Below are 72,089 nucleotides of genomic sequence, written 5' to 3'. Positions count from 1 at the left end.
AGGCAGAGGCAGATGTTAACCTCTTCTGCTTCCAGGGCCCTCAGGCCAGTCTTCAGGTTCTGAAGTCCATCTCAGATAGCAGTTTGTGACTTCCATCCTTTGACCCTTTCTAATCACATCCTCCCTCCTTGTGGCTGCTACCTCTGTTAATTCTTCCGCAGCACCTGCTCTGTCCTTCAGTCATAGAGAGTGTTCTCGTTGCTATTGTTGGCTGCATTAGTAGTGGTGGCAACAGTAGCAGTAATAACAGTGATATTGGATGGAATGATGATAACTATTGTGGGACTTCCCTGGTGGTCCAGTGGTCGGCCTTCCAATGCAGGGGTCATGGGTTCGACCCCTGGTCAGAGAACTAAGATCCCACATGCTGTGGGGCAACTAAACCCACATGCCACAACTAAAGAGCCCATGAGAGCTTGTGTGCCGCAACTAGAGAGGCGCCCTTGTGTCCCAGCAAAGATCCCACATGCCACAGGTAGGATCCAATGCAGCCAAAAGTAAATAAGTAAAAAGAAAACAGACAAGTCATACCATAGGAGGAAATCTCATACCTTATATATGAACTAAAAACTTGTGTCCAGAATACATAAAATCTAAAACAAAAGAATAACTGCCACCACTCTTTATTGAGCCCTTGCTATGTTCCCACATTAGTTTATTTCTCCTGCACAATGGCCTTGGGCAAGGTTACTTAATTCTCCCATTTTACAGAGGAGGAAATGAGCCTCTGAGATATTGCAGAATGTAGCAGAGCTGAACTTTGAATCCAGGGCTGATTGTCTCCAAGGCCCACACTCTTAACTGCCTGTCTACTCCCTCTTTATGGGAAGTGGTTTTTCTCCTGTCTACCAGGATGTGTGCTAGTTGTCTTTGAACTTGATCATAAGTTCTCTGTATTAGTTTCCTACTTGGATAACTAATTTCCACAATTTGGTGGCTTAAAACAGCAATTTATTATTTTAAAGTTCTAGAGGTCAGAAGCCTGAAATAGGTCTTATGGAGCTAAAATCAAGGGCATCAGCTGGGCTGCATTCTCTCTGGAGACTTTGGGGAGAATCTACTTCCTTGCCTTTCCAGCTTCTGTATGAAAGTGTTAGTGGCTCAGTTGTGTCTGACTCTTTGTGACCCTATGGACTACAGCCCACTAGGCTCCTCTGTCCATGGGATTCTCCAGGCAAGAATACTGGAGTGGGTAGCCATTTCCTTCTCCAGGGGATCTTCTTGACCCAGGGATCAAACCTGGGTCTCCTGTATTGCAGACAGATTCTTCCCTGTCTGAGCCACCAGGGCAGACCCGAGAAACTAGAAGCTGCATTCTTTGGCTCATGACCCCTTCCTCCATCTTCAAAGAACATCATTTCAATCTCTGCTTTTGCCATCGCATCTACTTTTTTCTCTAACCTTTGATTACTTTGGGCTTATCTGGATAACCCAGGATTATTTTCCCATTTTAAGATCCTTCATCATATCTGTTTATGGTGCCTCTTGCCATATAGGGGCTTCCCTGGTAGCTCAGAGGATAAAGTGTCTGCCTGCAATACAGGAGACCTGGGTTTGATCCCTGGGTTGGGAAGATCCCCTAGAGAAGGAAATGGCACCCCACTCCAGTATACTTGCCTGGAGAATCCCATGGACAGAGGAGCCTGGTAAGCTATGTCCATGGGGTTGCAAAGAGTTGGATACGACTGAGCAACTTCACTTTCTTTTCTTGCCATATAAGGTAACAAATTTACAGGCTTAGAGATTAGGATATGAACATCTATAGGGCACCCTTATTCTATCACATCCATCAAGAGCCAATTTCCTTAATTCAAACCCAGACAAGAAGAGAATAGCCTGTTGAATGGGTAGCACCTGCCTAATCTCCCCTCAGATGCTCCCTTGCCAGGGTCAGGGAACTTGGATATGGGCTTGGTCTGCAGAAAGATGTGTCTAGAACAGAGGGACAGAATGAAAGGAGCTAGTTGGTCACCAGAGAATAATACAGAGTTGGGCAGAGTTAGAAGAGCGATAGGGGTGCTTCCCAGGTAACTCAGTGGTAAATAATCCTCCTGCCAACACAGGAGATGTGATGCCATGGATTTGATCCCTGGGTTTGGAAGATTCCCTGGAGAAGGGAATGGCAACCCACTCCAGTATACTTGCCTGGAGAATCCCATGGACAGAGGAGCCTGACAGGCTATAGTCTGTGGGGTGGCAAAGAGTTGGACACTACTTCACAACTGAACAACAGCAATGGAGGCAATAGAGAAGACATTCAGTCCATTTTGCCACTGCAGGCTTCCCCTCCACAATATTTTTGACAGACCCTTGCTAGAACATCTTCGGGAACAGAAACCTCACTCCTTTACAAGACAGCCAGTCCCCCAGCTGGCAGCTCCAGTTGTTAAAACTTCTTCCTTAATGTAAGCCTTCCTCCCCAGAAACATCCGCATTGGCCCTGGCTCTACTGAAGCTGAACAAGCCCTCCCCTTCTTCTGGAGGTGACAGCCTCAAGTGCAATGAAGACTTTGAAGGGTGTTTCTGTGAAATGAAAGGCACCAGAGGCACCTGGGTTGTCTCTATGACATCATTGGCTATACTCTGATGCCATCAGAGTCCTGTTTGCCTATGGACAATACCCAGTCTGGTGCCTGCCACATAATAATGGGCTCTTAAAAGCAGTGCCCTGAACTGGTATCAAACAGCAGAGCTGGTTCCACCTTGAAAGAGGAGAACAGAAGCAAGTTTGGAAGCCCAGCCAAGAAATGCAAATTCCTCTCTTTAAAGCAGCTGCCACAATTGAGATTCTGGAAACAAGTGGCAACAATCATATACAGGGTTTGGGAAGCTAATACTCCAGCTTAAATCCAAACTGAAAGTACTGTTTGGGTCTGATTTTCCTTCATGCTCAGACTAATGGTCTCTGCTGCTGCCTCTGCCTCTCCCCTAGGTCTCTCTTCCTCTTCTGTCTGTTGACACCACTGATTACTTCAGTGCCTATCCTAGTTCTGTGCTGTTGGTCCTCTATACCCTTCTTCCTTTTCCCAGCTCTGGTCTGTATTACAGGAGGTGACCCCTACAGGCTGTGTTTCCCAGGCATCTAGATAAGCTAGCTCCTGACATATTCAGCCTATGGAAAGCCCTGGAGGGAGATGGAAAAAATCCAGGCTATTTCTCCCCAACAGACACACACACACACACACACACACACACACACACACCCCACCACCACCACCCTCCCCCTCCCCCCATCTCTGCTTTCTCTCTGTGGTTTCAGCTTCTCTATTGGTGTCTCTGTTTCCTGTGCCCTGACAGTCCGCTCCCACTGACCTTCTGACCTGGAGATAGAAATGGCTTCCTGCTGTTGCTCATCTCTGAGTTGCATCACGTTCCCCAGTGGGTTCTTGGTTCTTCCACCACTTGTGTAACCAGTTCTCCTTTAAAATATCTATCTGTTTTAACTACTGAAAGTAGTATTTTTTTCCAGACCAGATATAGTTCTGTTACCCTTTCAGCTGTCATGCTAAAAGAGCCCTATACTGTTTGAGAAGTCCTGAACTCTCTCCCTCAGACTAAGGATTTATATTCCCATGTAACAGTCTTTTTTTTTTTTTTTCCTCATGTAACAGTCTTGATAACTGCTTTTGTTTTGTTTTTTGTTTTTGTTTTGGCTGAGCTGGGTCTTAGTTGCTCTCCACAGGCTTTATCTAGTTGTGGCATTGAGGTGCATGGGCTTCTCACTGCAGTGGCTTCTCTTATTTCGGAGCTCAGGTTCTAGAGCACAGGCTTAGCTGTCCCATGGCGGATGGGATCTTCCTGGACCAGGGACTGAACCCATGTTCCCTGCATTGGGAGGTTGATTCTTCATCACTGGACCACCAGGGAAGTCCCTTGATAGCTGATTTAGAAAATTTCTTTTTTGTTTGCTAAAAATCTCTGAAAAGAAAGATATAGGTCCGTGAAGCCCACAAAGTGCAAGAGTGGATTCAGTTCCACTCAGTTCAACAAATTTTTCCTTAGTTTTCAACATACATTCACTCATTCACCAAATATTCAACGAGCAGCCATTACAGTGTTTTCCAGATATTGTTGTAGGACCTGGGGATGCTACTGTGAGCAAGACAAAAGTCTTTGCCTTCATGGAATCTGCATTCTAGTGGAAGGGGGAGACAATGAACAAATGAGCAAACGAATCTATAGTACATCAGATGGTAATAAGAGCTACAAAGAAAATATAAAACTGGGTAAAGGGGTGGGGAGTACCTAGGAGGACATTGCCCTTTTATCCAGGTGAACAAAAGGCTCCCTCCAAGGGGTAACATTTGAGCAGAGATCTGACTACATTGAGGGGGTGAGCCTGGTAGATATCTGAGAGAGGAGTATTGCAGGTAGAGAAAGGAGAAAATACAAAGTCAATCCCAAGATGGAGTGGCCTTAACATGTTCAAACAACAGCAAGGAGACCAGGATGGTGGGAGTGGAGTGAACATGAGTGAGAGTGACAGAAAATGAAGAAAGAGAGAAAGGAGTGGGGAGGAAGAATCACCTGGAGCATTGGAAGTCAAGGTAAGAACTTTGCTTTCACTCTGGCAGGTTTTGAACAAATAAGCGCTTAGATCTGGCTTACATTTTTGAGAAACCACTCTGGCTGCAGCATTGTGATAGACTAGGGCTGGGTAAGAATTGAAGCAACCTGACTATTTAGATAACCAAGAGCCTAGGGAGAGTTCATGATGGCATGGCCCAGGTTGAAGTGCTGGACATGGTCAAATAACGTTCGATTCTGAATATACCTTATAGGTAGAGTCAACAGGATTTGCTGATATACCATATAAAAGAAGCGATCACAGATGACTTTTTTTTCAACATGGGAAATTGAGAGAGTACAGTTACCCTTTGTTAAGATGGGGAAGACTCTGGGAGGAAGGAGCTCAGGAGAGAATGTCAGAAGTCTGGTTTTGGACATGAGATGCCTGTCAGCCAACCAGGATGTGTCAAGCAGGCGGTTGGATGTGACTGAGTCTGAAATTGATGGGAAAGGGCTGGGTTGAAGATGTGAAGTTGAGCACTGTCAGGGAATAAATGGTATTTAATGTCATTAGACTAAATGTGATCACCTAGCGAGACAGTGCAAACAAGAGGAGCGATCTGAGGAATGAGCCCTATGAAATCCTGCATTTAGAGGTCAGGAAAATGTGGAAGAACCGAGAGGGGGCTGAGAAATGTGTGTGTGTGTATGTGTGTGTGTGCGCGCGCGCACATGTGCATGTGTGTGTGTATGAGTGAGGTGGTCATGACCATGACCTTGGGGGTAACTGCAGTCTGTGTCCGTGCTTGTCTGAAGGTCCTGTAACTGTGGGTTTGTGTGGCAGAGGGAAGTCACGTGGACTTGGAATCTGCAGGCAAAATTCAAGGCTTACAGTGTGAGTGAATTTGGTGAACTCATAAGGAGCAATTATAAGCTGAGGACATTGACCCATCCAAGAAGGCCCCATAGCCTGAGTTCAAGAACGTCCTCTTGGACCTGAGACCAGTAGCCTCTCCTGGACATCCTCACAGTCAGAGTCAGCGTGTCTCCCAAGAAGTCCCCGGCTTGAATTTGAGTTCCTGAGGAGCCTTGCAGCCTGAATTTAATGCATTTCCCCCCAAAAGTCCCACAGCCTCAGTTCACCAGCCACTTCACGAGGATGTCCTTGGAGCTTAGGTTCTGAGCTGTTCTCAAAAGTTCCTGCAGCTGGAGTTCAAAGCATTCCAGAAGAATCCCTGGCAGCCTGGATCCCTCAGTGTCCTACTCCCAGATGTGGTCGCACATGAGGCTGTCCAGGGCAAACAAGAGCAGTAGAAGAAGGCTTGGGACTGACCTCTGAGGAAAGCCAGCATTTAAGGGAAGGGCTGGGTGAGGGAGGTGGAGGAGTGGTCAGAGTTGGGAGAACCATGAGAGCGGGATGCACGGGAGAGGGGCAAGACAGACAAGAGAGGGGGCCATTGGATCCGGTCACTTAGTCATACTGATGGGGGAAGGGGTCGAATCAGAGGAGTGAGAGGGCTGCACCTCAGTGGGTTGAGGAATAACAAGAAATGAGGAAGCAGAGAAAGAGTTGTGTGCCCTTTCACAAAGCTTGGCCACGAGGGTAGCCTATTTGTCCTCAAAGGAGAGCAGTGACAGGGCTCCAAGGAGATCACAAGTAACCATGCACCAGAGTGGAGTCGGGAGGACAAGCGGGGAGCTACAAAGCGTAGTTTCTGTAGTTTCCCCTGCCTTGTTTAGGCACCAACAAGCCCACCTTCTAGCTGCTCTGGGCTATTTACCTTCGAGGAACCTCTCTGCCTCAGTAGAAAGTGACACAACATGCCAGGAAACCCTCAACTTTTAGAGTTAGCAGCTTTAGGTTTGAGGGTCTGCCCAGCTACTTCCTCATTGAGCAACTAAGAGATGTGTTAACCTTGCTCAGTTTCAGTTTTCTCATCTGTGTTTTTGTTGTTGTTGCTTAGTCATGGTGTATTTACAGGAATTAAATGAAACAACACTGTGAATGTAGTAAATGCACAGAACTGTACCTTTAAAAATGGTTAAATTGGCAAATCTTCTGTTATACACATTTTATCATAATCTTTAAAAATTAATAATGGAATATACCAAAAAAGCATGAAATAGCACACTTTAAATGTGTGTATTGTATGGTATGTGATTTACATCTCAATAAGGCTGTTAAGGAAGGGAGAAAAGTGGAAGCAGTGACAGATTTTATTTTCTTGGGCTCCAAAATCACTGCTGATGGTGACCGCAGCCTTGAAATTAAGAGACACTGGCTTCCTTGGAAGGAAAGCTATGACACTTCCTTCCTTGGAAGGAAAGCTATGACAAACGTAGACAACATATTAAAAAGCAGAGGCAAAGGTCCATGTAGTCAAAGCTATGGTTATTACAGTAGTCATGTGTGGATGTGAGAGTTGGACCATAAAGAAGGCTGAGAAGCTGAGTGCCTTAGAACTGATGCCTTGAATTGTGGTGCTGGAGAAGACTCCGGAGAGTTCCTTGGACTACAAGGAGATCAAACCAGTCAATCCTAAAGGAAAGCAACCCTAACTATTCATTGCAAGGATTGATGCTGAAGCTCCAATACTCTGTCCACCTGATGTAAAGAGTAGACTCATTGGAAAAGATCCTGATGCTGGGAAAGATTGAAGGCAAAAAGAGAAGAGGGTGGCAGGGGATGAATTGGTTACATAGCTTCACGGACTCAATGGACATGAATTTGTGCAAACTCTGGGAGAGAGTGGAGGACAGAGGAGCCTGGCATGCTACAGTCCATGGGGTCATAATGAGTCAGACACGACTTAGCGACTGAACAACAAGAGGCTGTTAAAACACATTAATGGCATATTGAGTTATTGTCTGGTGTGGTTTAGAAATTGTGCCACCTTACTGCTAAAGTGAACTTTGAATTGGTGGTATATATGAACCTCCATGTACACAGTTTAGCATTTAATTTTCATGCCAAGTGTCGTAATTAAAGAGGCCAAGATCTCCAGGCTGCTTTAGGAAGAGCTTCAAAGAGCACCTTGTTGGGATGCTTGGATAGTTGTGAAGGTCATCAGACTCTATTTGTAAAGCTCACTTGTGGGAAGCAAGCTCTGGAGAATCCAGGCGCTGGCTCCAGACTCTTGAGAACCAATTTGATAAACAAGCAGGCCTATTGATTCCTTTACCAATGGGGACACCCCAAGAATCCTGGGGCAGGGCCCTCCCTCTCTGAGGCCTGGCTAGCAGAGAGGAAGATCACCAGGTGGGGGCACAGTGTTATTTAGCTCCTTCTCTTGACCATAACACTCAGGCCCTTCCTTGGCCTGGCTCGTTTTATTATGGAATGGGAGTCAATGACTCAGAACAGATAGTAAATGAAAAGCATTATAGAATAATGAATTGGAAATACTTGATAACTTTTCTCTAATTTGGCCTCTGATAAGGCCAAAGTTATGTTTATTTTTGTGAAACATGTATATGCTTATCGTTTAAAGGGTTCAGTTGTTCTAGCATATTAGGAAGAATAGCAACCCCGCCACTCTTGTTTTTCACTTCCTAGAGGAACTCTCAACTTTTAGCAGATGATACTTTGTCTTTGTATCGTCCTCTTCTTGATGGTTTACAGATTGGAAAAGAGATGTAGAAGTCCTAAATGGGAACCCCAATTTTGATGGTTGCTCTAACAGAAGTGTAAATATGGCAGCCTAACTCACCAGAACTAATTGGTTCATGTTGCTCTACAGACTGCAAAACACTTTCCTCTACATTATACTACCTCTTTCTTAAAACAAACAAACAAACAAACAAAAAAAACCCCATACTTTTTTTCTATTGTGGTAAAATACATATAACATGAAATTTAGCACCTGAGACACTTTTGAGTATACAGTTTAGTAGCATTAATGGCATTAGGTACATTCACATTGTTGTGCAACCATTACCACCATCCATATTCAACGTTTTCCTCATCCTATCCTGGAACTCTGTACCCATTAAACAATAACTCTCCATTCCCCTCCCCCAGCCACTGGTAACTGCTCTTGTTTTTTCTTTATGAATTTAACTATTCTAGGTACCTCATCTAAGTGAATTCATACAGTATTTGTTCTTTCGTGTCTGGCTGGTTTCACCTAGGGTTTCTCTGGTAGCTCAGATGGTAAAGAGTCTGCCTGCAACGCAGGAGAACTGGGTTTGATCCCTGGGTCAGGAAGATTGCCTGGAGAAGGGAATGGCAACCCACTTCAGTATTCTTGCCTGGAGAACTCCATGTACAGACCATGGGGTTGCAAAGAGTCGGACATGACTGAGAAACTAATACTTTCACTTTATTTCACCTAGCATACTGTTTTCAAGGCTCATCAATGTTATAGCATGTATCATAATTTAATTCATTTCTTAGACTGAATAATATTCCATTGTATGTATGTACAAAATTTGTTTAATCATTTATCTGTTGATGGACATCTAGGTTGTTTCCACCTTTGGGTTATTGTAAATAATGATGCTCCTGGAGAAGGGCATAGCAACCTACTCCAGTACTCTTTCCTGGAGAATCCCATGAACAGGGGAGCCTGGTGGGCTACAGTCCATGGGGTCATAGGGAATCAGATACAACTAAAGCGATTTAGCATGCACACACACATATAATGATGCTATGAACATGGTTGTACAAATATCCATTCAATTATTTTGAATATACACCTAGGATTGGAATCACTGGATCATATGGTAACTCTTGGTTTAGTTTTTTTAAGAGCCTACCTCTTTGTTCTGACAACAATTCTATAACTAAGACAACTGTCTGCATAAAGAAGACAGGACAGTTGGTGACTTGCCTAGGTATCAAAGCTTGTTGGAGCTGAGATTTGAACCTGGGTCCTCTTGCTCCAAGTCCAGGCTTCTCTCCATCATACTGTCTCCCATGGTACTGGCCTTCCTCAGCCTAAAATATCCAACCGGAAGTCTCATATAATGTTTCTTTTCCTCCAGAACATGTAAAGGACCCTTCATTAATGCAGGCCACTCTCTTTTTTGCAATCATCTTTAGCATTTGCCATTGGCACATGAATAATCTATTATACTTCTCAAATAAGAGCTCATCTCACTTCCATTTATATCACCTTCATGATGGGATGTGGACATCTCATCAGCACATTAGAAAAAAGAGTGTATCTATAGCCAGGACATGGAAGCAACCTAGATATTCATTGACAGATGAATGGATAAAGAAGTAGTGGTACATATATACAACAGAATATTACTCAGCCATAAAAAAGAATGAATTTGAGTTAGTTGTAGGGAGGTGGATGAACCTACAGCCTGTTATACAGAGTAAAGTAAGTTAGAAACAGAAAAACAAGTATCATATATTAACATGTATATATGGAATCTAGCATAATGGTACTGATGAACCGATTTGCAGGAGAGGAATAGAGAACAGAGAACATAGAGAACAGACTTGTGGACACAGTGGAAGAAGGAGATGGTGGGATGAATTGAGAGAGTAGCACGTAACATATACATTATCATATGTAAAACAGATAGCAAGTGGGAAGTCGCTGTGTAACACAGGGAGCTCAACCTAGTGCTCTGTAACAACCTAGAGGGGTGGGATGTGTGTGGGATGTGGGAGGGAGGTTCAAGAAGGAGGGGACATATGTATACCTATGGCTGATTCATGTTGGTGTATGGCAGAAGCCAACACAACATTGTAAAGCAATTATCCTTCAATTAAAAATAATTTTTTTAAAAAACAATAAAAAAAATAGAGTGTGTCTTTGCAAAGGTTCATGCCTATGTTACATTAACCCTGAAGTACCAAGGGGCCTTCTTTTGATCCAAATTTTGGGTCCTCTCTGCTCCAGACCAACTATTCCAACATAACTCATAGAATTGAAATAACAATTTTCAAGCAGCTGCCATATGCCAGGAACTGCCCCAAGGGCTTTGCACGTACTCTCCCATGTCCTCTATTTACAATGTCCTAACATTGTAAATACATCCCTTCTCCAGATTAAAGAAACAAAGGCCAAAGACATCAAGCTCCTTGCCTGAAAGAATGCCCAGGATTTGATGGATGCCAACACCAGTGCCTCTGTTTCCTTATCCACCTACCTCCTTTCCAAGTGTATAGTTTTATATCCTATCTTGTCACATATAAAACATCTTAAACTAAAGTTTATGAGATTAGTGGAAACAGAGTTGTTTTGTTTTTTAAATCAGTGACCCTTTTTTCTCTTTTGCTACCTCAAGTTCAGACTTGATTTCTCTCTGGTAGAATTTTTCTCTCATTCCCTTAGGCCTTCTTCTACAGGACCAACTGTCCCCTGTTTGAATCCTACTTATTTGTGCCTGTTTTTAGTCCCCTTTCTTATTCAGGGTGGGAGTGAGATTCTATTGAGCCTCTATGTGTCCTGGCATTTCATAGGTGACCAAGAACTTTAGGTTTCTGGGCTAAGATCAAGTCTCTGTCTTTAGCTAGCTCTCATTGATCTGTGTTGAAAGAACGAACAGATACATGGAAAATGAAGTCAACAATATCCTTTTGTGTCTCATCTAGCAAGTCATGCCGCTCCTCATTATTCTCCACTTCAAAGTAGGAGGGGGCAGGCTATGGGAACTATCAGAGGGGAGGGAGTTAAGGAGTTGAAAAGAGGCTGATAAGATACAGTTAGAAGTTCAAGGTCAAAGTTGAAATCCTCATTCATTCACTTACTCTGTGAAAGTGTTAGTCACTCAGCTGTGTCCAATTCTTTGCGACGGCATGGACTGTAACCCGCAAGACTCCTGTGTCCATGGGATTCTCCAGGCAAGAATACTGGTGTGGATTGCCGTGGCCTCCTCTAGGGGATCTTCCTGGCCCAGGGATTGAATCCACATCTCTTACGTCTCCTGCACTGGCAGGCAGATTCTATACCATTAGTGCCACCTGGGAAGCCCATAGTAAGTATGAGTGAGTGATAGTTATTCAGTCGTGTTCGACTCTTTGAAATTCCATGGACTGTAGCCTGCCAGGCTCCCTTGTGCATGGATTTCTCCAGACAAGAATACTGGAGTGGGTAGCCATTCCCTTCTCCAGGGGATCTTCCTGACCCAGGGATCAAACCCGAGTCTCCTGCATTGTAGGCAGATGTGCCCTTGGGCAAATCACTTAACCTTTCTGAGTTGCATTTTCCTCATTTGTGAAAAAAGAATAGCAATCTTTGCCTCATGGGGTGATTATGAGGATTAAATGAAACCATAAGTGTGAAAAAGAGAACACCAGCCAGCATGCAGGGGACACTAGATGAACTCTTGAAAAGCAAATGAACGAAAGACCTGGGGGGAAGTATACAGTATAGAATCTGTTTAAAAGAGTGCAGTTTTTAAAAATTTCATCTTTTGGGTCTATAAATGGCATTATGCAGTAAATGAGGTATGTCAGTGAACAATTATGACTCACAGTGGAAATGCCAGACGTTTAAAACCTAAGAGCCAATTACTGGATCTAGCATCAAAGACACACCAAAGGACTTAAAAAAAAAAATTCCTATCATCTAGGATACGCCAGAGTTGCTGTGTGTGGGATAGAGCCCTTGATTGCTAATTAGATTCTGAACAATCAGAGCAGAAAAATGTTCTTTTCCATAGCATCAAATGAGATTCCTATATCTTGTATCTGGATTGGGGCCAGTCAAGATACCACACTCTGATTTTGGTGATCTTGGCCCGCAAAGACTGTAGGCAAATCCCCCAAATTTTTGGTCTCTTAGTTCTTCCACTCAGGGGCTATGGTGTGTGCAGATCCCTCCCGCCTGTCCTCTAAGGCCTTGGCACTCCTCACTGCTGCTGGTGCCTACCCTCTTCCTCTGGAAGGGGGCTCCCCATTCTCCTCAACCCCACCTGGAAGCTCATGGCCTGAGGTCCACCAGGGCCTTCATCCTCCCAGCTGAGGTGCTGTCCAGATGCTGAGAACTGGGAGCCTCTGCCCTCCTGAAATACCATGGGAGCTGTCCAGCCTGGGAGCTGGGCAGCATCTTGGAGCTCAGGCAACATCTGCAGAGGGCAGGAGACTCTGAGCCAAGCTAGGGGAGCCAGGAGGGCCCCTGAAGGCCACATCTATGTACAGAGGAGGAAATGGAGGCTCAGAGGGGACAAGGATTAGCTCAGGGACGTGCAGCCCGGCAGCAAAGACAGAAAACAGGTCTTCTGTACCTAAGTCCCGCACTCCTGCCATGTTTTCACACTGTGGGCTCACACCCCACCCCCACTCCACCGTATTATACATTCATAGACCTGTGTCTGTGGGACCCACTTATCGTTAGCAACGAGGCTCACTTATACAGCTCTTTATGAAGTGTGTTTATCATTACCTCATTTAATTTTTACTACGACACTGTAATTAGCTGGAGTGGTGCTGACACCATTACTCCTGGTTTCAGAGACAGAAAGTGAGACACAGAGCTACATGCCTGGGGGACTGGAGCTGGTAGCCAAAGGAGGGCTCATAAGGCTGCCTGGAAGAAAATACAACTGAATAGGACTGGGATGAAGTCTTTCATTAGGAGGGTGAGGCAAGGGGAAGGACCCCACAGGAAGAGGGGCCAACAGGGACAAAGGCCTGGAATTTTTCATAACAGGGCATGGGGGAGACAAACAGAGACAGAGACTACCATGGCGGGATCATGAGGGTGAGGTGGCAGCTGTGGGCAAGGCAGGGGCTGGGGGTTGCCTTACAGCCACCCCCAACATCTCCCTTTGAGGGGAGGCACCCAGTAGTCCTGGGGAGGCAGATAGTCTGGACCTCAGCCCAGTGTACTTGATAGCATAGCTGGTCCGAGAGTCTTCCCTGAGGGTGTTCCTGAGGGGTGTGACTCATGGCTCCAACTCCGCTGTAAGCTCCCCTAAGTAGAAATGCCATTTGGCTTTCAGAGTCTCCCTCCTCCCTACTCCAGGGCCTGATCAGGGCTGTAGCCCCATGTTAGCTATGAGAAAGGCTCAAGGGCCTGGTTGCTCAAACACAAGCCTTCAGGCCCTGGCTTTGGGACACACACATCTGCCTTCCTGTGTGTAGGCTGAGGGGAGGGGATGAAGGATGGTTGATGGAAGGGCTGTGGGAAGACAGGTCTTGTCACTGTGCTGAACTTGCCTCTGGGTGGGGTATGACAAGGGAGTGGAGGGAGTTGATGTTCATTGAACATTTACTGGGCACCTGATTCCATCCCACTTTAAATATGTTGTTTTATTTAAATCTCTCAACAACTCTCCTTTTGCGGTTGAGGAATCCTAGGCCCAGATGTTTGCTCTGAGACCACACACTTCCCACAAGCCACTCCCTGTGGGGATACCAAGACAGAGCCGCAAGTTGGGAGACTCCTCTGAAGTGGGGCTTTGACTTGAGGACCCCAATCAGCCTTGTTGACCTTCCTTAGACCTGCACTGCAGCCTAAACTCTCCCACCATGGGACTTCCCTGGTGGTTCAGTGGCTAAGACACCATGCTCCCAATGCAGGGGGCCTGAATCTGATCCCTGGTCTGGGAACTAGATCCCACATGCTGCAACTAAGAGCTTGCATGCTGCAACTGAAGATCCTGTGCGCTGCAATGGAGATCAAAGACCCCTCATGCCACAACCAAGACTTGACACAGCCAAATAAATAAATATGTCAGTCAGTTCAGTCACTCAGTTGTGTCTGACTGTTTGTGACCCCATGGACTGCAGCATACCAGGCTTCCTTGTCCATTACCAACCCCCGGAACTTGCTCAAACTCATGTCCATCGAGTTGGTGATGCCATTCAACATCTCATCCTCTGTCATCCCTTTCTCCTCCTGCCTTCAATTTTTCACAGCATCAGGGTCTTTTCCAATGAGTCAGTTCTTTGTATCAGGTGGCCAAAGTATTGGAGGTTCAACTTCAGCATCAGTCCTTCCAATGAATATTCAGGACTGATTTCCTTTAGGATGGACTGGTTGGATCTCCTTGCAATCCAAGGGACTCTCAAGAGTCTTCTCCAATATCACAGTTCAAAAGCATCAGTTCTTCGGTGCTCAGCTTTCTTTATAGGCCAACTCTCATATCCATATATGACTACTGGAAAAACCACAGGTTTGAGTAGATGGACCTTTGTTGGCAAAGGAATTATCTCTGCTTTTTAATACGCTAAGTTGGTCATAGCTTTGCTTCCAAGGAGCAAGCATCTTTTAATTTCATGGCTGCGGTCACCATTTGCAGTAATTTGGGACCCCAAGAAAATAAAGTCTGTAACTATTTCCATTGTTTCCCCATCTATTTGCCATGAAGTGATGGGACTGGATGCCATGATCTTCATTTTTTGAATGTTGAATTTTAAGCCAACTTTTTCACTCTCCTCTTTCACTTTCATCAGGAGGCTCTTCAGTTCCTCTTCACTTTCTGCCATAAGGGCAATGTCATCTGTATATCTGTGGTTATTGATATTTCTCCCGGCAATCTTGATTCCAGCTTGTGCTTCATCCAGCCCAGTGTTTCTCATGATGTACTCTGCATATAAGTTAAATAAGCAGGGTAAGAGTATACAGCTTTGACATACTCCTTTCCCAATTTGGAACCAGACTGTTGTTCCATGTTCCAAATATTAATATAAATTAATATATATATTTAAATAAAAATAAACTCTGCCACCAGGCCTGCCTTCCTTCCCTCAGAGGTCAGATCTGCTTTGAAGTCTGATGGCTCTCCCAGCCTCCCTAGCTCCTCCCCATTTTGCACACAGGGGTTGGCCTAATAAACCTCTACACATATAAATAAGCCTCGAAAGGGCTAGGTCGGCACAGCCCCACAGCTGCTGAGCGGTGAGTGGCTGGCTGGATTCAGGCCAGCTCATACTCATTCCTCTGCCACCTGCTAGGACACACTTACAAGTGTCCAGGATGAACCCAGAGCCGGCTGCCTGGATTTCTTTAACCATGCACACGACAGGGCTCCTCAGCCCTCCTTCTGCTACCTCTCACTTCCTTCTAGGGGGGCTGATTCTGCAGTTGCAGGAAATTCTGAGAGCCTGCCTGCTGCTTCTCACTTTTCCCAGGGCCTCCAGTGGAGGAGAAAGCCTGTGCGAGTTTATTTCCTCCTCAGAAGGAATCTTCCAGTCTGCTTTACATCTGCTCCTCAGTTTCTGTTCTTATTTTGCCCAAGGTCTAAATAATTCTCTCTATAATGACAATGTTCAAAGGCTTTTGAGCTTTACATAGTCCCTGTAACCTGCAAATAAATGAAATATGAAGTAATTCTGCAGATGGAATAAACACCCTGTGTAGAAAGAAGAGCAAGTTTCCTGAGCAGCTGTATAAATAGACTATTTCATAAACTGAGTCAAGTCTTATAGTCAAGAGATGGAGGGGCTCCTTATCTACAGGGATCCTGAATCTGTGGCTGATTCTCCCTTTTCCCCCAGTCCCAGTCTATTCAGAGTGGATGCCATAAAAATACTTTTAGTGTGAAAAAAAAAGTGATTATCTTTAGTGGGGTCATTTTATAAGTTCAGATTTTCTCCTGACTGGTTTTTGGAAAGTAGACTACGTTATTAGTCATCACAGTAATAAAAATGATAAGAGGCCATTCTTCCTGCTTCCAGAAACCTAGTAAAAGATCATTGAGCCCATGCCTCAAATCTAATCAATTCTACATGGCCCTGGCTGCTGTCTCAAGGCTCCAGGCCAAGGACAGAAATGTGATCATGTTTAAAGACATTGGTGTTAGGAGCTGGGAGGACATCTAGACTAGAACTGCATTGTACGTGGACATCCTGAGCCCAGCCTTTTTGGGCTTAAGCTCTTATCTACCCTGAGTATCACAAATACTTTTCTGCAGATAAAGTATACACAAATACCATTCTGACAGATGACATCAGCCCTTGATCACCCAGGCAAATTATTATCTATTCTAAGGAATCCAGCTGTGACCTAGAGGAAACAGGGGACATGGAGGAGCTGGCTGTTACCACAATGCTGACAAACCAGAAAGGAGAGGGCACCAGACCCACATAATCAATGCCCAGAATCATATTCCACGGTTCCCAAGCATGGACTCCCCAGAAGCCATGCTGCCCAGGCCCAGTCCCCACCTGTCTTTTCTATCTCAGTCCTATCTATCCTTTAAAGCCCACCTCCTCTGTGAAGCCTTCTGTGGCTGCCTCATTCCATGCTGATCTCTAGGTCTACCTCTTGGGTCCCAAAGGGCTTTGAGCTTGTTCTATGCAAAACATCCTCACCACTGGACCACCAGGGAATTCCCGTGCAGCAGAGTACTTATTCTATGAAGCCCTGCCTTTTACAGCTACATTTGTGTAACATTTGCCTCTATAACTCAACTGCAGCTTCTTAGAAATAGCTAGAACCTTTGTGTTCTCCTCAGTTCCAGGCATACAGTAAATAAATACATGTTGGCTTGGTTATGTGGTAAGAACTTAGTAAATGACTTGATTTGGCATACAATAGGTGCTCCATAAATGTCTTTTGGTTTAGTTTATAGAAAATATTCAACAAATGCCTATTAGTTTGGTGCACAATAGCCAACAGTAGTTGGCTTGATCTAATAGGATTTTGTGGGTCTCCTCTTTATTGAGGACTAGTTAAGCTGACTGGGATACCAGCCAACTCTGGGAAACTGGGTTGGGTTTTGAAATTCAGCTAGGACAAGAGAGCTCCTCGAGGTAGGCCAAAGTGAGGAGTGAGCTAGTGGGAAGAAGCCAAGCTAAGTTTTTGAGTGGGACTCAGAGTCAAGGCCTAAAGAGCCCAGGTAAAAAGGTCAGGTCCCAAAAGGCATCTTCTAATAACTTCCAACAGCACCTCCCCAAGGAAGACTTCCCTGACCACACCATCTGAAACAGCCATCCCCTGTCCTATCCATTTCTAGTGCACTGCCCTATTTCTTTACTGCTGAGCATTCAACTACTTGGTATTGTCAACCTCACTAGCCTTCCCCCACCACACTTGGTATCTGTCCCACCTCCCCACTAGAAAGGAAACCCTAGAGAGATTTCCTTGTTTATCAACACTTGCCTTGTTCACCAACCCCATGGGGGAGAATGGATACTTGTATATGCATGGCTGAGTCCCTTTGCTGGCCACCTGAAACTATCACAATATTCTTAATCAGCTATACACTCCATTATGAAATAAAGAGTTAAAAAAAACAACAACCCCATTGCTAGAGGAGTGCCAGCACATAGTAGGTACTCAATGAACATACCTTGAATGAATGACTGAGCGACTGAACTGAACTGAACTGAATAATTGACTAAATGAACTGAGAGAAACCAAAAGAAAGGAATTCAACTAGAAGTGGATTCAGGCAGATCTGGGTGGGAACAATCAAAGATGGCCTTTGGCTATAAACGCCCATGAATCTGTGTTGCCACCTTCTTGTGTGGCACTGTAGAAGCCCAAAATGGTAGTGGCCACTTATCTTAAAGGATCAGAGAGGGTGAGGGCAGAGAAGGTCAGCCTATCCGTTTAACTTTTGTTCTTGTCTTGTTCAGTCTCTCTGCTGTGTCCAGCTCTTTGTGACCCCATGGACTGCAGCACACCAGGCTCCTCTGTCCCTCACCATCTCCCAGAGCTTGTCCAAACTCATGTCCTTTGAGTCAATGATGCCAACCAACCTCATCTTCTCTTGTCTCCTTCTCCTCCTGCCTTCAATCTTTCCCAGCATCAGGGTCTTTTCCAATGCGTCAGCTCTTCGCAAAAGGTGGCCAAAGTATTGGAGCTTTAGCGTTAGCATCAATCCTTCTAATGAATGTTTAGGATTGATTTCCTTTAGGATTGTTAGAGGATAGAACATTTCTTCTACCTTCCAACAATAAGATTCCATGGTCTTATTCTTGGTAAGCTCCTTAGGATTCTTTCCAGTGGATAATATGACTACATCTCACAAAGCACATCATTCTTGTTTTATTATATAAGTATTATATTTAGATTACTGTTCAGCTGGATGAAGCACAAGCTGGAATCAAGATTGCTGGGAGAAATATCAATAACCTCAGATATGCAGATGACACCACCCTTATGGCAGAAAGCGAAGAGGAACTAAAGAGCCTCTTGATGAAGGTGAAAGAGGAGAGTGATAAAGTTGGCTTAAAACTCAACATTCAAAAAATGAGGGTCTTGGAATCTGGGCCTATCACTTCATGGCAAATAGATGGGGAAATAATGGAAATGGTGACAGATTTTATTTTCTTGGGCTCCAAAATCACTGCAGACAGTGACTGTAGCCATGGAATTAAAAGACGCCTGCTCCTTGGGAAAAAAGCTATGATCAACCTAGACAGCATATTAAAAAGCAGAGATATCACTTTGCTGACAAAGGTCTGTAGAGTCAAAACTATGATTTTTCCAGTAGTCATGTATGGATGTGAGAGTTGGACCATAAAGAAGGCTGAGCACCGAAGAATTGATGCTTTTGAACTGTGGTGTTGGAGAAGACTCTTGAAAGTCCCTTGGACTGCAAGGAGATCCAGCCGGTCCATCCTAAAGGAGATCAGTCCTGAGTGTTCATTGGAAGGACTGATGCTGAAGCTGAAGCTTTAAAACTTTGGCCACCTGATGCAGAGAGTCAACTCATTGGAAAAGACCCTGATGCTGAGAAAGATTGAGAGCAGGAGGAGAAGAGGATGACAGAGGATGAGGAAGTTGGATGGCATCATTGACTTAATGGTCTTGAGTTCTAACAAGTTCTGGGAGATGGTGAAGGACAGAGAATCCTGGTGTGCTACAGTCCATGGGGTCACAAAGAGGCAGACACCACTGAGCATCTGAACAAAAACAAAATTCAGCATATGCTCATTCCCTTCCCATTCCTACTGTGGTGGCATATACTCTCCTTCCCCACTGATGTTGGGCTTTGCTGTGTGGCCTGCTTTAGCCAGTGACGTGTTGTTGACATTATGTAAGCAGAGGCTTTGTATATGCTCTATGGTTTGGCTTGTATCGTAGGCGCTGGTGATCTGGAGGGAGATGCAAGTCCAGAATAACTGCTGTCCCTTAAGCCAGAGTCCCAAAGTGAGGACAGGTGGAGCAGCCCTCAATCCAAGCTGCAGTGAGAAGCAGGCCCAGGTGACCTGCAGCCTGAGACAGAGCAGCCCTGTCAAACCCCGTCTCCATTGGTCAAATTGCAGTCGGCCTGCTGACCCGTGAGTGTGAGAATGAATCCTTGTGTTATAAGCCCACTGATCTCTTTTGCAGTATTATTGTGGCAATAGCTGGTAGATATATAACACATGCCCACTCTAGGAAAAGACTGAAAACACATAGATAGGGAAAATTATAAAACATTCATGGTCCCATCACCCAGAACAAGCACCATCAGCATTGTATACAGCACTCCACTGTTTTTCTGTGTTTCACAGTAATGGGGGCCTACTGCACACATCTTTTGGTAACCTGCTTTTTCATACCAGTATGTCATGAGCATCTTTGTAAGGCTATATGTACTACAGTGTTGCCTCATCACTCCTTCCAAACAATCCTCTAAGGCAGGCTTAGGGAGGCAACTTGATTTGCCCAAAGTCACACCTCTGGGAATCAGCCAAGCCCTGTGCAACTCCAGGTTCAGTGCCCTTTCCTCCAGGCAGGCTCTCTCTTGGGATCTCATTAGCATTTTTGGCACCTGGCAAGATCAGCTCCCTTCTCAAGGAGAACAAAACGAACCTTCTATCTTATCTGGAAGGAGAACACAAGTGTTTGGTTCCCCTGATTCACACGATCCCGGGGCTGCTGCAGAGTCCTGCTGCCAGCCTCCCATGTCTGATCCTGGGTGGTAGTGGGTTGTCATTTCTGCTTTTGGGTGGACAGAGACCAGGGCAGGTGGTCGGGAAGTATTTTCCAATGGAGACTTTAGCAGGCCAGCAGGTTTCCAGTTTCTTCTGGGGATAAACAAAGCTCTTGAGGTGTTCTTGTCAGCAGGAATGGAGCAGAAGATAAGTCCAACTCCTGTAGAAGGGCCAGCCTGGGAGCTATTGGTACAAACCTAGGAAAACCAGGGAGACAGCCTGTGTTCCAGACTCTGCACTCCAGCTTCATCAAAAAACTCCATAGGGAAAAAAAAACAAACAAAAAACTCCATAGAAGGTGAAGAAAGGAGCACAGAATGACTGAATCAGGAATGAAGAGCCGGAACTCGGGGATGAAAAGCCTGCCTCCTTGTATGGTCTCAGTTTTCTCATCTGTCAAATGGCCATGGAATTATGTGCCTACTGACCCCTTTCTCCTGCCCCCATGAAGCAGGGCTGTGGGTGAAGTCACGAATAGGAAAGGGCTGTGGAAGCAGAGTGGGGAGCTCGAGCTCAGAATCCTAAGGGGCAGCATCCACCAGCCAAGCAGAGGAGACAGGGCACTGGGGTCTTTACTCCACAAAGGGCATCAGGGAGAGAAGGAGCCTGGATTTGGGGAGCTTCAGATGGAGAAAGGTAGATCCTACAGTGCCCCTGAAAGTTTGCAGAAAGTAGGCCCCAGCCTTAGCTTCTCCTGAGATCAGGGTCTTCTCTGGAGAAATATCTCTATTTGTATTTTCTTCAATTTGATTTTCAGGCCTCAGCTGTGCAAAGAGAAGGAAATAAGGAAGGGAAAAGAAAAGGAAAGGAAAGGAAAGCAGCTTCCATTGTGTGGACTGGGGCCACTGTGGGGGGATGGGAAGGGGTATCTGAGGTCACCAGATGGGGCTGAGGCAGGATATAGATGGGCTCCAGGTTGGACAGTTACAATCCGCCAGCCTCCTGTTTGCATTTCCTGAGGCAAGAGATAGGTGGGCTCTAGCTAAGGAATTTACAACCAGGGAGGGTTTGCTCTTGGAAATGGAAGTAACAACAGAATCAGGGTAAATAGCCTGTGTTTGTCTCTTGTAAACACCTCAAGGGAATAATCTTGGCAAGGACAAAGAGAGGATAAGGGAGACACTACACAAGTGCAGAAAAGCTCCTTGGAGTAAAAAGAAGGTGATGCGAGGCCATAATGAGTCTTGCTCCTCCCAGAAGCCTTCACTTTAAGATCCATCTTGGCTGAGGGGTGTGTGCACACCTCATGGGAGAGTCCCAGGGCAAGTCAAGTGTGGAAAAAGAAACCAGATAATGGGCTTCAAGGAAGACAAAGACCTGGAAGAACTGACCTATGTAAATGGCTTAGCCCCCTCTTTACTGTGCTCCTCCTCACTAGGGGGACACCCATAGCCTTTCCCTTAGGTGTGCATCTCTGCCTTGCTTCTATCTCAACTAAATGAACTATTTTCTCTATGTGCTCTCCCGCTTGTCGCTGTGCTGTCTCTAATGATAAACCTTGTACCTGCATTTACAGTTTCTGCACCTGTGAGAAATGCATTTTTCACTGAGGACAAAGAGCCAGGGAAAATTAGCTTCTAGCCTCTAGCCCTTGCTGGTTCGGTGGCTAGGATTCCTAGTTTTCATGCAGGCTACACAGGTTCAGTTCCTGGGTAGGGAATTATGATCTCGCTTCATGCAACCATTCTCTGCTACCTCACCAAGATCAGGGCCGCTCTGGATGCAGACCCCAGAGATCTTGGGGTACAACCCCCAAGATGCAACCCAATCTTGGTGGGAACCCCCTGGGCACAGTGGCTCTGATGGCAATGACAGTAAGCCCCTAGGTGGGTGAGGGGCACAGATCGGCTTGTTTAGTGAATGGCCCCCTTCCTGGCCCCTCCCTTCATCAAGACCAGCCTCTTTATAGGATAAGGAAGAGATGGGGAGTTCAGAGGCAGACGCAGTGCAGGAGGAAAAGCACCAGCTTTGGAGCCAGAGAGAACTGGAGAGAAATTCCACCTGTGTGACTTTGAGTGATTTATGGAGCCTCTCTGGGTCTCAATTTCTTCAGTAGTAAAAGAATGAAAATACTTTTAAAAAATATGCATAAAATATCTCACACAGTATCTGGCATGTACTAAGTAACAAGGCTTGCCCAGAGAATTAGTGGCAGAGTCAGGCCTAGAGCCCAATCCCTGAACCCACTCCACACCCTAGCCTTGCCTCTTTGATCTCCTCGCCAGTAGCTAGGAGCAGCGAGGACTGCTGCAGCCTGAGTCCACAGGGGAACTGCCAGGAACACTCTCCACCTCGGGGAGTCAGCTTACCAAGGCTGCCTCTCTCTCTCTGAGGTCTGAAGACAGTGACTTCACTCTTCCTCTGGGCTGGGAGCAGCTCTCAACCAACCGGGGAGGGCTCCCCAGGGGCAGTGCTCCTGCTAGGCCCCAGGAATCTGTGGGGAATATGCCAACAGGAGCCTGTCCTAGTGGCTGCTCCCCAGAACAACTGTCCCACAGACCCAGCTCTCAACAGCTCTGCCCTCAGAATCAGCAGGGAAGACAGCCCCTTTCAGAGAGCTCCACAGAACACCTGGGGACCCCAAGCCTCAGCCAAGCTTGAGAGGACCCTGCAAGGGCCCAAGTTACAGCTGGGGGTGATCCCACTGCCTGCTGGGAAGCCTCCTTCTACCTCTCCCACCTGTGTAGAATTCTTTCATCTCTGAATGCAAGCCACTGAAAGGCATTTATCTCCTTCCTTCATTTGCCCAACCACTAGAGGATGGAGATCATCCATCTTTAGTGTGATCCCCCAGCCCCTGACACAGAGCTAGGACTCACGGAACTCTGAACATGGTATTGAGTTGAGGGGAAGATGTTGAGTTGAATTCTTTGGGGGTTCTAGCCTGTGCATGCTCAGTTGTATCTGTCCTGTCTGACTCTCTGTGACCCTCTTGCCTGTAGCCCACTAGGCTCCTCTGTCCATGAGAGTCTCCAGATAAGAATACTAGTGTGGGTTGCCATACCCTCCTCCAGGGGATCTTCCTTACTCAGGGACTAGGGATTCTCAAGGGTGCCCAAATGAGTAAGGATCAAAATGAATAAGGAGAGAGCGCAGGACATTTGAACTGTTCAAGCTATACTTTGATCCACCTGCCCATATAGATTTCAGTACTGTAAAGAAAAAGCAACATGGATACAATTATTCAAGGAAAAGTGTATTGTTCAATGGGATTTTGTTTCTCATAATAAATATAATAAATGTTCAATGTGAAATACATTAATGTACAAAAAGGAAATGAAGTTCTGCTTCATTCATATAAGTTCTACTTATGTATAAATGTATTTAATGAACACATACAGTGTTTATTTAGGCAAAATATGCATATAATGTCACCGTTAATATTTCAGCATGTAGACTTGCAGTCATTTGCTAAGTAGAGAGTTGGTTTTTTTTTCAAAATTGTACATTTAGACACATTTCCCAATCTGAAGTCAGCCCCCCGAGGCTCTGAGTTATGCGCCTCCTGGAGCAAAAACAGGAGGGAGATTTCTGCAAGTAGGAATCCAGCCTCCTTTGGGTTTCGAACTGCAGACCTACAGTGGCTCCATGGGTTTGTGGCTGGGGTCAGAGGACAGGGGACATCCAGGCACTTATAGGTAAGGGAGCCACAAGTAGGGAAGATGGCCTCCCAGAAAGAAGGAAAGGGAGTTCTTAGTTATTTATTTAACACCATATATGTGACAGCCCTGTCCCCCATCCCCTTTCCTCACATCTCACCTCGTGCAGACTCTGTTGGTTGGTTCCAGCACCTTTCTTACTGACACTGTCAACACAGCTCTCTGAGCAGACATTGCCGGTTATTACAGTTGACACCTGAGTTGCCAGACTCTTTCAGTGTATTGCCTCTTTCAGTGCTCACAGCAGCCCATTATTAAAGTGGTGTTACCATTTTACCATGAGGAAGTCAAGGCTCAGAGTGATTAGGTCACTTCCCCCAAAGCATTTGGGGTAAAAGTGCAGAGCCAAGATTCAAATACGGTCTGTCAGAATCCAAGCCAGAAACCCCCCATCTCTTATCAGGTCTGGAGACCTCCAGTGGCACAGTTTCCTGGGAGCTCCACCGTGCTTTGGCAAGACCCCTTTCCTTCTATTCTTATGTGGCTGTGGTCTAGTTGCTAAGTCGTGTCTGACTCTTGCAATCCCATGGACTGTAACCTGCCAGGCTCCTCTGCCCATGGGAATTCTCAGGCAAGAGTACCGAAGTGGGTTGCCATTTCCTTCTCCAGAGGATCTTCCTGACCCAGGGATCCGAACCCAGGTCTCCTGCATTTCAGACGGATCCTTTACCAACTGAGCTACCAGAGAAACCCCGTTCCTGGTATCCTTTCCTATACTCCTCGATTAACCCCAGGACTAGCCCTGGGGAGTCAGGCATCTATAAGTCATGCTCCTCACACTGAAGCTGCCAAGGAGTCTCCCCAATGCCCATCACCACTGTCTGTCCTCCTCCTACCCTGAAGGATCAGGAAGCTGTGCAGCAACCACAGACAAGCTGGGGATGGGAGGGGCAGACCTATTCCAGAGCTGCCGCATCTTTTTCTTGACCTCTTGCCTGGCCTGGAGCCAATCAGCCTGAGAAGGTAGGGGAGGAGGTCCTTGGGTACTTTCCAGTGATACCTAGAAGAAAATGTCTCAGCTTTAAAGGAAATTTCCCAAAGAAAGAGTTCAATCAAACCAACTTTATTTAGGAAAATCCATTTCCTTGCCTTTCCAGATTCTGTGTGAAAGTGTTAGCTGATCAGTTGTGTCTGACTCTTTGCTACCCCATGAACTATAGCCTGCCAGGCTCCTCTGTCCCTGGGGATTTTCCAGGCAAGCATACTGGAGTGGGTTGCCATGCCCTCTTTAGGGAATCTTCCCAACCCAGGGATTGAACCCACATCTCCTGCGTCTCCTGCATTGGAGGCAGATTTTTTACCCGCTGAGCCATTAGGGAAGCCCAAAAGGCAAATGAGATATCAGGGAAAGATATTTGCAGTGTATGTGACAGTTGAGGAGGTAATATCCTTTTTACTGACTGTTTTTTCAAACCAGTTAGAAGGTGAGTATCCAAGTAGATAAGAGACAGAGTTGAATAGGCAATTCACACAAGAAGTTACAAATTACCAATAAATACATGAATATACACTCAATCTCATAATCAATCAAACAATTTATTTATTTATTTATTTTTTATTTTATTTTTTTTTAGCAAGCAAGTGGGATTTATTAAAGAGGAGGAAAGTACAAAGCTCTCAGCTAGACGCTGAAAGGGGGGTAAAGAGTCCACTCAGTCAAACAATTTAAACTAAAGAGAGATACTATTTTTTGAATTCTCTTATTAGCTAGATGAAAAAGTTTTTAAATGCCCAGGGTGGGCATGGATGTGCAGAAGTGACATGCATGTACTCCTGGATAGGAATATAAATTAGAATAAACTTTAGAAGAGCAGATGGGCAGTTTATTGCAAAATTCTTTCTTCACCTTGACTCAGAACTGCTATCCAAGAATTTATCCAGGGAATCAATTGAAAAAGAAATCTAAGATGTAAAAGAATTTTCACAATGGTGCCAGCTGTAAGAGCTAAAAACTTGGATGTTTTAATTTTATTGTTAAATATTGATAGAGTATGATAAATAACATTATGTTATTTCCAAACAATGAAGCGTTTTTTAGGCATCAAAGGTTATGTCAGGAGCTCCCCTGGTGGTCCAGTGGCTAGGACTCTGTGCTGCCAAGTCAGGAGACCCAAGTTCAATCCCTGGTCAGGCAATTAGATCCCACACGCTGCAACTAAAAGATTCTGTGTGCCACAACTAAGGCCTGGAGTAGCCAAATAAGTTTTTTTAAAGTTACACCAGCAAAGAGTGTTTGTTGATATGGAAAAGTATGTGTATTATTGAATTTTACAAATATAATAAAACATTATGACAGTGTGAGCTTATTTTTGTTATCTGTTGAAAATTCTAAAATATTCTTAGTGGCTAGATCTGAGTATAGCTATTGTGAGGAGTTGGGGGGATTTTGTTTGCTTTTCTGTTTTCCAAATTTTCTTTCTTGAGTATTCTGACTTTTAAAATAAGAAAAAATCTTCCCAATAAAAAAATTAACCTGAAGCTATAAAACTCTTAGAGGAAAACATAGGCAAAACACTCTCTGACATAAATCTCAGCAGGATCCTCTATAACCCACCACCCAGAGTAATGGAAATAAAAGCAAAAATAAACAAATGGGACCTAATTAAACATAAAAGCTTTTGCACAATGAAGGAAGCTATAAGCAAGGTGAAAAGAGAGCCCTTAGAATGGTAGGAAATAACAGCAAATGAAGCAACTGACAAAGAATTAATCTCGAAAATATATAAGCAGCTCATGTAGCTCAATTCCAGAAAAATAAATGAACCAATCAAAAAATAGGTCAAAGAACTAAACAGATATTTCTCCAAAGATGTACAGATGGCTAACAAACAAATGAAAAGATACTCAACATCACTCATTATCAGAGAAAAGCAAATCAAAACCACAATGAGGTACCATCTCATGCCAGTCAGAATGGCTGCTATCAAAAAGTCTACAAACAATAAATGCTGGAGGGGGTGCTTAGAAAAGGGTCCTCTTACACTGTTGGTGGGAATGCAAATTAGTACAGCCACTATGGAGAACAGTGTGGCGATTCCTTAAAAATCTGGAAAAGAACTGCCATACGACTCAACATCCCACTGCTAGGCATACACACCGAGGAAACCAGACCTGAAAGAGACACGTGTATCCCAATGTTCATCGCAGCACTGTTTACAATAGCCAGGACATGGAAGCAACCTAGATGTCCATCGGTAGATGAATGGAATAGGAAGGTGTGGTGCGTACACACAACAGAATATTACTCGGCTATTAAAAAGATGCATTTGAATCAGTTCTAATGAGATGGATGAAACTGGAGCCTATTATACAGAGTGAAGTCAGTCAGAAAGAAAAACACTAATACAGTATATTAACGCACATATATGGAATTTTAAAAGATTGTAACGATGATCCTATATGCGAGACAGCAAAAGAGACAGATGCAAAGAATAGACTTTTGGACTCTGTGGGAGAAGGTGAGGGTGGGATGATTTGAGAGAATGGCATTGAAACATGTATATTACCTTATGTGAAATAGAGCAGCAGTCCAGGTTCGATGCATGAGACTGGGATGACCCTGAGGGATGGGGTGGGGAGGGAGGTGGGAGGGGGGTTCAGGATGGGGGACACATGTACACCCATGGCTGATTCATGTCATATATGGCAATGTATGGCAATGTATGGCAAAAACCACTACAATATTGTAAATTAATTAGCCTTCAATTAAAATAATTAGTTAAAAAAATTAATAGAACAACTTTAAGAAAAAGTCCTATTCCAGCCTCTCACACTCTTACCCTTCATGATGAATTAGCACATGGCTGCTCAACAGTGGTCAGAGTCCTGGGCTGGAAACTGGGGTCAGCCCAAGACTGGTCAAGGCCCTTTGTGTCCCAGAGGGTCTTCAAGCCCAGGTTCTTGGGGATGTAGCAAGAGCTTAGAGAGCTGGAGAAGACAAGCTTTCAGGAAGAGCTGGTACCAGCTCCGCTGCACACCCTGAATGGGAACCAGCCCTGTGGCCTGAACCTGCTGACAGGAGAGGGGCTGACTGCTGACGCATCCTGTGTCTCTATAAGCCCAGGAAATTCTTTCACTGGATCTGTGGGTGGAAATTGGGATTTGAATTTCAATGAGATTTTTAAAAATTACATCTTAATTATCACTAACCTCTGTCTGAAATCTAACATCTCATTTGATTATGAGGGCAAGCAATAAACTTCAGCAATACTAACAAGATCTGTGACTTTGTCATTAATACAGATCATAGATATTTTGTTAGTACACTGCTATTCTTTGCAAGTGTCTCAAGACACAATTTATATTCATCATTCATTTCAAAATTCTTGCAGTTATTATGCTAGATTTTGTTATTAAAAGTTTGAATAAGGAAACATTGATTATATTACATACATTAAAATAAATTTTATAACCACATATTGGTATAATTGATTTCCTTTATAACCCTCTATATCTTAGTTTACCTCTTTAAAAACATCATTCTGAGAAGGGGCCATAATCTTCACATGACTACCAAAGGGGGTGTTTCACAAGAAAGGTGATGATCCCCTGCTATAAGCCCAGGGCTTTGAGACAGAAGGAAGGGAGACTCTTCTAGTTAGACTGATTCTTCCTACTCCCCCACACTGGCTCACAAGGGCAGCCAGGCTTCTGATAGTTCCAACAGAACACTGTGATCTGCTACTTATTGACCTTGAACCCCTACAAAACACTTTTCCAAATAGCCCAGTCTGAAGGTGAGTATCCCTTTTTCCCGGGTGACATTCTCAACAGTAAGCAAAATCAGCAATAATGATATAATTCAAGATGCTGCAAATGCAGGTCAGGTTTCAGAGAGAGAGAGAATGTGTGTGTGTGTGTGTGTGTGTGTGTGTGTGTGTGTTACAAATAACAAACCTTCACCACTACTCCCACTGTGCTGGGTACAGTTTCAAAAGCACATTTTACTTTACACACATTTTCATTTAAGCCTTGTGCTTGTGAGGATCAGTCCCATTTTGTAGAGGAAAAGAGTGAGGTCCAAAGAGGTAAAGTGACATGCCCAATTCTCATTTAGGAAGTAGCAGAGCTGGGATTTGAACCTAAACTTTTTGACTCCATATCCAGCAGCACTCCAGTTCTTTTGCTCTCTTTTCACTCTACCCATGCCTCAGGATCCATGACTACAGCAAATGTAAGCTCTGGTTTTTTCTTGGCCTTTCCAAGGTTGAAGCCCTGCCTCTACTTTAAATTCAAAGAGCATTCTAGAGTTGGTCTTCCAGAAATTTCTTGTCAGAAACTCCATCTATGGGCTCTAATATCTGCTGTTTTTCCCAGCCAGCCTCTCCTCTCTTTTCTTTGGGGAACTGCTTCTTCCCACTCCACATGTCCAGGAGAAATTGTCCATCCAGTGCCCTACAGCCAAGGATGGGCGTCTGACCCAAGCTTGGCCAATCAGATGCTCTCTCTGGGGAATCTTGTGCAGGGGGGCTAACTGATGGGAAGCTGATGACCATTCCGAGCCCAGCACCCCAAACCACTGAGCTCCAGATCACCCCTGGGCTCTCTGGTTTCAAGCCTTCTCAAGACTGATTTCATTGTTTTCTTTTGCTTTATTTACACAGTAAATTCCCAAAGCCTTTTCCCCTTTAAGTTAGCCCCAGTCAACTTCTGGTGTTTTCAACCAAAGAATCATCTTGTTTACCATCCAAACAGGTTGGGGAACAGGGAAAAGGGAAGGAAGAACACAGCCTGCTTTTAGTGTGGACCTATTGTGTGCAGGCAACTGGCTCTGAAACATTTTTTTTAAATACAGATATAGATATATCTTTTTCGATATAGACCATTTCTAAAGTCCATATTGAATTCATTACAATATTGCTTCTGTTTTATGTTTTGGTGTTTTAGCTGCGAGATATATGGGTTCTTAGCTCCCCAAAGGATTGAGCCCACACCCCGCACATTGGAAGACAAAGTCTTAACCACTGGACCACCAGGGGAGTCCACATTCTTTCATTTGACTCTGATTACAGCCCTTGGGGGCTTCCCTCATAGCTCAGTCGGTAAAGAATCTGCCTGCAAAGCAGGAGACTTGGGTTTGACTCCTGGATTTGGAAGATCCCCTGGAGAAGGAAATGGCAACCCACTCTAGTATTATTGCCTGGAGAATCCCATGGACAGAGGAGCCTGGTGGGTTACAGTCCATGGGGTCACAAGAGTAGGACATGACTGAGTGACATTCACTACTATTACTACTATAGCCTTTGGAGGTGGGTGTTTTAGGCCCATTCTAACAGAGGGGGAAACTGAGGCTTAGTTGAGCATCAGTTGTGAGGCTTGCCAGCATCACACATTGAGTTGGTAACAGAATTAGGGTCAGACCGGAGTGTGTCTCATCACAAAGTCCGTGTGAGGCACCTTCCTGTGGCACACCACTCATTCTTTCAGATGACAAAGGAAAAGAATTCAAGTGTAAGCTCTCTTTCTCAAAGTCTGAAGAGCTCACACTGTGAGGCAGAAGGGGCCTGGGAAGCCCTTCCTGGGCCCTTTGTTCCTTCTGAGCCCCATTCCCACTTGCTCTGGGCACTTCTTGGTACAGACCCTTCCCCTTCCCTCCCCCCCTCAACCTCAGAAGCTTGCTCTTGGGAAAGGGCCTTCCTGAATCTATCCCCATCTTACCCCCTGGGACTGAGAAGACAAAGCATTTTTCTACACAGGGAAGTATCAAAGTGAAGAGTTCCTAAGTCTAGATGGTAGCTGTCCATAAGCAGGCCAGGAGCTGGTTAGAGGATAGGGGTCCTCTTAAGTCAACCTGCATAGACTTCCTCACAGCACTCAGCCATGAGGGGTCAAGACAAGGACTGTGACCGTGCAGTGAATCAAGAGGTATGAGGCCTGATCCTGTGAGGAGAGGCTTGTGCTCTGCCCAAGTCAAGGAGAGGGCCGGGCAGGGTGGAATAGAAGACAGCCAGGGGTCTGGAATCTGGGGACTTTGCCCCAGCTTTGCTACCCTTGGATAAGTTACTCCCCTCTGGGATTACTACATACCTTTTTGGGGACCCCTGGGAATGAAGAAAGGGCAGTAGTGACCAGAGCCCTGAGGCCTCCAGAAAGCAGCCCAACATTCAGGGAAATTCCCACCAGGAACAGGAGGGTGGGTAGGATGGTCACAATAACTGCTACTCTCTACTGAGTCCTGTTGTGGGCCAGCCTCACTCAGCACTACCCGGCATGGTCTGTGGGTCCTCAGAGGCAGATGCACCTCCAGTGTCAGAGTCATCTGGCCTGGGATTATGAGAGAAAATTTCAGGTGGAACTCCCCATCACCCAGGACAACCCAGAGCCTGAGGGTGGAGGAGGAAGGTGGGGGAATAGGGACTGTTGTCAGAGAGAGAGACAGGGGCTGGGTTTTGCTTCCCTCCATTTGTTATTAAGGAAAACATCACAGGACTTTTTTGGTTGTCCAGTGGTTAAAATTTAGCACTTACAAGGCAGGGTGCATGGGTTCGATCCCTGGTCAGGGATCTAAGATTCCACATGCCACATGATGTGGCCAAAACAAAGAAAAACCAAGAAAACATTACAGAATAATCTGACTTTGAACAAACAAATGCAGTGTGCCAGCTGTAGGCCAGACTGTCAAAGTGGAAAACCAAAAATAAACCTCGAGATTCTTCTTCTAAAAGAAACAGAGGCTTGCAGGGGTGACAGGGCAGGCTTAACTTACCAGACCAGGGTTTAAATCCAGGTGTCCTCACTCCCCATACATTGTAGTTTCCACTCCAGGGAAGAAGGGGGGTCAGATTTAGGTGACAGGGCCCAGCCTTCCCCCTCCTCACAGCCAGGGGCCACCTCCATGGGCCACCTCCTGACCACACTCCTCGTTACAACAAGTCACCCCAGCATTGATACCAAACGTATCTATTGCCTCTGGGTGTTAGGATGACCAACTTTCCCTCATTTCAAAAACTTTTAGAGGAAAACACAGGTAGAATACTTTCTGACATAAATCACAGCTAGATCCTCTATGACCCACCTCCCAGAGTAATGGAAATAAAACAAAAATAAACAAATGGGACCTAATTAAACTTCAAAGCTTTTGCACAATGAAGGAAACTATAAGCAAGGTAAAAAGACAGCCCTCAGAATGGAAGAAAATAACAGCAAACAAAACAGCTAACAAATATTTAATCTCCAAAATATACAAACAGCTCACGCACTCAATACCAGAAAAATGAACAACCCAATCAAAAAGTGGGCAAAAGACCTAAACAGACATTACTCCAAAGAAGACATATAGATGGCTAATAAACACATGAAAAGATGCTCAGCGTCACTCATTATTATTATTGTTGTTCACTTGTCAAGTCATGTCTGACTCTTTACAACCCCATGGACTGTAGCATGCCAGGCTTCCCTGTCCTTTACCATCTCCTGGAATCTGTCCAAGTTTATGTCCATTCACTCATTATTAGAGAAATGCAAGTCAGAACCACAATAAGGTATCATTTCACACTGATCAGAGTGACCATGGTCAAAAAGTCTACAAACAATAAATGCTGGAGGGTGTGTGGAAAAGAGAGAACACTCTTACATTGTTGGTGGGAATGCAAACTAGTACAGCCACTATGGAGAGCAGTGTGGAGATTCCTTAAAAAACTGGGACTAGAACTGCCATACGACCCAGCAATACCACTATTGGGCATATACCCCAAGAAAACCAGAATTGAAAAAGATAGATGTACCCCAATATCCTAAAAGATGATGCTGTTAAAGTGCTGCACTCAATATGCCAGCAAATTTGGAAAACTCAGCAGTGGTCACAGTATTGGAAAAGGTCAGTTTTCATTCCAATCCCAAAGAAAGGTAATGCCAAAGAATGTTCAAACTACTGCACAATTGTACTCATCTCACAGTACACATGTACTGGAGAAGGGAATGGCAAATCACTTCTGTATTTTTGCCTTGAGAACCCCATGAACAGTATGAAAAAGGCAAAAAGATAGGACACTGAAAGATGAACTCCCCAGGTTGGTAGGTACCCAATACTGGAGAAGAGTGGAGAAATGAAAGAATGAAGAGACGGAGCCAGAGCAAAAACAACACTCAGTTGTGGATGTGACTGGTGATGGAAGTAAAGTGCGATGCTGTAAAGAACAATATTGCATAGGAACCTGGAATGTTAGTCCATGAATCAAGGTAAATTGGAAGTGGTCAAACAGGAGATGGCAAGCGTCAACATTGACATTTTCAGAATCAGTGAACTAAAATGGACTGGAATGGGAGAATTTATTTCAGATGACCATTTTATCTACTACTGTGGGCAAGAATCTCTTAGAAGAAATGGAATAGCCACCATAGTCAACAGGAGTCTGAAATGCAGTACTTGGGTGCAACCTCAAAAATGACAGAATGATCTCTGTTCATTTCCAAGGCAAGCCATTCAATATCACAGTAATCCAAGTCTATGCCCCAATCAGTTATACTGAAGTAGCTGAAGTTGAACAGTTCTATGAAGACCTACAAGACCTTCCAGAACTAACACCCAATAAAGAGGTCCTTTTTATCATAGAGGACTGGAATGCAAAAGTAAGAAGTCAAGAAATACCTGGAGTAACAGGCAAATTTGGCCTTGGAATACAGAATGAAGCAGGGCAAAGGCTAATAGAGTTTTGCCAGGAGAACTCACTGGTCATAGCAAACACCCTCTTCCAATAACACAAGAGAAGACTCTACACATGGATATCACCAAATGGTCAATGCTGAAATCAGACTGATTATATTCTTTGCAACCAAAGATGGAGAAGCTCTATACAGTCAGCAAAAACAAGACCGGGAGCTAACTGTGGCTCAGATCCTGAACTCCTTATTCAAAATTCAGGCTTAAATTGAAGAAAAGTAGGGAAAACCACTAGACCATTCAGGTATGACCTAAATCAAATCCCTTATGATTATATAGTGGAAGTGACAAGTAGATTCAAGGGATTAGATCTGATAGAGTGCCTGAAGAACTATGGATGGAGGTTTGTGATATTGTATAGGAGGCAGCGATCAAAATCACCCTCAAGAAAATGAAATGTAAGAAGGTGAAATGGTTGTCTGAGGAGGCCTTACAAATATTTGAGAAAAGAAGAGAAGCTAAAGGCAAAGGAGAAAAGGAAAGATATACCCATTTGAATGCAGATTTCCAAAGAATAGCAAGGAGCGATAAGAAAGCCTTCCTCTGTGATCAATACAAAGAAAGAGAGAAAACCCATAGAATGGACAAGACTAGAGATCTCTTCAAGAAAATCAGAGATACAAAGGGAACACTTCATGCAAAGATAAGCAAAATAAAGGACAGAAATGGTATGGACCTAACAGAAGCTGAAGATATTAAGAAGAGGTGGCAAGAATATACAGAAAAACTATACAAAAAAGATCTTCATGACCCAGATAATCAGATGGTGTGAGCACTAGACACCTAGAGCCTAGAATGCAAAGTTAAGTGGGCCTTAGGAAGCATCAATAAGAACAAAGCTAGTGGAGGTGATGGAATTTCAGTTGAGCTATTTCAAATCCTCAAAGATGATGCTGCGAAAGTGCTACACTCAATATGCCAGCAAATTTGGAAAACTCAGCAGTGGCCACAGGACTGGAAAAGGTCAGTTTTCATTCTAATCCCAAAGGCAATGCCAAAGAATGTTCAAACTACTGCACAATTGCACTCATCTCACACGCTGACAAAGTAATGCTCAAAATTCTTCAAGCGAGGGCTTCAACAGTAAGTGAACCATGAACTTCCAGATGTTCAAGCTGGATTTAGAAAAGGCAGAGGAACCAGAGATCAAATTGCCAACATCTGTTGGATCACTGAAAAAGGAAGAGAGTTCAAGAAAAACATCTACTTCTGCTTTATTGACTACACCAAATCCTTTGACTGTGTGGGTCACAATAAACTGTGGAAAATTATGAAAGAGATGGGAATACCAGACCACCTTATTTGCCTCCTGAGAAATCTGTATGCAGGTCATCAAAGCCTTTGACTGTGTGGATCACAAAAAAATGGAAAATTATGAAAGAGATGGGAATACCAGACCACCTTACTTGCCTCCTGAGGAATCTGTATGCAGGTCAAGAAGCAACAGTTAGAACCAGACTTGGAACAACAGACTGGTTCCAAATTGGGAAAGGAGTACATCAAGGCTGTAAATTGTCATTCTACTTATTTAAATTATATGCAGAGTACATCATGCGAAATGCCGGGCTGTATGAAGCACAAGCTGGGATCAGGATTGCTGGGAGACACATACCAAATCCTAGTCTGCTTTTGTTCAGATTATGAGCTAGGAAGATTTATTTGTGTATTTAATATAAGCTTCTTTCACCAAAATGTTAAAGGTAGTGAGTGCATATTTCTTCTTCCTGTGTCTTTCATCTAAGTTATAGTAAGCACTTAAAAAATGCTTCTTTAGTAAGCGATGACTATCTATCTATTTAATAGATATTGAGAGAGTCATTTCCTAGGCAAGTTGATAAGAAGTCTAGGGGTCCCCAAGGAGAGAGAGGTCTGGGATATTCAAGGAGGAAGAAAGGACAAATGTTTTTACTTTTTTTCCTCTACATTCCTTAGGATTATATAACAATAATGTATCCTGCCTGAGGACAGTCTTTGGATTAAACCCTCTGGCTAATTCTGTTATCTTAAAACATAAATTATGGGAGTAGGTCTGGTCTTTACAAGGATGTATCCTGCCTGAGGACAATCTTTGGATTAAACCTTCTGGCCAACTCTGTTATCTTAAAATGTAAATTATGGGAGTGGGTCTGGTGAGGTCTTTACAACCTCCAGATATTCTTTGGATGGAGTATATAACTCCATTGCTAACACTAGCAAAGGGGGTACTCTTTTGCCCCCTTCTGATGCCTATGTCAGAAGCTTTCTCTATCTCCTTTATACTTTAATAAAACTTTATTACACAAAAGCTCTGAGCGATCCAGCCTCGTCTCTGGCCCCGGATTGAATTTGTCTCCTCCGGAGGCCAAGAATCCCGCGTCTTATCTTATCGTTTCAGCAACAACCTTTCAATATCAATAACCTCAGATATGCAGATGACCCCACCCTTGTGGCAGAAAGTGAAGAAGAACTAAAGAGCCTCTTGATGGATGTAAAGAACAGACATTTGGACTTGGTAGGAGAAGGTACGGAGAAGGCAAAGATAACCCACTCCAGTACTCTTGCCTGGAACATCCCATGGATGGAGGAGCCTGGTAGGCTGCAGTCCATGGGGTCGCTAAGAGTTGGACACGACTGAGTGACTTCACTTTCACTTTTCCTTTCTTGCATTAGGAGAAGGAAATGGCAACCCACTCCAATGTTCTTGCCTGGAGAATCCCGGGGATGGGGGAACCTGGTGGGCTGCCGTCTATGGGGTTGCACAGAGTCGGATACGACTGAAGTGACTTAGCAGCAGCAGCAGCAGCAGGAAAAGGTGAGAGTGGGATGATTTGAGAGAACAGCATTGAAACGTGTATATTATCATATGTGAAATAGATAGCCAGTCCAAGTTTGATGCATGAGACAGGGTGCTCAGGGCTGGTGCACTGGGATGCTCCTGAGGAATGGGATGGGGAGGGAAGTCTATACTCTTGTACATGTACACATGTACACCCATGGCTGATTCATGTGAATGTATGGCAAAAACCACCACAATATTGTAAAGTAACTAGCCTCCAATTAAAATAAATAAATTAATTTTAAAAATTAAAAAAATAAAATAAAAATTTTAAATGTTTTTAAAAAAGAGCTTCTTGATGAAAGTGAAAGAGGAGAGTGAAAAAGCTGGCTTAAAACTCAACATTCAAAAAACTAAGATCATGGCATCCTGTCCCATCACTTCATGGCAAATAGATGGAGAAACAATGGAAACAGTGGCAGACTTTATTTTGGGGGGCTCCAAAATCACTGCAGATGGTAACTGCAGCCATGAAATTAAAAGACGCTTGCTCCTTGGAAGAAAAGCTATGACCAACCTAGACTGTATATTAAAAAGCAGAGACGTTATTTTGCTAACAAAGGTCCATCTGGTCAAAGATACGGTTTTTCCAGTGGTCATGTATGGATGTGAGACTTGGACTGTAAAGAAAGTTGAGTGACAAAGAATTGATGCTTTTGAACTGTGGTGTTGGAGAAGACTCTTGAGAGTCCATTGGACTGCAAGGAGATCCAACCAGTCCATCCTAAAGGAGATCAGTCCTGGGTGTTCGTTGGAAGGACTGATGCTGAAACTCCAGTACTTTGGCCCCCTGATGCAAAGATCTGATTCATTGGAAAAAGCCCTGATACTGGGAAAGATTGAAGGTGGGAGGAGAAGGGGATGACAGAGGATGAGATGGTTAGATGGCATCACCAACTCGATGGACATGAGTTTGAGCACACTCCAGGAACTGGTGATGGACAGGGAAGCCTGGCATGCTGTAGTCCATGGGGTCACAAAGAGTTGGACACGACTGAGCAACTGAACTGAATGGAACCCCAATATTCATCGCAGCACTATTTTCAGTAGCTAGGACATGGAAGCAACCTAGACATCCATTGGCAGATGAATGGACAAGGAAGTTATGGTACATACACACAATAGAATATTTCTCAGCAATAAAAAGGAATGCATTTGAGTCAGTTCTAATGAGGTAGATGAACCTAGAGCCTATTATACAGAGTGAAGTAAGAAAGAGAAAGGCAAATACTATATATTAACGCATATATATGGAATCTAGAAAGATGATACTGATGATTCTACATACATGGGAGCAAGAAGACACAGATGTAAGGAACAGACTTTTGGACTCAGTGGGAGAAGGAGAGGATGGGATGATTTGAGAGAATAGCATTGATATATATACATTACTATATGTAGTAGATAACCAGTGTGAGTTCAATGCATGAAGTAGAGCAGGGCACCCAAAGCTGGTGCTCTGGGACAACCTAAAGGGATGGGATGGAGGGAGGTGGGAGTGGGGTTCAGGATGGAGGGGACACAAGTAAACCTCAGGCCGATTCATGTTGATGTATGGCAAAAACCATCACAATATTGTAATTATACTCCAATTGAAATAAAAAAAAATTTAAAGACTCAACTTTTACAATCAAAACAAAAATCTTCATTTACAAGAAAATACTCATTTCCACTATGAAGCACCCATAGAACCTTGTCTGTTACTCGGGGATGATTTCACAACATTCAGATCAGATAATGGTTTACATACTTGGATCTCTCTTGCTCACTAGACTGTAATCCCCTTGAGGATCAGAAGTGAAATCTTTTTTGGCATTGAGTTCTTCCAGTGCTTGCTCACAGCAGGCACCTGATAAATGTTTGCTGAATTAAAATGGAAAGTGGAGGACTTCCCTGGCAGTCTAGCAGTAAACAGTCTGTGCTTCCAATGCAGGGGACACAGGTTCAATCCCTGGTTGGGGAACTAAGATTCCCACATGCCTTGTGGAGGGATCAAAAAAAATAATAAAATGGAAAATGGGAATGAAGGGCTACTGGGCTGCTGTTTTGCTCTCGGTGTGATAGGGAGGGCATGGAATGTGCCACCTTGCCAAGATCCCCAGTGCATGGCTCTCCTGGCCCACAAAATGCTACAGGACAAAAGCATTTTAGAGTCAATTAAAATTGCTCAGCTCCCAGCTGACAAGAAAGGAAAGTGACTTAATGTACTAATTCACAGAAGGGTGTTAGTGGCATGCTCAGGACTGCTTGGTATGAGCTTAAGTGGACGACCTGGCTGGGAGAGCAATGCAGCAATGTCTAGGAAGTTGAAGATATTCACATCCTTGGGCCTACAAATTCCATGTCTGAGAAAATACACTAGAGACACATCCATACATGAGTACAGGGAGACAACATAACCCGGAATGTACAGTGTAGCAGTATCTGTAAAAATAAAAAGCATCCATCAACAGGAGAAGAGTTGAACTGTGGTTAAGTGCAGGTACTGGAACACTCTAAAGAAACTGATATCAATGAACGAAAGCCATATGTATCCATATGAGTTAACCCCAAAATATAAGATTGAAGTAAAAAAAAAAAAATTGCAAAAGGAAATATATGATAATACACCAAAAAGTTGAGAAATCTGCAAGACAATATAATGTTTATGGATACATAAATATGTTAGCAAAAGCATACAGCCATGTATGGATTGATATACACTATATTCATGACAGTGGTTCCTATGGGGAAGGTTAGAGGGTGAGGAGGGGGCTTGGGAGGGTCCACAAGAGGACTTAACTGCATCTGCAATTTTTTTTAATGGAAGAGGAAAGCATATGAGGTAAATATGATAATAGTAAGATGTAATTGAACTGGGTGGTCAGTATATAACTCTTCATTTTATTTTCCTTTTTTATGTGAGTGTTTACCATACTTAATAATAAAAAATTAATTTATAAAAAAGGAAGAAAATGAGTCCTCATTGAGAGATGCAGAATTAACCCACTACATACTGTGCTGCGTGGGACTGAACCCAGGCTCTTGAAAGTGAAAGCACCCAGTCCTAACCACTGGATCACCAGGAATGCTATGCTCCGTTTTAACTTAAGACAGAAGACAGATAACAAGTCTTCTCATTGTTTTGAATTAAATCTTCTCTTACTTGCTGTCTAAAGCGTATGGACATTTAAACTTGCTGAGCTTCAGTTTAATCATTTGCAAAGTGGGAATAATAATGAAGCCTTTGTAGGTTTCAGTTCAGTTCAGTTGCCCAGTCGTGTCCGACTCTTTGTGACCCCATGAACCGCAGCATGCCAGGCCTCCCTGTCCATCACCAACTCCCGGAGTCCACCCAAACCCATGTCCATTGAGTCAGTGATGCCATCCAACCATCTCATCCTCTGTCGTCCCCTCCTCCTCCTGCCCTCAATCTTTCCCAGCATCAGGGTCTTTTCCAATGAGTCAGCTCTTTGCATCAGGGGGCCGAAGGATTGGAGTTTCAGCTTCAATATCAGTCCTTCCAATGAACACCCAGGACTGATCTCCTTTAGGATGACTGGTTAGATCTCTTTGCAGTCCAAGGAATTCTCAAGAGTTTTCTCCAACACCACAGTTCAAAAACATTAATTCTTCTGCGCTCAGCTTTCTTTATAGTCCAACTCTCACAACCATACATGACTACTGGAAAAACCATAGTCTTGACTAGATGGACCTTTGTTGGCAAAGTAATGTCTCTCCTTTTTAATATGCTGTCTAGGTTGGTCATAACTTTCCTTCCAAGGAGTAAACATCTTTTAATTTCATGGCTACAGTCACCATCTGCAGTGATTTTGGAGCCCCCCAAAATAAAGTCTGCCACTGTTTCCACTGTTTCCCCATCTATTTACCATGAAGTGATGGAACCGGATGCCATGATCTTAGTTTTCTGAATGTAGGTTTATTGGGGATTAAATGAAATAACAATGCAAAATGCATAGCACACAGTATGGATGAATAACATTTACTATTTTTCTTCTGATCCTACCCAGGCCACAAGCTAGGATATATCATCCTAATCTCTTTGAGGTCTTAGCTCATTATTTTTTTTAATTGTGGTAAAATATACATAATATTTGAGCTTCCATGGTAGCTCAGCAGGTAAAGAATCCGCCTGCAAAGCAGGAGACCCCAGTTCGATTCCTGGGTCGGGAAGATCCGCTGGAGAAGGGATAGGCTGCCCACTCCAGTTTTCTTGGGCTTCCCTTGCGACTCAGCTGGTAAAGAATCTGCCTGTAATGCGGGAGACCTGGGTTGGATCCCTTCTCGGTTGGGAGGATCCCCTGGAGAAGGGAACGGCTACCCACTCCAATATTCTGGCCAGGAGAATTCTGGCCTGTACAGTCCATGGGGTCACAAAGAGTTGGACATGACTGAGCGATTTTTACTTTCACACATAATATTTACCATTTTAACCATTTTAAAGTGTATTTCAGTGGCATTAAGTACATTCACATTGTTATGCAACCATTACCACCATCCATCTCCACAACTTTTCCATCATTTTAATTGAAATAAAAAGTGGGAATGAAGACCCACTAGCCTGCTGTTTTGCTCCTGGTGTGGTGGTAGGGAGGGGAGGCGGACTGGTCAGCAGTGCCAAGGTCTCCTGTCTGAAACCCTGTACCCATTAAACAGTATCCCCTTTCCCCCAGTAACCACTATTGTACTTTGTCTCTATGAATTTGACTATTCTAGGAACCTCATATAGGTGGAATCATACCTTTGTCTTTCTGTTTCTGGCCTATTGCACTTAGCATAACATTTTCAAGGTTCATTTATGCATCAGAATTCCATTCCTTTTTTAGGCTGAATCATATTTCATTGTATGTATTTATTACATTTTGTTTACCCATTTGGGTTGTTTCCACTATTTGGCTATTGTGAATAATGCTGTGCCTTCATTAGCTTTATAACCAAAATGTGCATAGCACTTTCGAAGTTACAAATCATATCAATTTACATGGGATAATTTGATGCAGGCAGAGTAGATTTCCTTATCACATTTTATTGAGAGTCAGACAGGTCATATGACCGGCTCAAGGTTGAACAGCTCGTAGAACTTGAACTTAATTCTCATAAAATAGAGGCTGTGCTCAACATCTAAGATTCTATGATTCTGTTAGGGACCTTGACCTCTCTAAAAGAAGTGGTTGGTGGTAAATTTCAGGTCTTATGGCTGGCTTAACTTCGAAGTTCCTCATGACTATGGCCTGTGTCTTCCTGTGTCTTGTGTTTGACAGGCAGAGGAGGGTGGATGTTTGGTAAACATTTGATAAGAGTCTGTTGTCAACCACTTGGGCTTGTAAGGACCTGCCTTTGAGGCCGCCAGCCAGAGAGCTGCCAGTCACACCCAGATCCATGTGGCCACAGGAAGTGTTGCCCCTCCACCCCTGCCAGAGTCAGATCCCTGGGCTCCTACCACCCTCTGAAATGGGCTCCTGGATTTTTCTCTAAAATCTCGGATTTATGGCTCTGCTGGCAGTGTATCCATTGACTGAGAACCTGGGGAAAGAAGAAGGCTTCTGCTTCCTCTTGAGAAAGCATTGGAAATCCTGCCCATCCTCTAGACCTAATTCAAGTCCCCTTCCTTCCTTCAGCCTTCCCTGCCGCCCACTAGACTTTCTCTACCTCTCCCCCTTTCCCCCAATAAATCCTGCTGAAGCTGCTCCTGATGACCTACACTCCCCACCGAAATCTCTCTCTTAACAGCTTTATGAAATGCAATTTATATAAATTCACTCATTTTACATGTACAATTCAATGGGTTTTAGTGTATTCAAAGATATATGTAATCACGACCATAGTCGTGATTTTACATTTTTGCCACAGCAAAGAGAAACACTGTACACTTTAGCTATCACTCCCCCCATCCCATTCACTCCCCACAGGCCATAAGCCATCACTTTTTTGTCTCTACAGATTTGTCTATCCTGAATATTTCATATAAGCAGAATCATATAACATGTGGTCTTCTGTGCCTGACTTTCTTTACTTATCATCACTTTTCCAAGTTCACCCATGTTGTGAGAATCTCTTTTATGCATGTGAATGTGTCTTCTTTCTTGGGCTACACTGTAACACCTTGAGGTCAGGGCTACCTTTCACATTGCTTTTCTCCTACTCCCAAACCAGTACCCAGGACAGTGCTAAACACTCAAACCCAGTCTCTTCTGGGACTTTGGGGGAATTGCTTTAGGGGGTCTGATTTTGTTGTCCTCTGTGGGCCATGACAGTGAGTGGGCAAGGGAACAGTTCAAATCTACACCGGGTTTGCCAGAAATAGGGTCTTCAGCATCCAAGATGCTAGTTACCTCCTGCCCCACAACCTTTAATGGCTCATTGTGGCTTCAATGACTTCAATAAAGCCCCAAGCAGGGTTGACCTAAAATCCTTGTTGTTGTTCAGTCGCTAAGTCATGTCTGACTCTTTGCAACCCCATGGATTGCAGCACGCCAGTCTTCCCGGGCCATCACCAACTCCTGGAGTTTGCTCAAACTCATGTCCAATGAGTCAGTGATGCCATCCAACCATCTCATCCTCTGTCATCCCCTTCTCCTGCCTTCAATCTTTCCCAGCATCAGGGTCTTTCCAGTGAGTCAGTTCTTTGCATCAGGTGGCCAAAGTATTGGAGCTTCAGCTTCAGCATCAGTTCTTGCAAAGAATGTTCAGGACTGATTTCCTTTAGGATGGACTGGTTTGATCTCCTTGCAGTCCAAGGGACTCTCAAGAGTCTTTTCCAGCACCACAGTTTGAAAGCTTCAATTCTTGGCCTGGCTTTAAAACTTTCTGGGAGGGTGAGGGTCCTAGTTTTATATCAGGTCAAACCACCTTTCAGTCATGGGAGATTTTCCCCTTGGCTCAAGGAGCCTCTGCTCAGCCTGCTCCTCCCCGTAGAATACCCTTCCCCCTCTCTCCCTGTGTCTGGTTGAAGACCTACCAGATGGCAAGAAAACTTGGCCCAGCAGAAAGCATGGAGGCCTGGGTTTGATTCCTGACTCAGTCGTTTAGTAGCTGAAACCTTAGACAAGTTTTTAAATTTCTTTGTATCTCAGCGTCCTTCTCTATAAAGCGGAGCTACCAGTAGCTATATCACATGGCTTTTACCAAGCCCTGGAGCTGACATATGTGAAGTGCTCAAACTGGTAGGTACTCGATGGTTTTAAGTCTTCCCCTGTCAGATGTGAGCTCCTCCATGGAAACATCTAAGCTGCACTTATTTAAAAAAAAAAAAAAATTTTTTTAAATGTGTCTAAAAATACCAAAGTCATAAGTATATGGTTTGATTTAATCTTCAAAATCAGAACACATCTGTGTAATCAGCCCAGATCAAGCCCCCAAAGTCCTCTCAAGTTCCTTCTGGTCACCACCATCCCCTCCCTGACCTCTGACACCCCAGATGAGGGTGGTCTGTTTGGGGCTTTATACAAATGGGATCCTACATCATGTTTACCCTCACTTTTCAGGAGCCTCCCCCACCTCCAGCTCTCAGAAAACGTTTCTAAGCCTCGGCCTGAAGGGTGACACAGTCTGTCCGTGGGCTCCCAGAGGCAGGGGTGGAACCTTATTTCTCTTCTGACTCTCAGGGCCACTCATAGGGTTAATCGGACAGAGAAGGCAGGAGGTCCAAGTTTTTTGGTGGATTTTTCTGGGTCCCACCCGTGTTGAGAAAAACAAGTCTTTACTCAGTGGTAATGCAACCCCCGCCACCCAACCCAGCTGCTGTGGTTTCCCAAAGGATGCATTCCCCCTTTTCTCTCTTTTTTTGATCCCTGCTCCACTTCCTTCCCTTGGAGGACTTCCTCCCTCTTGGGCCAGGCCTCGTTAACCCTTGTTAACCTCCTCTGAGGGCCAGGCCCTGGGCAGGGGGCCCTGGGAAAGCTGCCCCCAGCTGTTTTCCATGACACCGGGGCCAGCCTGGGCATTCTGCTCTGAGGTTGGTTCGAGTATCGTGTTGAGGGGAGAAGGCCTCCAGGAAGGGGCACGGTCAGGTCCTGTACTTGCCAGCTCTCGGGTCAGTTCTTGTCATCTAGAAAGCCACAGAACCAGGGGCAGATCCCTTCAGGGCTTCCTCTGACCTTTTACCTGTCCACACGAGGCCCCAGGAAGTGGAGCCTCCCCCTCCCCAACAGAACCTGGGATTAATGCCAATAGCAGAGACCTTCTAAACCTACTGGAGACTCCGGAATGTTAGGTTGTATTTATAGATATCATCTTAATTTGTTATCATGTTTGTTTTAAATTTTAACTTTGAAAGTTCATTAAACCATTGCTTTTTTCCTTCTCTTTTTTTCTCTCTCCCTTTCCCTCCCTTCCCCAACGCCCCTTCCTCCCTCCCCCACTCCTCCTTCCTTCTCATTCTGTCTTTTCTGTCCCATTCCATAGTGCATCCCCACATTTTACTCCTACCCTCCTCCTCCACCATCCCCATCACACAAAGAAGTCTAGAGCTAGCAAAGCCCTTAAAAATCCAGCTACTTTATAGACAGGAAGACTAAGGTGGAGAGAAGAGAGACCTGCTCGAGAACTAGGTGTAGGGGCCAAACCAAAGCAGAGCTCAGATCTCCACGGGGTTCAAGCAGTTGTGAGTGGTAGAAAAACAACACCTCATCTCCTCACCAGCTGAGTGATCTTGGGCAGCTCTCTTAACCTCTCTGAGCCTAGAGTCTTCATCTGTGAAATGATAATATCCATTTCAGTGGGATTTTTGTGTTTTTTTTTTTTGAGGTGTAATGTGGAGAAGGCAATGGCAACCCACTCTAGTATTTTTTTTTTTTTTTTATTAGTTGGAGGCTAATTACTTCACAACATTTCAGTGGGTTTTGTCATACATTGATATGAATCAGCCATAGAGTTACACGTATTCCCCATCCCGATCCCCCCTCCCACCTCCCTCTCCACCCGATTCCTCTGGGTCTTCCCAGTGCACCAGGCCCGAGCACTTGTCTCATGCATCCAACCTGGCTGGTGATCTGTTTCACCATAGATAATATACATTCTTCTCTCGAAATATTCCACCTCACCTTCTCCCACAGTTCAAAAGTGTCTGTATCTTGTGTCTCTTTTTCTGTGTTTGCATATAGGGTTATCATTACCATCTTTTCTAAATTATATATTAGTGTTAGCTAGCTGTAATTTTTATCTTTCTGGCTTACTTCACTCTGTATAAGGGGCTCAGTTTCATCCATCTCATTAGAACTGATTCAAATGAATTCTTTTTAACGGCTGAGTAATATTCCATGGTGTATATGTACCACAGCTTCCTTTTCCATTCCTGCTGATGGGCATCTAGGTTGCTTCCATGTCCTGGCTATTATAAACAGTGCTGCGATGAACATTGGGCACGTGTCTCTTTCAGATCTGGTTTCCTCAGTGTGTATGCCCAGAAGTGGGATTGCTGGGTCATATGGCAGTTCTATTTCCAGTTTTTTAAGAAATCTCCACACTGTTCTCCATAGTGGCTGTACTAGTTTGCATTCCCACCAACAGTGTAAGAGGGTTCCCTTTTCTCCACACCCTCTCCAGCATTTATTGCTTGTAGACTTTTGGATAGCAGCCATCCTGACTGGCATGTAATGGTACCTCATTGTGGTTTTGATTTGCATTTCTCTAATAATGAGTGATGTTGCCACTCCAGTATTCTTTCCTGGAGAAACCTGTGGACGGAGGAGCCTGATGGGCTGCTGTCCATGGGGTCGCACAGAGTCGGACACGACTGAAGCTACTTAGCAGCAGCAGCAGCAACAATGTGGTATGAGCATTTCCTTCAAAAACTATAAAGATGGTGAGGGGTGGTGGCCAGGCAGAACTCTGGCCTTTTCCTCTTCTTTGAAATTTCATCTGCAAGTTATATTGGGAACACTGTGAATATTTTTTCCTCTTATATCTTTTAACTTTTATTAATGGTCTTGATTATTACAGAGAAGTTTATAATTTGAATGTAGTTAACTGTGTCAAACCTTTTGTGTTTTGCCTAAGGTTAATATTGAGAAATATGTAATAAATGACAGATTCCCCAGACAAATCACAGTAAAGGAAGGATAAATAGACCTTAAAATAGAGGGAAAAGAACCCCATAAATTCTCTCAGAATAAAAGAAATGCTGAGATGCCATTTTTTACATTGTCAGATTAGCAAAAATCCTAAAGCTTGGTAACACATTGTATTGGGTAAGCAAGTACTCTTATACTTTCCTGAGTGATAGTTGCTCAGTCGTGTTTGACTCTTTGCAACCCCATGGCCTATATAGTCCATACAATTCTCCAGAATACTGGAGTGGGTAACCATCCCCTTCTCCAGGGGATCTTCCCAACCCAGGGATTGAACCCATGTCTTCCACATTGCAGGCAGATTCTTTATCCTCTAAACCACCAGGGAAGCCCAAGAATACTGGAGTGGGTAGCCTATCCCTTCTCCAGGGGATCTTCCAGACCCAGGAATCAAACCAGGGTCTCCTCCATTGCAGGCAGATTCTTTACCAGCTGAGTGACCAGGTAAGCCCAAACACTGTTGACAGTGGTGAGGTTTGAACCTACACCCCCAAAGAGACTGGAGCCTAAATCCACTGCCTTAGACTGCTTGGCCACACTGCCACAAACTTTAATGGGAGAAATATAAATTGGTACAACCCTTACAGAGGGCAATTTTGCAGTATTTCTAAAAATTAAAAATACACATACCATTTGATCTAGCAATTCTACTTCTAGTAACTTATCCTCAGATATTACACATGTTTGAAATGACCTATGCTCAAGGTTATTCATTACAGCCTTGGTTGCAACAGCAAAGGAAACAACCTAAATATGATCATTGTTGTTCAGATACTAAGTCATGTCCAACTCTTTTGTGGCCCCATGGATTGTAGCCTGCTAGGCTCCTCTGTCCATGAGATTTCTCTGGCAAGAATACTGAAGTAGGTTGTCATTTCCTACTCCAGGGGATCTTCCCAATCCAGGTCTCCAACCCGTGTCTCCTGCATTTTAGCATCTGTTACTTAATCTCAAGTAACTGTAGTGAAGCTGGAATTCAACAGCTCCACTTAGGGAACTGATAAAAATCTGTTTAATTCATATAGCAGACTATTATACAACCTTTCCAACAACACAAGAGAAGACTCTACACATGGACATCACCAGATGGTCAACACTGAAATCAGATTGATTATATTCTTTGCAGCCAAAAATGGAGAAGCTCTATACAGTCAGCAAAAACAAGACCGGGGGCTGACTGTGCCTCAGATCATGAACTCTTTATTGCCAAATTCAAACAAATTGAAGAAAGTAGGGAAAACCACTAGACCATTCAGGTATGACCTAAATCAAATCCCTTACGATTATACAGTGGAAGTGGGAAATAGATTTAAGGGACTAGATCTGATAGACAGAGTGCCTGATGAACTATGGATGGAGATTCCTGACATTGTACAGGAGACAGGGATTAAGACCATCCCCAAGAGAAAGAAATGCAGAAAAGCAAAATGGCTGTCTGAGGAGGCCTTACAAATAGCTGTGAAAAGAAATGTGAAAAGCAAAAGAGAAAAGGAAAGATATACCCACTTGAATGCAGAGTTCCAAAGAATAGCAAGGAAAGATAAGAAAGCCTTTTTCAGTGATCAGTGCAAAGAAATAGAGGAAAACAATAGAATGGGAAAGACTAGAGATCTCTTCTAGAAAATTAGAGATACCAAGGAAACATTTCATGCAAAGATGGGCTCAATAAAGGACAGAAATTGTATGGGCCTAATAGAGGCAGAAGATAGTAAGAAGAGGTGACAAGAATACACACACAGAAGAAATGTACAAAAAAATCTTCATCACACAGATAACCACAATGGTGTGATCACTGGACATCTAGAGCCAAACATCCTGGAATGTGAAGTCAAGCAGGCCATAGGAAGCATCAATATGAACAAAGCTAGTGGAGGTGATGGAATTTCAGTTGAGCTATTTCAAATCCTGAAAGATGATGCTGTGAAAGTTCTGCACTCAATATGCCAGCAAATTTGGAAAAGTCAGCAGTGGCCACAGGACTGGAAAAGGTCAGTTTTCATTCCAATCCCTAAGAAAGGCAATCCCAAAGAATGTTTAAACTACCACACAATTGCACTTATCTCACATGCTATTAAAATAATGCTCAAAATTCTCCAAGCCAGGCTTCAACAGTACGTGAACCATGAACTTCCAGATGTTCAAGCTGGATTTAGAAAAGGCAGAGGAACCAGAGATCAGATTGCCAACATCTGCCAGATCATCAAAACAGAAAGACTTCAAGAAAAACATCTATTTCTGCTTTATTGACTATGTCAAAACCTTTGAATGTGTGGATCATGACAAACTGTGGAAAATGATGGGAATACAAGATCACCTGACCTGCCTCTTGAGAAATCTGTATGCAGGTCAGGAAGCAACAGTTAGAACTAGACATGGAACAATAGACTGATTCCAAATAGGAAAAGGAGTATGTCAAGGCTGTATACTGTCAGCCTGCTTATTTAACTTATATGCAGAGTACATCATGAGAAACGTTGGGAAGAACCTCTGGAAAGTGAAAGAGGAGAGTGAAAAAGTTGGCTTAAAGCTCAATATTCAGAAAACTAAGATCATGGCATCCGGTCCCATCACTCCGTGGGAAATAGATGGGGAAACAGTGGAAACAGTGGCTGACTTTATTTTGGGGGGCTCCAAAATCACTGCAGATGGTGACTGCAGCCATGAAATTAAAAGACGCTTACTCCTTGGAAGGAAAGTTATGAACAACCTAGACAGCATATTAAAAACCAGAGACATTACTTTGCCAACAAAGGTCCATTTAGTCAAGACTATGGTTTTTCCAGTGGTCATGTATGGATGTGAGAGTTGGACTATAGAAAAAGCTGAGCACTGAAGAATTAATGTTTTTGAACTGTGGTGTTGGAGAAGACTCTTGAGAGTCCCTTGGACTTCAAGGAGATCCAACTAGTCCATCCTAAAGGAAATCAGTCCTGATGTTGAAGCTGAAACTCCAATACTTTGGCCACCTGATGCAAAGAACTGACTCATTGGAAAAGACCCTGAAGCTGGGAAAGATTGAAGGTGGGAGGAGAAGTGGACGACAGGGGATGAGATGGTTGGATGGCATCACCGACTCAATGGACATGAGTTTGGGTAAACTCCGGGAGTTGGTGATGGACAGGGAGGCCTGGCGTGCTGCAGTCCATGGGGTTGCAAAGAGTCGGACATGACTGAGTGACTGAACTGAACTGATACAACTATAATGAAGAATAAGGAAGTTTTTTATGAACTGGTATGGAAAAAAAAATCTCTATATTATTATGTGAAAAAAAGCAAGATGCCAAATAGTATATATTATAAGCAATACTTTCACCTCTAAAGGCAACCAGACTTCCATGTCACAGGAGAAGGTTACTGTGGCTGGGAAACTCGGCACCCGCCACCCCATCCCAAGAGTACTTGAAAGTGTACGGCCAGTGGTTTGGCATCATCATACATTGGGAGGTTAAGAACACAACTTTTAAAGCAGATTACAAGAGCCACACCTCCCCAAAGCTAAGAGGCTGAGCAACATTTGGAAAGAACCCAACACAGCCATCAGAAGCATCATGTTATTTTAGCTTCTGTTAAGTCAAATGAGCAAGATTACTTGAAAGTCAAGTAGGACCAGCATAATACCTGCAAAGAAATTTTTTGACAAACTTGTACAAATTAAGGATGCCATGAAAGTGTTCATCATTAACACTGATAAAAGACAAAATAAGTGACATTCACAAACCTGGTGACCTAGACTATGAGACAGTTGTGAAACGACAATTTGAAACTGGCCATTAAAAATCAAATGAAGTTTTACAGTAAGGATTGTGGCTGAGATATTCATATTCCTATTAAATCAACAGCGATTTCTTGTTAATATTTTTACTTGTGATTTACTTGTCTAGCATTTGCTAGACAACAAGGAATATATAATTTACTTTGTTACTTTAATTAAAATCTATTCACTCTGCTTCTTCTATTGCACGTATACATGGCATATCTTATCTGTATGTTAGCAAATAAAATATGGCTTAGATCAGTCACTTTATTGCTTTAAATGGCGATAAGTCTTATTTAATAGAAAACTGCAAATACCTTTTTTCCTTGTAAAATTTATGATTAGATATATGTGTATGCTTAGCAGTTCAGTCATATCTGACTCTTTTCAACCCTTTGAACTGTAGCCCACCAGGCTCCTCTGTCCATGGGATTTTTCAGGCAAGAATATTGGAGTGGGTTGCCATTTCCTCTTCCTGAGCCAGAGACTGAACCTGTGTCTCCTGCATTGCAGGTGGATTCTTTACCTGCTGGGCCATTAGCCATAAAATTTTGAAATTGTATATGACAAAATAAAAATCACTTAGTAAAAAGATAATGCAACCATTGTGGTAAAAGGGAAAAAGACTATATATCCTTATTTCTTATGATATATGTGTGCTGTTACACATGATCTTATATAGAGTTGTTACATACATAACATTATATACACATGTATAATCTCTAGATAGATTCACAAGTTACTAATAATAGTGAATACTTGCTGGGGAGTAGAGGATTTTTCTCTATATATCCTTCCATATTTTAAAATTTTTGAACCATGAGAATTCAAATTTACCAATTCAAAAAACCAAAAAACATAACTTTCAAGTAATGGAAGATTCTAGGAACTCAATCAAGAGTATCAAACCAGACTCTCAGGGATTGGACCTGTATTTTTAGAGGTCCCCAGGAACCTCTTAGGGGAATCCTGGTCTATCACGGATCCTCAAGAACTGAGCCTTAGAGCCAAGAATCAAGGGCCTGCAGCCTACACTGCGCCACCTGGTGGTCTTAGTCAGACACGATTCCAAGCATCCTTTGGAAAAAATCTATGGGAATGCTCAGCAGATGCAGATGAGGATACAGGGTAACAGCACTCTGTGCCCACAGGTTGGATGAGGGTGGCTCCAGTGGGCATAGAGTCAGCCTCCAGGACTGGTTGTCTGGGTCCTGGTTTGGAATGAGGTACAGCTTTCAGAGTTCCATGGCCTCTGCGTCCCAAGGAACCACCCAGAGGCAGCCTGCAGGAACACAGAGCACGTGGACTTTAAAGTTAGACCTGGGTTCAAACCCTGGCTCCACCACCTGCTAGCCTTGCTAGCTCTCCCTCTTTTTTGGTTGCACTGCAGCATGCAGGATCCTAGTTCCCAAACCAGCTATGGAACCTTCTATCCTGCAGTAGAAGTGCGGAGTCTAAACCACTGGACTGCCAGGGAATCCTACTAGCTTTGTTATCTCATATGGATTAACCTGTCAGGTCCTCAGTTTTCTCATCCATCAAATGGGTACTGGTACAAGTCAGGTAGCATCTGCACGCACATCTAGAACAATGCCTGCACATAGCAAGAACTTGATACTAATAAATGTTAATTATCTTCCCTTCAGTTACTTCTTGATAAATTTACTCTCCTACCCAAAAGAGAGTAGCCTGGCTCCTAGGAGCTTTCTGTGGCCACAGAACTGGAAGCGTTCAACACTGCAATGACTGAGAAATCTGTATGCTTCTAGTATTTCTAAACACTCTCCCTCCATCCTCTGACCTTCCTGCTTCTTTTACTGTTGTTGTTCAGTCACTAAGTTGTGTCCAACTCTTTTGTGAGCTCACGGACTGTAGCCCACCAGGCTCTTCTGCCCATGGAATTCTCCAGGCAAGAATACTGGAGTGAGTTGCCATTTCCTTTGACAGGAGATCTTTTCAGCCCAGGGACTGAATCTAAGTCTCCTGCATTGGTAGGTAGATACTTTACCCCCAAGCCACCAGGGAAGCCCTCTTCTTTAGCTACTAAGGAATAAATTCCAGGCTTGGCTGAGGCAGTGACGGAGCTCAGAAAGTGGTTGCTGCTTCCACAGGCAGAGTCAGATCCAGGTCCAGTCACCCCCTGGGGTATGGTGGCCTTGGCGCTCCATCCAGCACTTCTAGCCAGGGAGCAAAGCCCAGCCCCTGCCCTCAGGAAATGCATAGGCCTGGAGGAGAGCTAAATACAGCCAAAGTCACAGTGAACGTGCAGGGCCTTAAGGGAACTGAGAGGCACTGATGAAGTTACTAAGTTGACCACTTGCTCTTTGGGGTTATGACACTATTTCCAGAAGCTTCTGATTAAATGCAACTAAAGAGCCCATTAACTTTTCAACCTCTAATTCAGACATGCATCTCAGCTTCCCTGCGCAGTCTTCTCAAAGAGGGCAGAACCCAGCAAAGAGAAGACACCAGGCTGAAAATGTCCTATTTGAGGCTGTGAGCAGCAATGTCCAGAGAGCAGGGTAAAGCAGCCTGAATGGGTGACAACTGGGTTCAAGGCTGTCTGGCAGTTGAAAGACACCACCCTGGCCAGAGGGCGAGCCTCACAAGAGAAAAAGGGACGTACTGAGGTCACCTGTGTCACAGCTCTGCCTCAGCTGTGCTCTGTACCCATGGCAGTAATGGACCTCCAAGAAGTCAGAGGCCAGGAGAACAAAATCCTGATCGTAAGTACCACATGACTCACAGGTGAGGAAACTGAGGACCAGCAAGCAGAGGTACTTGGCCCATCCCACTGGAATTAATGACCTGTAGCTTTTGAGCCATCTTCTCCTCACTCTGGGGTCCAAAGCACTAGAACTTCAGATCCAGATAGAACTGGATTGGAACCTAAACTCTCCTGTTAGTCTATGCCTAGCTATGCAGTCTTAGAAAAGTCATTTGCCTCTCTGAGCCTCGGTTTTCCTCATCTGTAAAATGGAACCAATAGCTCTTTTTCAGGATTGTTGTGAAGATTGAACATAATATATGCAAGTCATCTGGCACATCGCAGGCACATGACAAATGGGACCACTATTATCATCACTACTCTAATTCAAACTGCCCCCAGCACAGACAGGTAGGAAGAGGCTGGGCTGGCTTTGTGCTTGCTGATGGTCATGTGATGGTGTGGGGTTCTGGTTGAGTGGAAATCAGATTGTACCCTGTGGCCAGGCAGTGAGGTTTCCTAACTAACCCCAGCTTGTGGAGTGTACCTGCCACAGTGCTGAGAGGCCTCAGAGGCATGGCCTCTCATTCGCTTTAAGGCACCTGCCAATTGCAGATATTATGAGTAGGTGCCAGGGGCAGATACACTCCAAAGAGACTCCACCTTTCTCTTTCGCTCCAGTTTCCTCATTTATGTATTTGTATATTCTTTTACTGTATGACATCAAGAAAAGGCATGACTATTATAGCAGCAACCACTTTTTGAGCACAATATACTGGGCGCCTACCCCATTAGCTCTTCTTTTTGTAAGCAGGTGACTCTTTTATATATTTTTCAAAATATTTATTTACTTATTTGGCTGTGCCGGGTCTTAGTTAAGCACTTGGAATCTTTTAGTTTAGCATGTGAACTCTTAGTTGTGGCATGTGGGGTCTAGCTCCCTGACCAGGGATCAAACCTGGGCTCTCTGCATTGACAGCACAGTCTTAGCCACTGGACCACCAGGGAAGTTCCTACCCTATTAGCTTTCACACATTTGTTCACTCAATTTCATCCTCATAGCAGCGCTTCAAGGAATATAGCATTATTCCCATTTTATAAGAGGCAAAACTGAGGTTCAATTTCTTGCTGAAAGTCACTCGACCAAGAAGGTGCCTGAGCTGGGATTCAAACATGGAGGCCTGGCCTGACTCCCAATCCAGTATTTTCACACCTGAGACTAGCAAACCTGCCCAGGTTTGAAGTTCTTTTCAGGGAAGAGGGGTAGATATGAGAAGGGACTGCAGATTTTGGAGGCCGCATCTGGCCTGGCTCCTGGGCAGGTGTGGGTGCATGTTGGGGGTGCGAGACCCATTCAAACCCCAGAGTTTGCTCAGGAGGCAACCCTGAATGTGTGGAGGGCATCCTAGCAGTGGAACTAGGTGAAGGGCGCCATCCAGCAGGAAAGGGGAAGAGATTGAGGGAGACATTGGGTCCCTCCCAACATCTGTTCACCTTCTCTTGGCAAAGGCCTCAGTTTCCCCTACCAGTTTTGCGAGAAGCTATCTCTGCCCCAAGCTCTGAGGCCCTGGGTTTCAGGTCAAAACAAATGCCCTAATCACTCCCAGTCTGCATTACCGGTCCATGGATGAACACGAGGACCAGCAAGACACATGGAGAGGTTCCTTGAAATCTTCAGAAAAAACTGACCCACTTTTCTGAACCATGGGTAACCTTTCTTTCTGATGTTTCCACCTCAGGTCCCTGTTTTTAAAAACTCAGCTGTAGGGATTTAATGTGATCCCTGTCAAATTACCCATGACATTTTTCACAGAACTAGAACAAATCCTAAAATTTATATGGAACCATAAAAAAGACTCAGAGTTGCCTCAGAAAAGCAATTCGGAGGGAAAAGAACAAAGCAGGGGGCATAACCCTCCTAGACTACAAAGCTACAGTCATCAAAACAGCATGGTTTTGGCACAAAAGACAGACATATGGATCATTGGAACAGAACAGAATCCAGAAATAGACCCACACACCTACTGTCAATTAATCTTCGACAAATGAGGCAAGAATACATAATGGGTAAAAGTCTCATCGGCAAGCTGTACTGGGAAAATTGGACAGCTGCATATAAGTCAGTGAAATTAGAACACATCCTCACACCATGCACAAAAATAAACTCAAAATGGCTTGAAGGCTTAAATGCAAGATGTGACACCATAAAACTCCTAGACGAGAACATAGGCAAAGCACTCTGACATAAATCATAGTAATGTTTTCTTAGGTCAGTCTCCCAAGGCAATAGAAATAAAAGCAAAAATAAACAAATGGGGCTGAATCAAACTTATAAGCTTTTGTCAGCAAAAGAAACCATCAACACGAAATGAAAAGACAACCTACAGAGTAGGAGAAAATGTTTGCAAATAATGCAGCTGTCAAAGGCTTAATTTCCAAGATACATAAACAGCTCATACAACTCAACAACCAAAAACAAACAACCCAACTGAAAAATGGGCAGAAGACCTACATACATATTTCTCCAAAGAAGACATACAGATGACCAACAGGCACATGAAAGACGCTTAACACCACTAATTATTAGAGAAATGCAAATCAAAACTATAATGAGGTGCCACCTCACAACAGTCAGGATGGTCATCATTAATAAGTCTACAAATACAAATGCTGGAAAGGGTGTGGAGAAAAGGAAACCCTCTTACACTATTGGTAGAAATATAAGTTGGTACAGTGACTATGAAAAACAGTGTAGAGGTTCCTCAAAAATCTGAAAATAGAGTTGCCATATTATCCACTCCTGGGTATCTATCCAGAAAAAACTGATTCAAAAAGACACATGCACCCCAATGTTCATAGCAGCACAATTTACAATAGCCAAGACACGGAAACAACCTAAGTATCCGTCAACAGATGAATGGATTAAAAAAAATGTGGTGTGTATACACAATGGGATACAACTCAGCCATAAAAAAGAACGAAGTGATGCCATTTTGCAGCAACATGGATGCAACTAGAGATTATCATATGAAGTGAAATAAGTCCAAAAGAGAAAGACAAATACCGTATGATTTCCCTCACATGTGGAATCTAAAATATGACACCAGTGACCCTATCTAGGTAACAGAAACAGAACATGGACATAGAGAACAGTCTTGTGGTTGCCAAGGAGGAAGGGGGATGGGAGTAGGGGAGGGATAGATTGGGAGTTTGGGACTAGCAAGTGGAAACTATTATACAGAGAATGGGTAAACAACAAGGTCCTACTATATAGCACAGGAAACTATATTCACTGTGATAAGCCATAACGGGAAAGAATATAAAAAAGAATGTATATATATATATGTACATGTATGTGAATCACTTTACTGTACAACAGATATTAATACCACATTGTAAATCTACCATACTTTGACTAAAAAAAAAATCCAACTGTGGGAAAAGAGGCCTGCAATTCCTCACCCCCACCCCCAGAGGCCCCTGGCCAAAGTGGTGAGAACCGAGTTGAGGCCAGACTAGTGAAGTAACAGACACCACAGCCGCTCCCCCGACTCCTGACCCAGAAGAGTCAGCCAGGCGCCCAGGCCAGGGCACTGGGTATTTTCAGCGTCCAGCAGAATCAGCAGTGGCCGGGAGGCCTCAGCCATATTGTATTTCCTGTGACCGAGGCACCAGGCCAGCAACATGGCCTAGGGGAGCCAGCCTTGTGCCCTTGTCGGACCTGAGCCCTGTCTCCCTTTCTGCTGGCCTCTGGAGCCAGAGGCCTGGGAGACAGGCTCCTGGAACTTGGGCACCAAACGGTAGAAGAGGAACTGGCAACTTCAGCTACTACCAAAGTGCTCAAGAATGGGCTTTGGGCCCCTCAGCAACCCCACCCTCAGCATTCACTCTGGAAGCATCCTGAGCAGTGCTTCCTTCTGGGCACTGTTTAGGGGGTGGGGGTGGTGGATAAACCATCCCCATTTGCCCTGGAAGCCCCTGGTTTTAGCACTGAAAGCCCTGAGTCCCATGGTGGTCGATGGTCTCCTACCTTCCTCCAGCTGGAACTCCTCTCTGAAGATACAGAAACGGAAGTCCAGGAAAGGGGAGTCCCTGGCCCTGGTTCACGAAAAGCTAGAGATGAGGGGCTGGCACTGGAACCCAAATCTGCCTACCTCTTCCTGCCTCCTTCCTAGGGCAGGTGGCTTCCTGGCCCCCACTCAGGTGGTTCAAATAGCTCTTCAATGCTCTCCCTCTTCCAGACTCTGCCCACCTCACCTGGCTCTCAGGGTTGTTTTCCTAAGCAGTGCATCAGAATCACCTGGAGGCCCTGGGCAAGCAGTCAGTGAGGCCCCACCCTCAGAGTTTCTGATTCAGCAGGTCTGGGCGGGGCTTGATAATCTGCATTTCTAACAAGATGATGCCCATGCTGCTGGCCAGGGAACACCTTTTGAGAATCACTGATGTAAATAAACCTCAGCTCTGATAAAGTCTAACAAAACCTCTGAGCCTCTCCATGGCCCACTGAATAAAGACCAGGCCTGGATTCAAACCCCTCTGTGATTCAGCCCCTATCTCGCGGTCGTGTCTGACTCTTTGCGATAAACATATTCTTTTTCAGGTTCTTTCCACTGTAGGTTATTATAAGGTATTGAATCTAGCTCTCTGTGCTATGCAATAGGATCTTGTTATTTATCTATGTTATATATAGTAGTGGATACATGTTGTTGTATTTAACCCTCATAGCACCTTGTAAGGTAGTTGCTATTCCCATTTGACAGATGAAGAAGTTCAGCCTCCGAAATGTTAGGTAATTGGCTCAAGAAATACAGACAAGCTACTTCATCAAGGAGAAGCCAAGTGGCAAATTCCACTTCATGCAGCACAGCAAATCTGAGAGGAAGTCAAAAATAAAAGCCAGAAATTTCTCTGGCTGGAGCCCTGTCTAAAGTCCTGGCATGGGGTTCTGGTGCCTCTGATCACACACATGCTTAGATTTCCTTCTGCTAGGAAAGTAAAAGAGACCAACCTAAGTTAAGAGTCTAATGCCCTCATGTCAGTTTCTGTGCCAAGTACTTCTCATCTTCCAGAACAATATGAACTGGATCACACTCCCACTTTACAGATGTGAAAACTGAGGCTCAGAGAACTTTTACAGTGGCAACTGGTCACTCATGCCAAAAAACTTTCTTTCTGCTCACACTGAGCGTGCTGTGTTGGGCCCAGGAAACTTTCAGCTTGGTTAGTGGCAAGGAAATCTTTTAGGCCATAACAAGCCAGTGGTTTCCAAAAGATGAGTGAGTGTGTGTGGATGAGTATGTGCACATCTGTACTGTAGGTCATTGTCATAGTCCAAAGATTCTCCCCAGATACCCATTGTGTGCTGGGCACTGTGATGGGTAGTGGAGACTTAGGGCTCAGTCCATGCCCCATAAGAAATTAGGGGGCACAGGGAAAAGCTAATGAAATGGGAGTTACCTGGTGGTCCAGTGGCTAACACTCCACATTGCCAATGCAGGGGGCTCAGATTCGATCCCTCGTCAGGGAACTAGATCCCATGTGCTGCAACTGAAAGATTCCACATGCTGCAACTAAAGATCCCATGGGCGTGCATGTGTGCTCGGTCACTTCAGTCATGCCTGACTCTGTGTGACCCTATGGACAGTGTCCCACCAGGCTCCTCTGTCCATGCGACTCTCCAGGCAAGAATACTAGAGTGGGTTGCCATCTTCTCCTCAAGGGGATCTTCCCAGCCCAGGGATTGAACCTGCATCTCATGCATCTCCTGCATTGCAGGCAGGTTCTTTACAGCTGAGCCACCCTGGAAGCCCAAAGATTCCACATGCCATAACTAAGACCTGGTGCAGCCAAATAAATAAATATTAAAAAAGAAATTAAAAAGCAAAACGAAAGGTTGGAACAGACTATGAGCTGTTCCCCAACAGGGAACCCAAGAGGGACCCCAACCTTGTGCCAAGTGTTCAGTGGAGGAAGCTGTCACCTTAAGTGGGGCGGCTCTGCATGGTCTCATTCTGGAGATGACGCGTAACCACCTCGAGGTCAGGGCTCTGCCAAGTACTGAGAGGCAGCAGGTCCAGGCTTGGGCAGGAAGGCACGTGGAGAGGGTTGAAGGGCTGCGGCTGCCAGGAGGATAGGCAACTGCAGGGGCCCTGGATGACAGGGGCCCTGGAGGAGAGAGGGAGGTGCCTTTATCACTCATTGTCAGGCAAACAAAGCACAAAGCCACTCAAACAAAGTGGCTGCACTGCTTGGGCTTCACTCAGAAGCTAGCACGTGGAGGGGGTGCGCTCACTGAGCTGGTTTGCATGGGAAGCTGTGAGAGCTGGTGGGAGGTTCTGTGTGGAGATAACTGAAGCCATCATATACTGTCATCTACAGGGTGTGCTTTCCTTTCTGCTTATTTATCGTCAGAATGTACATCTTGTGTTGTGTTGTTTTTTGACTCCACATTGATTTATAGATACCTTTCCATGTATCCAGAGTCCATATAGCCTAAAAATTTCTTTGTTTTGAAATAATTTCAACTTTGATAGAAACATTTGCAGAATAACTGAACTCCCATATATCCTTTATCCACACACCAGCTTTTAACATTTTGTTACCTCCTCTCTTGCCCTCTCCTTTCTCCCCCTACTCTCTACTCCTCATCCTGTTCCTTTCCCCTCATTCTCCTTCCTTCCTGCCTCCTTTCCTTCTTCCCTTCTTCCTTTTTGTCTGTCTACCTACCCGCCTGTTGTTTCTGAGCCATTTGAGAATTGAATGCAGGCATTATACCTCTTTACCTTTTATCCTTCATTATGCATCTCCAAAGGATATGGGCCTTCTCTTTCATGACCATATTACAGCTTTCAAGTTCAGAACATTTCACTCCAATATAATGTTTTTCTCTAAACAATCATCCTTGTTCCAATTTTGTCAGTTTTTCCATTTAGAGCAGTTTTTCTCCCTGTAGAATAAGATCCAGTGGCAATCATGTATTGCATCTCCTTGTCATATCACTGTAGCCGTCAGTTTTTCCATTTAGAGCAGTTTTTCTCCCTGTAGAATAAGATCCAGCGGCAATCATGTATTGCATCTCCTTGTCATATCACTGTAGCCTCTTTAATCTGGAACAGTTCCTCAGTTTTGCTTTGACTTTTATGACAAGATAATTTTGAAGAATACTGACCCTTTAGAACAAATAGATACAGTCCACATGTTTTCACTAACTTCATATTAATCTGCTATATAAACATTCCCCATTTACTTAACTCACCCTATTGTTTCTCATAACTAAAAATAAGTGTTTCTATGAATGTATTTGTTGAATTTCCTCTCTCTGCATTATTTCTGCCAAGCCCATTCCCAGGGGTAGAATACCAGGTCAAAGGTTGTGACTGATTGATAGTGGTAAAAACTAGAAATACTGAACCTGTTTACTAGGTCACCAGCATATTTCCTTCTGGCTTTGCCAGTACTCTTTCATTGTTTCGGGATATTTTTGGTAGCTTAAGGGTTTTGTGAAGATACTTAATGTTTTCACTGTGGAGGAATTTAAAGTGGTTGAAGTCTTCTGTGCTTTTCCCTTCATGCCAGATCTTGTTCTCTTTGCTACTTTAACTTTTTTCATGGTGTTTCTATTTCATTTTCATAGATAATTTAGTGTTCTGATAGCAACACAAGGTGGGCAAGGCAAATGTAATCATTCCTATTTTAAAAGTGACGAAAATAGGCCCCGTCAGGGCTAGAGACAGAAGTCTCCCCTGGAGGCCGATGGTGTTGCCTTCCTTCCCCCAGAAGTAGAGGGGATTCAAGGTGTTTGGGGGGCCCCAGAACTCCAGCAAAGGGTGTCTCTTCTTTGTCTCCACATTTATTTATTTGTTTACTTACTTATTTAGCTAGCTAGCTAACTAGCTGCACCAGGTCTTAGTTGCAGCATGTGGAATCTTTCAGTTGCACCATGTGGGATCAAGTTCCCTGAGCAGGAATGGAACCTGGGCCCCCTGCATTGGGAGCATGAAGTCTTAGCTGCTGGACCACCAGGGAAGTCCCTGTCTCTACTTTTAGAAGCCGGCTGCAATGATTCTGTAAGAAAGCTTTCTGAGAGTTGCTGTTGGGAGAGGCAGTGCTTGGGGAGAGGTGTGTTTTGAGGGCAAAGGAGAGAGTTTGGTTTCCCTGTACTCTCTGTTGCTGGGGAGATCAAGTTGAGGGGTAAGAGCCAAGGCCGGTGGTAGGAGTTAGGGCCTCAGATAACCATCAGGTCAGTAATGCCCCAGGGCTCTGGTAGTGCAGGTGAGAGGTCATGTGAGGGCCTCCCACAGAGAAGTTGCAGCAGCCTTGGGAGTCTCTCTTGTGGACATTCCTCCAGCCCCCAGAGCAGTCTTCAGCCAGGCGTTAGAGCCCAGCTGTACCCTGAAGGGTTCCTACCTTGTGTAGTCCAGGGGGTGAATGGCTAGGACAGCCCTGCAGTCAAATCCAGTTTGCCACCTATTTTGAGGGGCCCTGATGCTAAGAATGGGTTTTACAGATGAGCAGTTCCAATAAATTTGTTGTTTGAATGCTAACATTGGACCCCAATTAAACAAAATTTTACCCACCCTCCCCACCAATTTTCATTCTTCTCATTGGAAGACCTGTATAGAAAACAAAACAAAATAGTATAAACTCAATTCTTACCATATTTTGAGCTTGATTAATTTAAATTTTATGGAAATTTCATTTTGTCCTTTGTTATATAATATCCTTGATTTTCACTCTTGGCCCTCAATGCCTAAAATATTTATAGTCAGGCCCCTTGTGGGAAAAGTATGTCTGCTCCTGACCTATTCCAGTGTTGCTTACTTTTTAAGCAGCAAAACTTTTAAAAAGTGGCTTCTTCTGGGGTGGAGGACAGAATAGAAACACATCAAAGTGAAGGTGCAGTTACCGGAGAGGAGGAAGAAGAGGAGAACAGAGGTCCGCCTGCCTTCCTTCCCTGCCCTCTGTCTCACAGCCTGAGAGGAGCCTTCCAGAAGCCCGGTTTCAGAACCACTGTCCACATCCAGGAGTGCTGTTCTGTCCTGTCTGCAGGAGGTGCTGGGGCGGAAGAAGGGAAGAGAGCTCAGGGTACTGGGGACCGCGCATCCTCTCTAGAGCAGGTCCTGCTCTGCTCATGGGACATTACCTAATTTAATCCTCTTGCAGCCCTACAGGGCGGTAGGTGTTTCTCCCATTTTGCAGATGAGGAAACTGAAGGTTGGAGAACCTAACTAACCTGCCGAGGGAAGCGTCAGATCTGGGATTCAAACCCATGACTTCTGACTTCTGGTTCAGTGCTCTCTGTGAGGCACCAAGTTGCCTAGGGTTTTCTTTTTGCCTGTGACTCTCGGGTCCCCTGCAGAGAACAGGGGAGGAGGTGGATACTGTTGTTTCGCGCTTCTGCTGGTTTACAGTGGAATCTGCTGAGAGCCCAGTGCTCACTGCTTCATCCATGTCCATGGCTGGCCCTGCTTCCCCGCCCAACCCCATCCCCTGCTGCCAGCATCTAAGCCTCAAAACCGTATTCTTGAAACCTGAGGTGCTGGCCCCTGGTGGCCTGGCCACAGGGCCCAGAGGGTGATGAATTATCCTCCCCTCTCGGGGGTGAGGCTCATTTGTCAGCCTGGGCACAGGGCCTGCCAACTAAAGAGGAGAACTTGGCTGCTGAGGGTTTGCAGTCTGGTTCTAGGAGGAATTGCTCCTACCTGTTATTTGTTTATTTATTTTTATTTATTTGACTGCCCTGGGTTCTTAGTTGTGGCATGCAGCCTGTGGGATCTAATTTTCTGACCAGGGATCGAACCCAGGCCCTGTGCATTGGGAGCATGGAGTCTTAGCCACTGGACCACCAGGGAAGTCACTCCTACTGGTCTTTTGGAGGAGACAGGGCAGGGGGAAGAAGTGTGGCTGAGAGGCAGCGGAGGGCCCCAGTAGGAGGACAGGCTTGGAGTAGGAGGCTGACGAGCCCTAGCCCCCGGGCCCAGGTGTGAGCCTGGCTCTGCTGCTGTGGCCCGCTGGACCTCGGGCAGCTTCACTCTGCTGGGCTCCATTCTTTATCCTGAGATGGTCCCTGTTTCACGGGGTTGTTTTCCAGCCTCCTGGGATCTTCTCTTTTACTGTCCAAATAAGAATAATGAGCATTCCATTCCAGGGCAACAGGAAATCCTGTTCCTGACCCAGCATTTCTGGGTTTCTCCAGGGAGTGCCCACACCCTCCTTGATGCCTCAGAACCTTGGACTCATGGACCTCTTCCTCCTTCAAGACAAACCAGCACTTCCTCTGTGACCCTCTCAGGCATGGACTCAGGTCCGTTTCCAAGGGCCTGCCTTGTCCCTGAGGCTGGTTGCCGGGTAAACCGAGTTTCATGGAAGGTGTGGGGGTAGTGAGAGGCATTTCTGCACACAGAAGGAAACACCTTAAAAGAGGGGTAACAGTCACCTCTGCTCCTCTGACTCCTGACCTCTGCCACGGTGCTGAGGTCTTCCAGGACCTCAGCCCCAAATCTGCTACTGTCCTTTATACTTACCCCTTAAAAGAGACCCCCTATTCTTTCACATGTAGGAAGTTTAGATTCTTGTTACAACCTCTCCCTGAAAGGGCCCTGGGCATCTCTTTTCTAGAATCAAAGACCCTTTAAAGTTCTTCCCATACAAAAAACCATCTCTGACCAAACCCCTCCCCATGATGGAGTCTTTTGTCTTCCTTATTATGGATAACAGTTCTGAGCAGCTTTCAGAATGACACTTTTCCTGTTCCCTGGCAGAGATATAAGGGGCATATCCTGACATGTGGGAAGTACGCAGCAAATGGTTGCAGATATGGGCAGGATGATGCTAGAAGCCCAGTGGTCTTGTTTTGAAGAGCTCATAGGGAGGAGCTGGGTCAGGCAGCTTCTCCTCTGTTACATCATTTGATCATGAGCCTCCACGTTGGGGTAGGTGGGCAGGTGGGCAGGTCACTGTCCGCATTTTACAGAAAAGGAAACAGAGGCACAAAGACCCAGCCCCTCCTCTTGAGAGCAGGGAGGCCAGTTGGAGTGGAGGTAAGGCTGTGTGTGCACAGGGCCTTGTAAACACAGGTCTAGGTAGCAATCTTGAAAAGATTTTGTAAAGAGATTGTAGAACACACCTTTGGACTCAGCTAAGTCAGCAGTGTTTCCAGAGTTTGCGATTATGAACTTCTTTCTGATGTCTCAGCTGAGCCCTGATGAAAGAGCCTTCCTGGGGTCCACACATGTCTCTGAGATTTCAGCTCCCTGCTGTCAGGAAGCATGCTGAGGCCCTGGCCAAGCCGGTTTGGCTCCACCCTCCCCTCCAACCCCAATGCCCCTGGTTTTCTGTGCTGTTACCTTCCAGGAGGGCCTGTGGTTGGACCATCTCCAGGGCAGCTGAACCACCCCCCTCCAATGCACAGTCAAAAATTTGTTTCTTGGGGGACTTCCTTGGAAGTCAGTGATTAAAACTCGGACTTCCAATGCAGGGGGTGTGGATTTGATCCCTGGTTGAGGAACTATGATCCCACATGCCGTGCAGTAGCATGCCCCCTCCACCACCCCCAACCCCCAAAGAAAATTTAAAAAAAAAATTGTCTCTCAGACTCCGAAGTTAAACCTGGGTACAAGTCCCAGTTTTACTATTCACTGCCTGTGTGACCTTGGGCAAGTGGCTTTACCTCTCTGAGCCTTGGTTCTCTCATCTCTCAAGTAGAGAACATACCACCTGCCTTATCACCCAGAATTTGAACTTCGATCTCTCCTGACTCTAGAGGATTGAATGAGATTATGACTGAAGTATGTAGCACCATCATTGTCATCTTGGGCAGTACGTCTGAATCACAGAGGAGGTTTAAAACAAGCACACATGTGTACATGCCAGGGATTCAGATCTAGAAGGTCTGGGGTGGGGCTCTGTCAATCCATATTTCTTGAAGTGTCCCAATTTGTGTAGACCGTACACCTGGATCCAAGATCACTTCTTTCAACTTACAAAACAGAAAAAGACTCACAGACTAGAAAACGAACTTATGGTGTCTGGAGGGGAAGGGATCGTTAGGGAGTTTGGGAAGGTCATGTACATGCTGCCATACCCAAAATGGATAACAAACAAGGACCTACTGTGTAGAACAGGGAACTCTGCTCAATGTTATGTGGCAGCCTGGATGAAAGAGGGGTTTGGGGAAGAATGGGTTCATCTATATAGATGGCTGAGTCCCTTTACTATTCACCTGAAACTATCACAACATTGTTAATTGGCTATGTGAAAAGTGAAAGTTAAAGTTGCTCAGTCGTGTCCAACTCTTTGCGACACCATGGACTAAACAGTCCATGGAATTTTCCAGGCCAGAATACTGGAGTGGGTAGCCATTTCCTTCTCCAGGGGATCTTCCCAACCCAGGGATCAAACCCAGGTCTCCCGCATTACAGGCAGATTCTTTATCAGCTGAACCACCAGGGAAGCCCATTAATTGGCTTTTTCCCAATACAAAATTAAAAGTTTAAAGTTTGAAGAAAATAAAAGATCATTTCTTTGAGAATGGTACTTGAGGAACATAGTAAGCTATGGAGATGGCTGGGTAAAAAGCTCTGTCTGCCTGGACCAGTGGTATATCAGCTGAAAGCCAATTGAAGGACCCCTGTCTGAGGCTTGATATAGGTTGTGGAGGGAATGGAAGATGCAGTGGTTCCACAAGCTAATTCCCCTCTGGCTTCTAGGTTCACTTTCTGTTGCAGTGACCACCTTTTGGCATGCCTTCCCTGTGTCATCTGTATCTCACCCGTATATGGAGCCCTGCTCCACTTCCACCCATGCCCAAGTTCTGCTTCCTTCCAGAAACCTATCCTGACTGCTACAGGCATGTGGACAGCAGGCAAGGTTGGGTGCGCTTGTTCTATATTCCTACAGTATGTTATGGATTCTCTAGTTGCCATTATTTGCCTGTGAGTGTGCTTCCATCCTCTTTGGCACCACCCCTTAACCAAAAGCTACCGTAAGGCCACTTGCAGTCCAGTGAACTTTCTGATCATAGGCTCTGGAGGTCATTCTGTTTCATCTCGTAGTGTCTTACCCAGGGATAGGCATATAGTAGGTGCCCAGTAAATGTTCGAATGAGTTCTAGTTTCACCTGGCTCCCAGGGTCTCTATTCTGGTTTCGCACTGTGACATTAATCAAATTTCTCTTCTTCTCTAGCCCCCTAGTCCCATTTCCACCCCTCCTCAACTAGAAAATGCCATGTTTCTATGAAATACCCATTAAAACATCTCTTGGGTAGAAGGTGCTTTGATGGGCATAGGGAAGGGTGGAGGGGGAGTGAGTGCAAAGATATAGGTTATACTTTCTAGGAACTTATAGAGAGGTTGTGGAGGCACACAAACAAACAAAACAGCCCATGAGAATATCTTCCTTGGCAGCAATTCAAGAGCTGTCAGAACACAGTGCAGTGAAAAGAACTTGCAGACAATCCACATGATACTGATTCGGAACGTGGCTGCCTCCGTGGGCTGGAACAGCCAGGAAAGATTTCAGGAGGTGGGAGCTTAGTGAAGAGTGGGTGGGATTTGAATAGGCTGAGCAGTGAGTGTGGACTCGAGCCACCCAGAATAGACAGGAAAATGAAAGTTGTGTTTGTGGAGGTGGGTCCCCCAGAAACTGGATGACAGGTTCTGATAGGGAAGCAGTGGGCAAGCCCAGAGTAACAAGCAGGGGATGGACAAAAGTCTAAGCTGACCATTAAAGTTTTACTAGTCATTGGTATTGGTCACAGTGCGAGGAGATGGTGTTTGTCTCTAATGTGTTTAGTTTCCATTTTTGTCGCCACCTTAGTTTCCTCCTTGCAAGGTAAGAGCTTTGAGGCCAGTGTCTAAGCCACATCTTTCCTGTAGTTGTCTGATACAGAGTCAGGGATAAGTGGCTGAAAGATGAAACTGAAGGGTGTGGCTGACTTCGTCCATTACTGCCCCGTACATAATTGTTCTGAAGTAGAAAGTTTTCTGGAGGTTCATTCTGTATTCTGAGCCAGGCTGAGAGCCACCTTTAAACAGAGGGCAAGGTTTATCCTTCTTAGTGTTCCCACCACCTCTAGCCTAGAGCTGGATCCATAGCAGACACTCAACAAACACAGGGGCTGGTGTAACCATAGACTGTACTCAGCCAGCACTGAGCCCTTGAGGGCTTGAGTTTGTGTTTCCAAGCCCAGAAGAAGGTAGAAATGCAGCGGCATTATTTTCATCACAGCCCTGTTCATACGACTGTCTTTGTTTTCTTGCCTGGGGGGGGCGGGGGAGGGGAATAGGGCAAGTGTGCAGAGCTGGTTGACATCCCAGCAGCTGTACAGAAAGCGCGTTTGTTCTCCCTTCTCGTGTGCTAGAGTCGCTGCACATTACAGCGTCCTCCTGCACTGGTGTTAGCCTGTGGCTTCTGTCCTGCTCCTGCCTCTCCGGGAAGTGTCTGAGCCTGGTCCTGCGACCCCCAGCAGGGTATCTAGGCCCAGAGAGAGCAGATGCCAGCGTTTCCCCTTGGGAGCAGCAACCGATCTCAGCTGAGGAGCTGCTGTGGACGTTCCAAGTTGTGCTTGTTTCTTTCTTGAGACTGAGGATGAGAGAAATGCAAAGATCCATCTGTGACATCTGAGCCATCAGCCATGGACTTAGAGCAAAGCACTGGATTCAAGCCCCACTTTACCCACCATTTGCTGTTTGACTTTGGATGAGCTACTTACCCTTTCTGGGCCATGCAGCGTTTTGGTGGTACAAGTGGAATGTGAATACAGATCTCCTTGCTCCCAGGACTTCCTCTTTCTGTTACTCCACAGAAACACTCCAAGCATTTGATATCACACTTTTGCTTTCGACTTCTTCCTGTTAGTGTCTGAGGTGCTCTTAAGAACAGGGACTTCCTTCAGAGGCCTGCTGTCAGCAATCTACCCCCAAACCATAGTTCTCCTACATTTCCTTCCTATAGTTAATTTCTTTTAAGCCTCAGAGTTCTTTGAGGCTACCTGACAAGTCTCTATTTTTAAAGCATAGTTGATATATAATGTTGTGTTAGCTTTTCTGTACAGCAAAGTGATTCAGTTGTACACACACACATGTGGTAGTGGTTTAGATATTTACTTGTGTCCAACTCTTTGCAACCCTGTGTAGTGTAGCCTGCCAGGCTCCTCTATTGCATGGGATTTTCTAGGCAAGAATACTGGACTGGGTTGCCGTTTCCTTCTCTGGGTTCCCAAACCAGGGATCGAACCTGGATCTCCAGTATTGTAGGCAGTCCCCTGCATTGCAGGCGGGTTCTTTACCAACTGAGCCTCCAGGGAAGCCCGCCCCCACCCCCCATATATATATATATGTATTCTTTTCCATTATGGTTTATTGAAAGTGAACGTTCTCAACTGTGTCTGACCCTTTGCAGCGCCGTGGGCTGTAGCCCGCCAGGCTCCGCTGTCCATGGAATCCATGGTGGTTCAGACAGTAAAGAATCTGCCTGCAATGCAGGAGACCCGGGTTTTATCTCTGGGTTGGAAAGATCCCCTGGAGAAAAGAATGGCTATCCACTCCAGTATTCTTGCCTGGAGAATTCCATTCTGTTGGACAATCTTCGTGATTTATTACAAGACAAGGTATTGAATATAGTTCCCCGTGTTATACAGTAGGACCTGACCTTGTTGTTTAGTATGTCTCTTGATAACTGCTAAGAGATCCTTCCAGAAAATGTGGGCCAATGAAACTGCTTTGGTGAAACAAGTAATACCTTCTCAAGACTGGGCACCATAAAATGTTGTCATATGAATAGATGAATGAATGAATGAATTGCAGCAAATGGCAAGAGAATTGATGCTGCCATAGGATCACCTGAATCATCTTTGTAAGAGACGAGGTCAGTCCTGGGAAGACTCCTCTGTGAAAGACCATCTTAGAGCAGCACTGGCCCAATTTCCGGTCCTGATGAAATGGGTTCTGTCCCCCACTGCCACTGCAGCTCTTTCTCCATGTTGATGCATTTGATGAGACCGTGCAGAGAGCTGGTATAGGAGTGAAGGCATCCTGGGTTTGGTTCTAAAGCTGTAAGTGATTAGGCAAATCCTTTCCCTCCCCAGGGCATCTCAGTTTCCCCATCTCTAATGTTTAAGTGCCTTCCAGCACTAGCCTCCTGTGACTTTATGAGTAAGTGAGGCATCCTTGCTGGGTCAGAGGCCACCTGCTCAACAGGGAAGGAGTCACTCACCAAGTGCCATGGCCCTGGACACAGTAAAGCCTGTGGTGCCACTGAGGCTGCTGCTGCAGAGATTAGACAGGGACGCTTGGCATTGAGGCCGTACCCAGGGCCTGTTTTAGCAACACAGCTAGTAAATATTGACTCTGTGGCACAAAAATGGAAAGCAGAGATGACAGTGTTAACTCACTCCAAGGGTAGAAGTTCAACAAGCACTGGTAAGACAAGATGCATTTACACAATGTGTGGGTGTATCACTGACAAATAAGTTGTTTAGGGGTGGGGAGAGCCGACAACAGGAGGAGGGAGGTTTCGCGGCTGATTCACAGCTGCTGTCCCTGCTTACTCACGGTTCATTTTTAAATGAATGGATGCATACATTCTTGAAGCATACAGAAAAAAGACTGGAAGGAAATACATCGAAGCATGCACTGTGACGTTCTCTAGAGATGGTAAAATTGCCAATAATTTGATTTTTTTTGGTATGCGTTTTTTTCCCTTCCTGTTTTTCACACTGTCCAGATGATCACATTGCTTTTATAATCAGAAAAAGACAGTGTCTTAGAGGAATAAAATGCCCTTCTTTGAAGAGTCAGAAGTCACTTTCAGAATCATCTAAGTACCTCAGATCTTTGTGTTTTGCCTGCTGGGTGTTGTAAGGTAACGTAGCTATCAAAAAATGAGAGAAGTCCATATGAGAGAAGTTTATCTTCAGAATAAACCCTGATCTAAGTGTGTTTACTTATTGATTGTACCCATGAAAGTGGAATGTGGTGGGAAAAAATTCCAATCACTTGAGAGAGCAGGATTTTTTTTTTTTTTTTCTGTGTCAACAAACACTTACTGCTCTGAGCGCTTTCTGTTGGCCAGTCCTATACCCTGCAGTGACCAGGCCTGCCTTGGCCCAGATCTGGGCAGGTCTGAGAATAGGGCAGTCTGGTAAGTGGTTCCAGTGGTTCTTATAAGGTCGCAGGAGCCGGGTATGGAGGAGGGCCCAGGCCTTAGAATTTGGAGGGCACAGGTGGGAGTGCCATTATGACAGTAATTATCACTGATTAAGCACCAACTCTACCCCAGGAACCGTCCGAATGTTATTACTAATCCTTACAAAACTTTGTGTGCTGGGCATTAGCTACCTCTTAGGGATGAGGAAAGCAGGGAGGTGAGAGGTGACACCCACAACTTCAGAGCAGACTTCCCTAGTGGTCCAGTGGTTAAGAACCTGCTTGCCAATGCGGGGAACATAGGTGTGATCCCTGGTCTGGGAAGATCCTACATGCTATGAGGGAACTAAGTCCATGAGCCACAACTGCTGAGTCTGTGCTCTAGAGCCTGTGAGCCACAACTACTGAGTCCATGTGCTGCAACTACTGAAGCCTGTGCGCCCTAGAACCCGTGCTCTGCAATAAGAGAAGACACTGCAGTGAGAAGCACACACACCATGGCTAGAAAGTAGCCTCCCTCCACTTGTTGCAACTGGAGAAGGCCCCCGTGCAGCAACAAAGACTCAGTGCAGCCAAAAATAAATAAATAAATAAATAAAATTATTAAAAAACAAACAAACAAAAACTGCAGAGCCCAGCAGACTGTTTTCACACCCACATCTGCCTGGCTGCGAAGCATGTGCTCTTCCCACCCTGCCAGGCTGCCTCTCAAGCAGTTTAGGGTTTTACACTGGAGAACAGACACCTGCAAAGAGAGCCTAAGCTAACAGCAAGGTGCGTGCATGCAGTCTCCATTCAGGACTGAGGGTCTTTGGAGGAGGAGGCAACCCCAAGTGGAGAGGATTAGCCAGTAACTACATGGAGCTTCCCTGGTGGCTCAGTCAGTAAAGAGTCTGCCTGCAATGCAGGAGACCTGGGTTCGACCCCTGGGTTGGGAAGATCCCCTGGAGAAGGAAATGGCAACCCACTCCCATATTCTTGCCTGGGAAATCTCATGGACAGAGGAGCCTGGTGGGCTGCAGTTCATGGGGCTGCAAGAGTCGGATAAGCCTGAGCAAGATTGAGTGACTAAACCTACCTAATAACTACATGTAGGATCCTGATGTGAGTCCTGTCCCCAGGTGTGGGTGCATCTGCCCTCCTCGCACTGGGGCGACCCAGTGGGGGCACTGGGGCCACAGGAACCATGGGACAGTTGAGCCTTCTTTGAGGGTCCTTCTGTCCAGTCCAATGATCCCTTCATCCTCATCATTGCTTGTGTGATGGCAGAGGTCATTTGTTGGGGGAGGCAGTTAGAGTTGGGGGCTGCAGTATCAGAACCTCTGGGGGAGGAGAAACTGGTCTGTTGGCCTCCTTTGTCCCTGATTAATTAAAACAACCAGTAGAAGGGTATCGTGGGGGTTTGACTTTGTAGCTGGCTTGGTAGAGCTAATTTCTGAGTCTGAGCAATCAGTCTTTGGACTCACAGAGGTCCTCAGAGTCCTTGGGACTGGCCAGAAGCCTCACTTCTTCACCCACCTCTCTTGGTAATCTCTCTACCTTCAAACTAACTGGAGAATGTTTTGTCTACCACCTTTACCCAGGAAGGCCTGCTTTCCGACAGTGAATCCCTCAGAGTTGGAGTTCATTGGTTAAAATTGTTTTCCACTTATTTTGGGCTCCTCAGGTGGCTCAGTGGTAAAGAATCCTCCTGCCACACGGGAGGCACAGGAGACATGGGTTCGATCCCTGGTGGAGATCTCCTGGAGGAGGAAATGGCAACCCACTCCAGTATTCTTGTCTGGAAAACCCCATGGAGAGAGGAGACTGGCGGGCTACAGTTCATGGAGTGCAGATTCGGGCGCGACTGAGTTACTGAGTACACGCGCACTCACACCACTTATTTTATTTTCTTAGGAGAAAGGATATGTGTTTTTTGGGGGAGGGGCTGAATTGTGGTGGTATGCCGTGTTTTTAAAAAACTGGGTTTTCAGCCCAAGCAGCTGAGTTGAATG

The sequence above is a fragment of the Cervus canadensis genome, chromosome 6 (assembly GCF_019320065.1).
Source record: "Cervus canadensis isolate Bull #8, Minnesota chromosome 6, ASM1932006v1, whole genome shotgun sequence".
NCBI classification, from domain to species: domain Eukaryota; kingdom Metazoa; phylum Chordata; class Mammalia; order Artiodactyla; family Cervidae; genus Cervus; species Cervus canadensis.
The sequence above is the reverse complement of the archived record's forward strand: the minus strand, read 5'-3'. Positions refer to the sequence as shown.